Source organism: Aulonocara sp. 'chitande type north' Nkhata Bay, linkage group LG16 (assembly GCF_057382095.1).
Source record: "Aulonocara sp. 'chitande type north' Nkhata Bay isolate Kocher_YH1m ecotype deep benthic linkage group LG16, A_spYH_male_GT1.1, whole genome shotgun sequence".
Classification (NCBI taxonomy): Eukaryota; Metazoa; Chordata; class Actinopteri; order Cichliformes; family Cichlidae; genus Aulonocara; species Aulonocara sp. 'chitande type north' Nkhata Bay.
Genome location: NC_141359.1, coordinates 29376120 through 29447674, shown reverse-complemented (window position 1 = coordinate 29447674; position 71555 = coordinate 29376120). Strand labels below are relative to the sequence as shown.

The 71555-nt window shown below is 38.5% G+C and overlaps 3 protein-coding genes and 3 long non-coding RNA genes across 8 annotated transcripts in view; 4 read left to right on the top strand and 2 right to left on the bottom strand.

The window, feature by feature from the left end:
* The window catches only part of LOC147311792 (uncharacterized), a 4643-nt gene extending 3191 nt beyond the window's left edge, over positions 1-1452 (top strand). Inside the window, exon 3 of the long non-coding RNA XR_015125439.1 lies at positions 1-1452. This exon is cut by the window's left edge and continues 1547 nt beyond it. This is a non-coding gene — a long non-coding RNA (uncharacterized LOC147311792).
* A 1472-nt stretch (positions 1453-2924) lies between these two features.
* Positions 2925-12524, top strand: LOC147311791 (uncharacterized). Its single transcript, XR_015125438.1, has 4 exons — positions 2925-3356; positions 5020-5188; positions 5267-5424; positions 11859-12524. It is a non-coding gene; the product is annotated as an uncharacterized LOC147311791 (long non-coding RNA).
* A 23573-nt stretch (positions 12525-36097) lies between these two features.
* On the bottom strand, positions 36098-39147 carry lg16h3orf38 (linkage group 16 C3orf38 homolog). Its single transcript, XM_086267689.1, has 4 exons — positions 38885-39147; positions 38485-38660; positions 37147-37349; positions 36098-36959 (listed from the first exon to the last, which is right to left on the bottom strand). The coding sequence occupies exons 1-4, from the start codon at positions 39009-39011 to the stop codon at positions 36596-36598; spliced, it is 870 nt and encodes a 289-aa protein (XP_086123815.1). The 5' UTR covers positions 39012-39147; the 3' UTR covers positions 36098-36595.
* Positions 39148-39152: 5 nt separating this feature from the next.
* LOC147311789 (uncharacterized) lies at positions 39153-48163 on the top strand. Of its 2 annotated transcripts, none has more exons than XM_086267688.1 (11): positions 39153-39173; positions 41149-41396; positions 41530-41647; positions 42970-43122; positions 43244-43432; positions 44202-44275; positions 44586-44783; positions 44876-45013; positions 45096-45185; positions 45400-45543; positions 45669-48163. In XM_086267688.1, exons 2-11 carry the CDS (start codon positions 41157-41159, stop codon positions 45795-45797), a joined length of 1473 nt encoding a protein of 490 aa, XP_086123814.1. In that variant the 5' UTR covers positions 39153-39173; positions 41149-41156; the 3' UTR covers positions 45798-48163. The 2 variants fall into 2 exon arrangements, with proteins under 2 accessions (XP_086123814.1, XP_086123813.1); XM_086267687.1 differs by lacking the exon at positions 39153-39173 and adding an exon at positions 39571-39726.
* LOC147311788 (zinc finger protein 654-like) lies at positions 44090-63961 on the bottom strand. Of its 2 annotated transcripts, XM_086267686.1 has the most exons (12): positions 63750-63960; positions 61594-61739; positions 60982-61063; positions 60635-60770; positions 59717-59919; positions 58392-58528; positions 57383-57524; positions 56837-57121; positions 55360-56697; positions 50736-51511; positions 49495-50570; positions 44090-49387 (listed from the first exon to the last, which is right to left on the bottom strand). In XM_086267686.1, the coding sequence occupies exons 1-12, from the start codon at positions 63873-63875 to the stop codon at positions 49383-49385; spliced, it is 4452 nt and encodes a 1483-aa protein (XP_086123812.1). In that variant the 5' UTR covers positions 63876-63960; the 3' UTR covers positions 44090-49382. The 2 variants fall into 2 exon arrangements, with proteins under 2 accessions (XP_086123812.1, XP_086123811.1); XM_086267685.1 differs by lacking the exon at positions 44090-49387 and having other exon boundaries at positions 49481-50570; positions 63750-63961.
* Positions 63962-64895: 934 nt separating this feature from the next.
* LOC147311787 (uncharacterized) lies at positions 64896-70611 on the top strand. The gene is made up of 5 exons (XR_015125459.1): positions 64896-65008; positions 66337-66599; positions 66693-66864; positions 67249-67369; positions 67674-70611. It is a non-coding gene; the product is annotated as an uncharacterized LOC147311787 (long non-coding RNA).
* Positions 70612-71555: the final 944 nt, after the last annotated feature.

Sequence of the window (71555 nt, the reverse complement as noted above, 5' to 3'; positions counted from 1 at the left end):
GACAAGGGATCATACTTATAGTTTGTGTCTTGTATTTTTTAGGGCACATAAATAGTGCTGCGACATGTAACAAAACCAGCATCCAGTTTAACCCTTAAGACTACAGAATATGACACGGAAAAATAAGTGGCTACACAATAAGCAGGGCTGTAAATATACAGTAACTACAGCACGCACTGCATTGTATGCAATAAAGACATATAACACACTTTCCCCGTGATTTATTTTGTCACTTTCAAAATCTTTAATGGAATTGGAACCACTTAAAATTTTTCAAATGCCACATGTCATGTTCATGACAACACATCAAAGAGCAATTATAGTAAATGTGATTTTAAACAGTTGCAGATGTCACTTTGTATGACACTGATCTATAGTCCTGCTCTGTGCTACCAGCAGGTAGGCAGCACCAACCTTTAACTGAGTCACCGTGTGCATGGCTGCATTGATTAGGTGTGACTACTCCGGTCAGGGGCCAATTTGGGGTCGCCAGAGGGTCAAGCGTGTTGTCCAATATAACAGCGGGATCTCTGGACTGGAATGGGCCAGTATCCTGGCAACAGGCACCTCCTCCCCACCCCGAACCACGAGAGTACCCATCCCGTGGTGATTGAGAATGCAGGGCTCCATTCTCTTTTCATCAGCTTCAGTTCATCTGTTCCTATAACTTGGCCCAGATGAATTAACCTGAACAATGGAGGCAGAGGGTCAGTAAAGTGTTCGACATTGTCAAAGAGCGCAATTAAAGTGAATGTTCAGTTTGTACCGTTTTTGTGTGAAAACACGTTTAATGCTTTCCCTTTGTAGTTGTACTGTGCAGAACAATGAAACAAAATCAAACTGACATTCATTTTTTTAATCAATGACTGTCTCCAAAAAAATCCGTTGTACAGATGCCTTGTGCCTAAACTCTATACAAAATGTACAGAATACTTTGATGCCATGTTTTCTTATTCCACAAAGAAATATAAACCTGACCTAGAATAAATCGTTCCACCATACATGTGTGTTTTGTTTGTGTCTGCTTTGTAAATTGTAACTCAAATCTCAGCGAACCAAACAGCCACATTGCATCACAGGCCTGTGCACTTATAGACAATCGCTAAGTAAACTCAATGCAGTGCCATCAAAATGTCCCACTGATTTGTTTTCAAGCTACTCAAATAAGTCATTATATTAGAATAACATATGTCTTGCTATCTAATAATGTCAAGTGAATTACAAAGTGATTTGAAATGAAGAGGAGTCAGCAATTCCAGGATTACATGCTCAGTTGAATTCAATAAGCCAGTGTGTACTGTAATAGGAAACCACAGAAAAATCCATACTTACCGCATCATCTGATAAAAATGTCTGCTTGCTGCTCTGCAGGCTTCTGTTAAAGCCATTAAATACCTTGGTTTTCCTGCTAATTCCAAAATAATATTCTGAATACAAAAGAGCATTAACAGACAACAGACGTAAATGATCTTGCAATAATCAAATATTTATTAAAAATGCAATTAACTACAGATCATTAACACTGTCTGCCTGGCTGGACAACAATATGAGAAACAGAAGGATAAAATGCATTCGTTTCAGTGATCTTTCCACGCAAAAGGCTGTAAAAGTCAGAGGGAGAGAAATATGGGACTTCAAGGAAAACTCTATATAACCAGTATAACACCTATGACTATTTTTAGCTTATTACTGTTAAACTAACAAAACTAAACCTTTTCCATTCTCTAAATTTGTTCTGTGAGGCACAACTTTTAATTTGAAAGTCTCCAATTCCAAAGTGCATTGTTTGGCTAGTAGTTAGCAAGTATTTGCAGACAAATCCAATGGGCAATTACTTCCATCCACTTCCATCCAAACGATGGACAATTATGGCACCCAGAATTAACAACAAAAGGACTCACAAGGAGGTTTTTGGCACAGCACTTTGTTTGCGACCAATTTCAACTGGTCACTAGCAGCAACCTCCAGAACCTGCTTAGCAACATTTCAAAGAATACATGTTTTCTTTCCTAGAGAGGATGATAAGACATCCTTGTGATAGAGTAGAAACTCCCACAACACGTACATGGACCCCTAGTGAGGGACTACACCAAGCACAAAGCCTGACCTCTTGGAACACTTGACCAGGAACAACCAGTCCCTAGTTCATGATACTAATAAAGCTAATGTCTGTCAGCTGGTTTACACAACCATAAGTGCAACCTATCTAGGCAACCCCTTGTTTCCAAACGTCTTTACAGCTGTACGGCTCTTTCTTTGGCATCCCCTTGAAGTCTGTGTATGAGTGTGTGTGTGCGTGCGCAGATAGACGAGTTGCTACATCTGTATAAAGACTGTGATTTGCACTTCTTTATTCCAAATATTTGCTCTCCCTGTATCTGATAATAATGACTATTTTCTCCCAGTTCCCTCAGATTGAAATCGGGTGTGTTTGACCGAGTGTGTAACTTGAATATGTGCGAGTGTGTGTCCAAGTTAGTCTCAGTAATTGGGCCGGCTCTGCTCTCCCGGGGAGCTCCCGAAGGTAGAAAAACTCAACGTTCCATTACATCCTCCTGTTCGCTCCTTTCATTCAATTCGTCACACACCTCCTCTTCACCCTGCAAGTGTTTGCACCTGCGTGTATGTAGTGTTTGTGTACGTGTGCCTGGTTATTGAGTGTGTGTATGGTTATGAGTTTGCTGAGAGTGGTATGTCCTTGTTTGTGCGTGTTTTTTGGGGGTTGGGGTGTCTCATAATGAAGCCATATGGCCTGTCTGTTAGCATGCGAGCTGCCAGCACTCAGAGCTGAGATGCTGGCAAAAAGCACTAAGATCAGACGTGAGTGGCATACTCCTGTCTTCTTCTCTTTCCCATCCCTGCTCTTCTTCTTTACCCTCCCCTCCCTTCTTCTTCTCCTCTCTGTGCTCCTCCTCTTTCCTTTTGTTGTTTGCTACCCATCTTTCTGTCCCTATCTCGTCTCGTGCCTACTCCCATCATTCTTCTCATCATCTCATATGTACTTTATTCATTTGTGCATATCCCCAGTTTTTTCCCCCCTCTATTTCCATTTACTCGCATCTTCCCTTATCTTTTTTGTGCTAACACCCACTACTTAGTTCTCCTCTTCCCTCCTTTGTTCTTCACATTAGACCCTGTTGTTTTCGCGTCTCCCTCTCTCTCTTCCAATCAGATTAACTGGTGTGAAACGATCCATTTCCACATTTTCCTCTGAAGCCTGGAGAGGAGACTGTGGTCTGACCTAAATTTACATGTAAGGGAGGGAATCTAGATGACAGCACATGAAGGAGGGAGAGAGAGAAAGACCAAGAGATGAGGAGTGGGTGTCTCTGTCCGTCAGGGACTTTCTCTGGACAGTAAGAAAAGTTTTATACTTCTGTTGAATACCTTCAATCAAAATGTCAAAATAATGAGTCAAAATAATGAGTCCAACACCTGCCAGTTGTTCTATTTTAATATGAGCTCGTTAACTGAGCCTAATGAATGTATCACATTTTAATTGTAGTAGGAGAAGAAATATGATTAGAAATTATTTTAAAAATAGGGTAGTATTATTTTAACTTTTTATGTCTAACTATGTCTAACTAAATGAAAGCATTAATATATTGTAACCTAAGTTAGAATCATTTTTTATTATTATTAAAATATGTATTTAGTACGTTTGGGATCAAAGGTGAGAAACAGCTTACATTTATTTACCTTTTGTAAATAAGAATCAGAAAATAATAATCCATAAAAACCCTCAATAATATTTATCATTACTTATTGTTACTTGTTGTAGGGTTTTACCTTACAAGATAAATCCCGTAAAACGACCGATGTTCTGATTTGACACTAAAAAAAATTGAAATTAATTAAATTGAATTGAACGGAATAATTTTCAGCCTGCATTTTCACATAAGTGGTCGTATTTATTTGCACAGAGTAGTTGTTTTAACTTAAATTAGAACTTTCATTTGAATATTTTTTTTCTTTTGATTTGACACGTTTAAATTGTGGCATGGAGGTGAAAAAAGAGAGAAGCAATTAAAAGAAATGTTACATCAAACAAGAATGAGGACCCTTAAGTTTAATTTTGAAGGAGGGCAACCTCTTTACAACCAAAATTGTTTGTGCATAAAGAATTTAAAAGAACAGAAGATATCGATTTAGGTTTTATACTTTAATAATCTTTTACCTGTAAATATTTTACTTTTTCTTCTGGGGGATGTAGTTTAGATTAATTATTATTAATTATTATTATATTAAGTGGTATAACTGTTATCAGTGTACATTGTGACCAACACATAACATTAAAAAGTTTGCAGTTTATTACTATTAAGATATAACTTTATTGTTATAAAATTTATTTTGACTGTACGGGTTAAGCTTCACTTTTGAATCCAAATTGCAGAAGAGCAACTGAACAGTTTTAGAAATGTATACGATATTTTTTGGTGGAGAGAAAATTTAACTCGTATAGTTAATTTAATTGTTTGCTTGTTTTTTCTAAGTCTGTGCCAAACCTGTTGCAGTTGAACACTGCCTATAATTATGTTTAATATTAGTCAGGTAAATATCAGTTGATTGAATCACATAAATGTGAGTTGATCTGTTGAAAATATCTTTGAGTAAAGCTTTTAGTAAAAGAAAATACATATTTATGTATTTATTGGTGTAAGCTAGAATAACAGGATTTAATTCAATTCTTACTGACAGAAAAAATGTGAAAGTTAACCTAAACATCCATCCCATAAGACTGGAAAATATGTCCTGTCAATCCACAATGTATTTACAATAAAACACTTAAAATGTATGAGGTGTGATAAATGTATATGTTATGTACAGTGCAAGTTTTTTTGTGTTTGTGTGTTAGTGTGTGTTTTTAAGTGATGTACCTTGTGTGAAGTACTGTTGTACAAAGCAAGAGAGTTATTCAGAAGAAGAACTTTATCCAGGAACTATCTCTGTGTTTTCTTAATCTGTTCATCTCGGGCTCTCCCTCTTTCTCTATTTTTGTCTGCCATGTGTTCTCCACAGGGAGCAGGGGAGGTAGACTGCTTTCGCATGCATGGGTGTGAGAGGAAGATTCAACACCCCTTCACTTGCTGAGACACACATGGATGACTTAGTTTGTGTGAAAAACCCTCACGCAATGGAACGAGACAGTCTGTCCCAGAGTCAGAGGAGAGAGTGGGCCTTCCTCTCTGTACGTATGTTGACTATTTGTTAGCATAAGGCTGCTACTGTATGTATGCATGTATGCGCCTGTGTGTTTCCTTTTCAGCTTCCTGGCACGAGCAAGGCCCGTGTTTGCCAGTGTTCCTGTATGTGGGATGACTGCAGCTTGCGTGATCAGAACAAAGCAAGAGAGCATGACAGAAAATCCCTCAATACCCGGCCTTTAAAAAATGCAGGAGGCCAACGCACGCAGAAGCAAGTAAGGTAAATGTATAAATTATGGACCAAAAAAGTCTGCTTCAAAAAGAGGGAGAGATCCCCCACATGAGGCAACAAACTTTATTGCATGTGAAGACAGAGCACCGACAGCTGCGGAGTGCTTGCTAGAGTTCCTTCACTCCGTCTTGCTAAATAATGAGCCAGCACCTTTCTAATAAATGGACCGTGTAGAGCTCCTCTTGCATATTGTTGGCATTTAGCCAGTACAGTTCACATACACACTGGCCTGCGAGAAAAAGTTGAAATTTTGAATGTAGTTTCACTTTTGGCTATTTATCTGCAAACTTATAAAAATATGTTGTTTATAGTATTAATAAATATAACTTTACATACAGAAATGAATCTAAACGGAATATTTTTTAAAGCTTTGAACTAAAAGAAAAGTACATTAAAAATATCTATAAACCGATTAGAAAAATCAAAGCAAACGTTATAAATATATATGTGGGGCTCGGATGTTTTTTAAGCAAAAAATAAAAAGGTTCCTATTTTAGTCTTTTAATATTGGAGTTTTTAACAATAGTATATAACATTATATTGTGGTGTGTCAAAGAAAAGTGCTTTTGAGTATTTTGCTGGTAATTTGCTGCCTTACCAGTTTTTTTTAGGTAAGTATTTAAGTATTTTATTTTTTTAAATTCTGTTTTTTTAATCTTAAAAAAAAGAAATATAAAAAAAAACACTGTTAGACCTGAAGAGAAGGATTACTAAAAATCTACCGATAAGAAAATTGTTGTTAATGTTAATTTTCTTTTTAAGACATTATAAGAAAATAACATCTATTTCTGTATTTTAGAGTAGTTGTTAGTAGTTGTTTGACTTTTTAACTGTTTCTCGCAGTGATGGTCGACTTCTACATTGCAGAGTTTCATATTAGAAGAGAAGAGACTGGCTTGTTTCTGGCTTGTCGAATTTCCCAGAGGAACCCACCCGAGGGATTAATAAAGTTCTATCTTATCTTATCTTATCTTATCTTGTTGAAATCAAATTAAAATTCATTTTGTTATAAAATATATTTCTAACTAAAATATCGTTTTCTGATGGTAAAAAGGTCCTTTGCTGTTACTGATCAATGTTCCTGTCTTTCCTTTAACAACTAATTATCCAAGAAATTATGATTGCTGTAAACCTTTTTTACTACATGCGCTGGACAATTTATTTTAGTAATTTTACCTTAGATGAAGAATTCTTAAATGTACATAAAACTGAAATGTGATCTTTAAAAAACGAACAATTTTGAAAAGCATTTTAGGGGAAGCCCTTAACTACATCACACACTATGTTGTAGCTTACACAGGGACTTACATTTACCCATTTCATTTGTACAGAAATGAATAAGGGGACTGCAGTATAATAAATGTATAACTATTATTATATTCGCTTTTATTAGCTTTTATTAAGAGCCCATAATTTTTCTTTTCTTTTGGGAGAAATTGTTTTTTGGGGCATTTCTTTTAAAAATTGTAAAATGACTATGTTTATGAATCAGTACACAAAAAACTGTTCTGAAATCACCTCATGAAAGCACATAACCAATGCTTCATGTCAGACTAGCAAATGATGCAGCCACTTTCCCTTTATGCTCTCAGAGTCTGTGTGTTATTTTGTGCAAACGTGCAGAAAATGTGGGTTTGTCCGTGTATGCGTAACGTGCACATGCGCATTGGACAGGCTTCCTGGAGTCCTCTTTAAACTGTGCATCAAAGCATGACTAACAAGTCAGCACACAAGTCGGTCCTTGCCTGCCATGACATTGTGGCGTCATCGCTGGGATTTAGATGTCACCTATCATCGTTCAGGCAGGGTCGGAAAATCTTCACCATACATTTGCATGGCAACATACTGTAGCAACTCACTTTACCATTATTACTTGTGGTAAAGAGATTCATCTCAAATAACATTCATCAACACAGTAAGTCAACCCAAATCTAACTGTATTTGTCTCATCCTCCATCACAACCTAACAAATAAAGAGCACCTGAAACAAGAGAAGAAGAAAAAACCTATATGTATTGTGGGGATATAACTGAATTAAATAGACATTATTAACATAAATGATTGTAATGTGTATGCAAACCATTTATTAGGATATTTAGGAAATTTAACAGTAAAAACAGGGTATTTACAGTAAAGTGTTGCTTGGAGCTGGACACAGGGGTAAGGTTATAAACAATAACAATAACGATTTCACTCCTATGGTACTTAACATTGTGCAGAAGTTCTCTACTCACCTTTCTGAAGGTGCAAGTTGCAAAAATATTTGTTTGATACGTAGGGCTGTGAATTATTCAGGAATTATTTAATAATGCAGAGAAGTGAGGAGGAGACTCAAAACCATGGCAGTAAAAACTGCTCAGGCTGGCTGCCTGTAAGCTCTTGCCACAGATACAAAATGTATTGCCCTATCTCTTTCTAATTGGCAGCAATACCTACTCTTTGCAGACATGCAATTTTCACTCACACTTCATTTTGCACTTAAATAGTCTCTTACACATGCTCCATTACTAAGCAAAGTAGAAAAAATGCAAATTTGCTCATTTGCTTTTCCCATAAACTGGATGTCCCCTGAATGCACCAGGAATAACACATAACTCAGTAGCACTAAGTGCACAAATTGCATTTAAGTGTGTGTGTGCACTTGTGCGTGCGCGCGTGTGGGCATCTGCATTAATCTGGGGATCCTGCAGATACCGCTTTGCCGACAAGCGCTATCATTATACAACAGCTGTACTTGTCACCAAACAGAAAAGGCCCAAGAAAAGTAAAGCTAAGATGATAAAACATCCCCTCCCACATATACACACACGCATCACACATATATACACACGTACACACACACACACACACACACACACACACAACTGGGTTGATCTGTTTAGGTGAGTCACCACTTCTTAAAGCAGCAGTAGGTGGTTATGGCAGCAGCTTTAAATAGACAGCATAAAGCCCTGAGTCAATTGGTAAAGTAACAGAGAGTGACAGAGAGAGGGAGAGGGAAAGAGAGAGAGAGAGAATTAGACAGTGAACACAGGAAAATGAGAGATTGAGAGTGTATTTGAGTTGTGCTGAGTGTGTCGTGCTGAGCTCGAGGGCTAGGAATCATCTCACATCCGTCATGGAGGCTGGTTGTAGGGTCAAACTCAGTACTGTGGCGAATGGCCCTGTTATCACACAGCTTTACATTCGCTGCGCTGCCTTTTCTCAAAGGCAGCAAAACAGGGCTGGAAGAAAACCAAAAATAGAGACGCCCAATTAGAACTGTTCCCAAAGCTTTGATGGAATTAGCAGTGAAAGGAGGCTTGCATAACCCACCCTCCCAAAATGTGCAGACAGCATATGCAACACTTGTCCTATTTACTGGAAATGAGTCCTGGGTCAATTTTATGGTTCTGTGAAAAAAAATTACATAAACAAAATGTGCAGCAGGTAATGCCACGTTGTTGTCGTTTAGTTTTGTGAGACATATTTTGTCTATTGTAGCATTACCTTTGGCCTCATAAAATGCTGACCAGGAACTGGTGTAGCTTACAAATATAAAGATGTGAATCCTGGTGTAGATCCTGCTCATCAGCAGCAGCTTGCCTGGTTGCCTCAGGCAATATAGCCTCAGACTGCTGAAGAAAGAGGCTCACAGATATTTCATCAGATTCATTTATATATATAGCACTTTTAGCCAAGGACTAACACAAGTCTAGGCCCAGGCAGCAACACTTTATTCTACAGGGAAAAGCAGGAATCAGATTTATTAATATAAAAATGAATACTGAAATAGCATATTTGAAATCTGTGCATAACACCTTATAAATAAGCTTTCGCACACCGAAAAAATCTTTCAATTGAATGAAAATTTGCAGAATTAAATTTGTGATTATAAGGCATTTTTGAATGCAACATAAGTTGATGAATATTGAATGGCTGTTTACATTTTACAAGGTTCAACAAAAGATGTTCATCCACAAAGTGACACATTGTGCACAAGCACACAGACACCAATGCAAAGACCTTAGGGATTTGATCATAACTCAGAGGGCAGCAGATTGTATGATATATATATATTCCAGTGGGAGTTATAAAAGAAATACTTTTTCAATCTATAATAAATAAAACTGATGATAATGATCAGCTGGAAGATGAAGGTTTTTCCCATGATGTATCGTTTTTATAGATTTTCAGTGGCTTGTATAGTTAAAAAACATGTAAATGTACATTTTTCTTTTTTTACAAGTGTAAGAAGTAACATGTATGTATCATGAAATGTATTAGTAATCAATGGGTGACCGCTGACAGGAAAATAAACACGACCATTTACAGTTGTGGTCAACAGTTTATCAATATCTGTTGACCTTTGGGAGTTTTAATTATTTCTTTGAACTCTTATTTTTCTGTGGTGGAATGATTGTACAACATGTTTATCTTTTAAAAACAGAGAATTGGATGTGCAGGTTTGAATTTATTCAGGATTTTTATAAGCTCAGAGTTCAGGTAATGTAATTTTTTTTTTCTTTATTAAATGTTTCAGTTACTTGTATTTATTTTTTTATTTGAGACCATCCCCAACTTTCATGACAAGCTGGTAATAAAGGTAACGTGAAAGGGGCCAACTTGCTGGTGTAAAGATTGGACTTGATTAGCCCAGCAGAGGCCAAATATGGAGACATATAAAAATGGAAGGGTGAGGAAAAAATAGGGAAATATTACAGCAAATAACGGGTTAAGTTTGAAGGGGCAACTCCCCTCCTCTTCCCTACCCAAGCAGACAAAAAGAGCGTGAGGGAGCAAGAAAATGAAGATTTTTGGGGGGCATCCTCCTCCTTTTTCCAAGCAAGGAGTTGGATGTGGGTGGTGGAGGTGGAGCAAGTCAGGGGGTGGCGAAGAACGCCGCCGAGCATGCCTAATCGGACAGGACAGTTCCTGCTTATTATAGAACCAAGCACAGATAATAAAATCTGAATCAAACTGCTAGCTGAGAGCCGCGAGAGAACCGCCTCCTCTTCAATTTTTAAAGTTATGGCAGCGCTTGACACTGGGGTGGATCGTATAACACCAGTTTGCGTGCAAATACTTACTTAGCGAGCCAACACGGCCCAAATCTGCAAGGCCGACATGCAGGTGAGCGGCACTACAGCTCTCTAATTACACCACAGCCCCAACAGCTCTCTTCTTCGTAGTTTGTCCCATCACTCCCCTGCCTCACCAACTCACCAACAGTCACGATTTGAGTGTTGACAGTTTATTACCTTCTATTACTTTTAGTGAGAGTAGTGAATCTGAGGATGAATTCATGTTTCGGTTGCTGGGAACTGGTAGCACTCGAATAAACACTGAAGTGCCCAAATATACAAGCAGACAGGGCAGAGGAGAGGAAGTAAGAACAGAGGCACAAACAGTCAAGGGGAAGCTGGCAGCTCTGTGTGAGTTGCAAGCCAACCTTTATCTTTTTTAAATTATGCTCATATGCAGCTGATTTAAATTAGCAAAACACATTTTCCGAAAAAATGTAAAGACGCCCGGATGAAGTTGTTCATCTGCATATCAAACCCAGCTAAATCTGCACTGCCAAAGCTTTTGAATAGTTTTTTTTTGTATAAATTGGTTGTGGCAACTCTAGTATGTTAAAGATTAGTTTATACTGTAGGAAACCAGACACAAATTTGGATTGCTATGTAATGCAGACAAACAATTTGTACAGTCATCTACAGGCGCAATTTACACCCATCTCTTTTACTCCTTACTGCTTACGGGACAGTTAACATGCATATGCTCTGACTGTTATATATTGAAGAGTAAAAAAGCAACTGAATACATGAAGGGACGTTATAATTGGACTGTCCTGCAGAACTGATTTACTTCAGGGAATTTTATACATGACGAGTTAGGCATCATAACATCTTTAAGCTTAATAGTTCTGAAGTAATGTCTTATGTACATGAGTATGGGTTATGTAAATCCCTATAAATAGTAGTCTTTGCTAACCTGGACTAGATCCACTTTTTCCTTTGCTGTAGTGCTAAGTGTTATTACAGGTCTAATTTATGACATAACTCATCAGTGAAGCTCAGTGTATAGTTTAGAGGTATAGTAATTGTTTCCAGTTTGTGAATAGAATTTGCATAAAAATCAGACCTTTTATTTCAGTCTGTCCTTTATTCAAGGCAGTTAAGCCCAAACCTATGGAATATATTTTGTTTTTCTGTAAATGCACGTCTCATCAAAATCCTCATGCTGCAGCTCTCTTTGGTCTTCAGCTGGTGACTCATTCAAACTTCTCTTGCTTGTAGTGAATTAAATTTAAAAAGTAGATACCTTGTATTATTGTTCTGAGTGATGTTTAAGTGTTAACTTGAAATACAATAGAATGAAATAGAAAACGTGTCTATGAATTTATTATGAATCTTCTTTTTTTTTCATTCCCATTACAGCTGCTATCATCCATTGTATTCAACAACGGCCAACTTTTTGCTCTCCTGGTGGTGGGTGGGTGTACCAACTGTGGATCTGCCATCAGCTGCAGTGCTTAGCCAGTCCCAAACTATACATTTTGTTTTTCATCATCTCTCTTCTGCATATCCGACTGTGTGTCTGTTGGTATATTGTACATTTAATGCCAGTAATAACTGCCAGAATCCACAGAAACTTTTGTTTTTGGTGCCAGATCTGAAGATGTGCCCCCATGCAGGGCTGTATGCATCTGGTGGTATAATAAAAGTTAGCTACAGTGAGGGTCGGAAGAACATTCAGTGACTCTTAGTGTGGCATCATAAAGGATACTTTGGATGTTTATAATTAAAATAATGACAAACTCCCGCTCATTTTCTTGTGCCATAGAAAAATCAATATCTGGTACGCGCTTCAAAGCACTCAAGGGTGGGGATTTGCAAGGGGTGAAAACTGGCAAACAAACACGGCATTTAAACTGGGTTGTGAAGATTAATCATGTGTTCAGTATGTATTGCACTGAAGACAAAAACTCTATTCATGAGTTACTGAAGAGACGGAAATTTCGGAGAGTACTTATTTCATAGTGGCCCAACTGGAAGTGTTATTGCTGTAAATTAGGACAATGTAGTCGAATACATATGCAAATAAAAGCTGTTTATTTGTTTGTTTGTTTTTCTTTGCAAACATAATAAAAAAAATGATGTATACACGATAAAGACACAGCTGAAAAATTCTATGCTAATACGTTACATCGATAATTTGTTGGACAAACTTTTGCAGTTTTGTAGTTTTCCTTCTGTACATCACCACAGCAGATTACTGTCCCCCACAAAATTAATTGTATAATTGAGTGAAGGCCTGTTGCCTCAATATATTACTACTATATTACAGATATAACTTCTGGAGTTGATATCTGATGTCTTGAATTTGTATTTTATAGTTTTTTCCACTGTAATTTTTAAAAAGACACCCAAAGAGATGGCAGTGCAAGTGATTAGGCTAAAACAAAATAAACCTTACAGAGAGAGAGAGAAAACAATAATGAAAAACTGAATGCAGAAACACCCACAAATAAGCAGCCACTGAAGGTGGCTACAGTAAAGGTCTGGCAGTGCATTTGATGATAAATATCAATGGCTGCCTAACTAGGAATCATTGATTGCAATGATTCTCATCCAGGTATTAGAAACAATCCTTATATATACAATTATGTTAGTTTGAGTCTGAAAATATAAAAATTAAAGGTGAAAGCCTGCACTTCAGTTACACATTGATTGTCAGGTCTTAAAATCCATTGTGGTGGTATACAGAGGCAAAACTATAAACATCTGTCTTTGAGCAACAAATGGGCCCAACTTTCTGCAGACTTTGGAATTAATCAGCATTTACATAATACAGCTATTAGATTTAACAGAGCTTGAGATGAAATGCTACATATTCAAATTTAATTGAATCTGCTCTCAGCAGATTGCTACACAATGCACTACCATAACAATCCATGTAAGTCCCATGCATGCCAGTGCAATAATACACAAAAGCACCAAGGTATGTTATTTTACTTGCTCTATGATGAGATCAAATGGTCAAAATGTCAGGATAATGACAAGTATGAGCTGTACAAAACCCAGAGATGGATAAAAAAAAAGGAACTAAGATATAAGGAAATGAAAGAAACACACACTCCTTTTAGTGTCTTTTTCCATGTGCAAAGTGGCCAGGTTTTTGATTGCTATGATAAAAAAGTTACAATGACTTTTACAACAACATTGCATTGGGAACACTACTCTCACACTCTGGAAGACCTATAACACAAAATTCAGTTCACACAGATAAAAATGAGCATCCTCCGAGCTCGCAATTTTGAATTTCAAACTAAGTTTACATTTGCAAAATAAACATTTTTTAAAATGGTACTCTGAGCTGTTCTTTTTCACTGAAACTTACTCATCCGTGCAGATCCCAATCACTGCCACTTCCCAAACTAAATGAAGCACTTCACACTAATATAGCATTGCTGACAGATTACTTTGAAATGCCAAGAAAAGCCAGTGAGAGCAGAGGTGGCAAAAGCACAGTCATTTTTCACTTACATTAAGTAGAAGTACAGATCCTTGTTTTAGAAAAGCTCAAGTACTTATTTGACTTCTTTACATAAATAAAAGTCAAAGAGTACTACACTACACAAAACTTAAATTCTAATTCTGTTGAATGTACTCAACTTAAACATCTGTTATGTAGAACAAAAGCAAAGAAAAATAAAGTAAATTTTAAAAAATGCTCTATTTCTTGTTGCCTGCATTGTAACTGTTTAGGTGTCAGGGTTTACAGTTGGATTCAGCAGGTGTGGGAACCCTACATTTGGCTATAGTGGTGCAGCCTCTGGGTCACATTAATTTCTACTATGATCAGGTAAGCTGTGGATTTAGTCAGCTGGTTTAACAGATATTACAAGAGCATTACATGAGCTATCATGGCTGCTTTCTCTCCCCTAGACCATATAAATCTAATATAAATGTGAGTGAATCTAATCAGAATCATTACCTTAAATTTAATTTGATGTCTGCTACCCTTCACGAACACCATATCTGATCGGCACCAGTCCAACATACCACATTATTGTAAACTTTACAACAGTACTGTAAACTAACCAGCATAACCTACATTGAACTTCCTGGTTTCATCCAGTCCTTGAATAGCACAGAGTTAATATACTTAAGTTTGTTTTGCAAGACACAAAAGAAAACATAGTTCAATAACACATCATGTATAGTTCCAGTACCTGTTCAAAATAACTCTAAAGTAATTGAGGGGATTATATAACTGTTATATAATTATATAAGAAGTTATATAATTATATAATTATATATTATATAATTATATAACTTCCAGTATTAAATGTCACCGAGCAGTCCTAAACTTTAACAATAATCTCTCTTCTTCTTCTCCTGTACTGACTTTCTTACATTTTTCTGTATCACTGAGTGAAGTTATCTCTTGCTTATTTCTCCCTGGGAAATTCAGCAGCAGTACCTTTAGCTTGCAGACTCACTCTGTGACAAAGTGCACAAAAAACCCCTGCTTGCTGATATTTTTTGAGTTGTTTGAAAGGCTGCGTTTGAAATTATCTGACACTTAAAGTACGTTATTCCCTTTATGCTTGCTCCCTTTTTGTACCACTAGCTATACCCAAGTACTGTGACCACAACTTATGGACATATGTAGGAAAAAAGCCATTCTGGAAATTCTTGTGTTTAGTGCAACGTGATGCATGAATCATATATTTTTGCCTATTTCATCTTGTTGTTTGTGATAAGCTCTGGTGTTGGATACATCAATAGGATTGTCTTTTATGTTATTGTCCTTCTATTTAGGTTCAAATATTTCAAGGTACACAGTGACAGGATAAAAGTCATATCAGATGTCTTAAATATAACACAACAAGCCTATTCTGAAAAAAAGGAGTAGCAAGTGTAGGTGTTTGTGTAAAGAGATTTTTTTTTTTAAAAAGTTGTCAGAAAAATAAGTGAGTATAAAAATCGTGATTCTCAGATTTCAGATAATCAAATCTCAATTCAGGTCATTAGTCCTGAAATGAATCAATAAGACAAAATAAATGTAAAACACAGGTTTATATAATAAGCACAAAGGAGTAGAAATTAAATGGGGATAATTAAAATGAGAAAGGAAATTTACTTGGCTTGGTTGGATAACGTGCCTAGAGTGTCTTACTATTTGCAAAATAAAACTAAATGAGGCAAAATGAGATGGGACAAAATTAAACACGGAGGCTGCAGCCCTGTTAAATTTTTGTTTTTTTTTAAAGCTCACCGACAACTTGTAATCACATATACAAAATTGAGGAGTCAAAAAAAGGAATGAAGTCAGAATTAGACTAGATGAGAGGCGACAAATCAAGAAGAGTCAGAACAAGATGAAATGAGATCAGATGAAAGAGCAAAAGAGGATGTAATCTCCTGCAGGCTCACTGATCCCTTAATAAGCGAGATGACAATAAATAAAACAAGATTAACCAAGGTGACATGAAAAGAGAGAGACACCAAAATGAGGACATGGCTCTGAGTGCCTTTGCAGTTACCTAATGACAGAAAACAGTCTCCAAGAAGCCAGCAGATCCTTATCAGTAAACTGCGTCCTGTCCCCCTAATCACCGCAGATGTGATAACTGAATTATCCGTCTCCTCTGATCTTTCCATCTGATAGAAAAACTACACTTCCTTCTCTCCGGGGCACAATTCAATTCAAGTGAACTGCCACCATTTCCCAGCCTCACATCTGCACCCCATCTCTGATCATATCTTCAGAGTTCAGCAGGAGGAAAAGAGAGATCACATAGAGTCAATTGCCTGTCATGATACATTGGTTAAGAGCCAGCTGTGAAGACCAATGGTTTAATGTATGTCATGGCTCATAAGCAGCACACATCTGAATCAGAGCGTCACAGTGGTAAGTGGTCAGAGGAGATCAAAGTAGTGAGCACGAAAGGCATAAATATGCCTCCAAGAAGAAACAGAAACAGATTTTACAAACGAGCTGAGGTTATCAGGTTAGCCAATAAGCACATTATTATCAAAAAATTCATCAGTGAGTAAATATATAATACATAGAATTAGAGGGCAGCACCTCTTCATTTTCTTAGGTTTTTATTGTACATAGACATCAGAGCAACTAGTGTTCATGTCTACTATTTTGACACCATGAGTGGTGTCAAACTTAATATCTGACCTCCATGATTGTCTGCTGGAGAAGCTATACAATCTTAGTGCATACAAGACTTCCAGGCCTCCAGATGTTGGAATCAGCTAATGCTGGAGGTCAGCAAATAGGACATCAGAATTGATGTTTAAGGAAATATAAATGCAATGAGCAGGTCAAGTTGGATTTACTGGATTTACTATTTCACTCACTGACTGTTTAAACTGTTTTTTTAAAGTAACAATTATGGATGCTTTCCCTTTAAAGCTCATTGAGCTGAGATTAAAACCAGATATAATCTATATAGCATTCTCTGTTGTCTACTAGTGCTTTGCCTTTTAATCCAATTCACAGTCACAAGGTAACGCTGTCTGACACCCCCTAGTTGTCTAGGGCTTTTTGTGATTGAGAGTAAGCTATGCTCTGCGATGGATACATATTTGCCTAAATAAGCTCTAAGCCCTCATTTTTTGATCATCTTCACTTTTAAAACTAACAAAGGCTTCTTGAAAACACTATTAATAAGGCATTGATATTTGTTTGGCTTACTGTCAAAAAAATTTATTTTCTATCCCAGAAAACATCCAAGATTGTTGACAATAGGGCTGCCACAATTAGTCAACTAGTCACGATTACGTCGACTATCAAAATCATCGACGACTAATAGTCAACGCGTCATTTGAAGCTTTAAAAGAACCCAAAAGACGCAGGAATAAGTAGCAGGATTTAAGAGTGTAATAACGGACTGAAACAGAAGATGGCAGCACTGCATGTACAAGGATGCCAACTGCCATTAAACCCCGAAGAAGAAGAAGCAGTGTCGTAGCTGTGTCCAAATTCAGGAATCACATCCTCCTGTGCCCGCATCTGTAGGCCGATTACGTTACAGCAACACGACAAAGACTAACCAAATTCGAAGACTCCGATTTGAAGGATGGGTTGGGTGTATACTTCGGGGCCCAAACTATCCCAGAATTCATAGCGCAGCCCTGCTCAGTCGCCAACAATGGCGGCAGCTAGTTAGTTTTAATATTACTCTTATTATTCTTTCTGGGTCACAAAATAAACGTTTAACATATTTTCAGCTGTGTAAATTTCAAATATCTGCTCAGTTTATCAAAACACCACATATTTTCAAAAGTGCTCCGATGTTTTCAGAGACGTCTGTTACCCACCAGCTCGATAGCTAGCCGGGGTTCAAGGCTCAATAGAGCCAGTGAGAACACCGGACTCCCGGCACATCGTTTTCAAACCCACCGCCGTCTTTCGATACTCAGGTTAAACATGATATATAAGTCACTTAGATAACTTGAAAATGTTATTTTTGGCTTTTTTCAGTATTTTATTTGTTCCTGAGTAAATCGGTTTGGCTGAGATTAAAGTTATAGTTTTTACACCGCTGAAAAAACGTCGAGCAGACAACTGATTATCAGAAGTGTGAGATGCTCGAGAATATACTCCGGTGTCCTGTTATATTTTAGATAGCAAGGAGCAGACGGCTGAGTTTATTAAACTCCACTGAAACAATCTGCAAATTTCATTATCATCTTGTCTTTCTTTTTAGTTAGCACAGACCTTAAACACTTCAAGCTGTTAGCTAATGATAGTTATATAAGAGCAGATACATGCTGGTACAATAAGCTGTACGTTTTATGTCCAATGGATGCATGATCTGATTAGTCGACTAATCGCAAAAATAATCGGTGACTAGTCGACTATCAAAATAATCGTTTGTGGCAGCCCTAGTTGACAATAAAGCACGATGAGGAATAGGGATGGTAAATGATAAGAATTTAGCAATTCCAATTGCATTATCTATATCAATTATTGATTTGATTCATAATCGATTCTCATTGGGTTTTTATTGGATCCGCTTTGAGAGTTACCATCATTGCTAAGAAGCATTTCAAAAACATTATATTCTGCAAATTAACTGCATGCTGTGTGGTCAACCATTTGTGCATGTTGGAGGTATTACCCCTCCTTGTTGTCATCAGTGTTGGGTTGTTACTCAAAAAAAGTAATGTATTATAAATATTACACAGAACACTTTTCTTAAAAGCAATGCAGTAAGTTACTTAATTACTCCAAGCAGAAATTAATCTGTTAAACTACTGGTAACATTACTTTTTTCTGTACGCTTGACCTGAACGCTTTGTCTCACAATAACCATTTAACAGTATAAACCTATAGGCTACAGTCCCATACATCAATACATATTCCTATCCTAATGAGGACATATATATGATCTTTCCCTTAGTTTTAGGTATGAACATAAACCGAACAGCACAAAGCAAAGATGAAAACTAACAAACAGAGACTTCAAAGTAATTGCCACACTGATTCTATTTTAGAAACATAAACAGGTACAAAAGGAGGCGGCAAGCCTGACTGCTCATCAGTTTGTTACCTGTTGTTCAGGGTCTGGCTGCTGGGCTGTGGTCGACATTCACTCGGCTTTAACGTCACACTGGGTTCTTGGCTAACTTAGCGTTAGCATGGGTTAGCATGCCTGCAAAGAGTCAACATTGTTTCTGTTCTGGACGCAGTTTGTAGTTTACTATTGCGCTCTTGTCCTTTATGCAACATTAATAAACGTAATCTTCATATCCACGCTGTAGACTGTGCAACTATTTTCCTCCTGAAAACTAAAATCACGTGATTGTAACGCAAGTGCAAATGGAACTGAAAAGCTGAATCGACAGGCAAGGAGACTAACAATTCCAACTCCTGGGAACGGGTTCAAGAACCCACTCTCCATTCCCAGCCCTAGTGAGGACACAGAGGCAACAACTGCAGAGAAAACAAACTCTGTTGCAGTATGATGCTTTCCAGCTGCTAATTGAGCATCTAATCAGAAATTAGTTTACATTCACTGCAACTATGACTGTGGGGCCATTTCCAAATTATTTCTTTGTAAGTAACATCAGTAAAATGTGCTTATGTAATAAATTATATGTTATAATTAATTAGTGAGATACAGTAGTTACATGGCAAACTGTTCTGCATATTTAGTAGGTCACTTTCAAGAATTAAGACCACAAATATAACCTGCATAATTTTTACTTTTTGAATTTCTATTCATAATATATACATCATACCAACTAGCGTTATTAATTTTTACTACTCAAAATAATATCTGCAGATATCTCGGACTTCATTATGACTTGTCTGATTTGTTGTGTATGGTGGTCTTCTTGTGAAGCTTTCAATTGAATCTAAAGCAACGAGTCATTTGAACAGTGGTGTTATTAACAGAAGCAGCTGGGCCAAAGAAAGATCATTAGAAAATGCCATGAAATACAAAGAGCCTATTATTAAGGAATCTGTTGTGAGGGGGAACCTCATTCTGTTAAAAGCTTTTCCCCATTTGCTCCAGCTATGTCATTTAAATTCATCTAAACTCTAAATCATAATGTCTGTAATCACATTTAGACCAGGCAGGAGTACACTTAAACGGTAACACTCTATAACAGATAGCTTTGATTAGTCATAATTAAATCCAGGATATCTGTCTACATCACAATGACTTGTCAAAACTTAGCATGTGCTATCTAATTACTGCAGTGACAATATTACAAATTCACATCAGTTCAAGAGATCTTGAAGTAGAAGTGTGAGCAGTTAGAATTAAACTGAATGTAGCAAAACGACGAACTCCATGAACAGATATGGCAAAGGTGACGCCATTTCTCCTACAAAGGACGAAGCTCTGCGTGAAATCAGAGTGGTGGTTTCAATGACAATAATTAATCAGATCTAAAAATTCCACAATACATGTTTAAAAAGCTTCATAAACAGCTCAAGGATTGCTACGTTCTGACACGATATGGGCATTGTCACTAATGAAAACCTCCTTGGTTCAAGCGAAACATCACAATGATTTTTACTCTATAGTTTGAATTCTGTAATCAAAATCTAAAAACATGTTATTCAACTTGCTTATTTCTGAGCAACTTATTGCTAACAAACCTCAAAATCTTAATAGAAATAAAAAAAAATAATGACCATATAATTATTGACATCACTACCAATTATCTGCTTATGGATTTGCATCATAGCATAAAATAAATAAGTTAAAAGACCCAAAGATAGGGACCGTTGTCCGATCCTATCTTTGTCAACTTTACTTGCATGTGTAGAATGAACTGTGTTCCATCGAGCAGGCATAGCTAGTCCACCATCAAATATCACTGAATTATCTGCAACGTGCATGCCAGCAGAGCCAAGAAAAAACAGTTTCCCTCTCTGCTTGACAAGTTCCCTTATAGGGTTTGTCACAACATCTTCCTCCATCTCACCCAATCTCTGGCATCTTCTTCTGTCACAAAATTTTTCTGCATGTCCTCCTTCACTACATCCATGAATCATGGGAAAGAACTAAAGTAGATCTCTAAAGTGAAGCATGGCGTGAACTTTCTAGAAGCATTATTATTATTAAAGATCGTGTGTCTGTGAATGACAGGCATCCTTTAAAGTACTGGGACCCACTGACCTGCTTTGAAATCCAGAAGTTTGCCTTATTGAACCTCATTCTGCTTTGCTTGATAAAAATGCCACTGCTGTGGTACAGAAAATTGATTATTGCCACATAGCCCTCCACCTCTCTCATCCCCTTCAAAAGAAAGATGCAAAATGATAACAGATAGGCAGTTAATGAAGCATGAATGATTAAAGAGCCCCACAGGGAGAGGTTGTCAAACACTGCAGACAGTAAACCTTTTTTTTTTTTTTTTTTTTGAGTCATCCTCTGTTCACTTTCACTTTCAGCTGGGGGGCATCAGATACACAGAAAATACTAATACAAAAACAGAAAAGCAGGGTGCCACAGGGTGAACTTCAAGAATAGCAATCAAATTTGCAAAACAAGATGAATTAAAAGAATAAGAGGCAAAATAAAATATTTTTTTCTCACTAGCAAGTGCCAAGTAGGAGGTTTAGACCAACTAAGTCCTTATTTATAGTGGTATACTCAAAAGGCCTTGGTAAATGACCTTTAATATGAGTTCAGAATGGCATGAAAAACCAAACCATTATAAGCTTTTCAGCTTAATGCGAGCCATTAGACCCCCACAATAAACTCCCCCACATGCGCTTACTCTATTAACCCTGCGGATCCTTAAACAGACACCTACAGTGACTCAGCTTTCCTAGTCTGCTACTTCCCCTTTATTTTACGTCTCTCCATGAGACCCTCGAACTCTCCCTCCTTCCTTTGATCAGGAAACCTTAGTAAACAGGGGCAGGATTTACATCAGTGGAGGCAAGCTGCTTTCATCACTTTGCACTTTGCTGCCAAAGCTTTTTCTATCAGCAAAGCATTTGAGGCACCCAACAAGGAAGAGAATTACATCAGCTCTTAGGGTGCAGCTTTTCTGTCAGCTAGACTATGACTGTTTCTCAGCGCTAGTAAATAACTGCTCCTTATTTGACCTCAGATTGATTATAATAAATAAATCACATTGCTGTCCACATGAGAATTGAAACATTATAATGCACAAAAGCAGTCTGTTGTAGCTTAGTAGGTGTGTTTATGCCAAGAAATCAAAACATATGATCAATGAAACATAAATATAAATCAAACATGGAAACAATGAACAATAAAACTGGCTTTGCGATTTTTTTATTTATGTTTGCAGTCCCCAGTTATTAAACTAGGAGTTGTATTTCCCTTTTACACAGCATGTTATGTGGCCGTAATTTAAAGCCACTTTAATTTTCTTACCGTTCACTTAGGAAACTGTTTAACTATCAAGTTTTACAGGTCTGTTTTTTCTTTTTTGGAAAAAAAGCACTCCACATGACCTCGGGAAGTGTCTTGTCTTATCAAACAACAAAGATACTAGTGCAAGTCTGCATTTTCACTTCCAACTTGTCACATAATGACACATGAACAGTACCCCTTCTTGTCATGTTGCAACATTATGGATACTCATTTAGCTTCATTTCTGATGCACAGGTAGAGCTCTAGAATAGCATGTTGCTGAATGAAAAAGTGAATTAGGAGTCAGGGTTTGATTTAGGCACCAGAATTGTTTGGTTTAAGGAAAAGATTTGGAATTAAACGAAATTACACGCTTTCATAGCATTTGGTACATATTAAGGAAAACTTAATGTGCACTCAAAATGTACCATATCTTAATATCTGCAACACTGCCTTCTCGATGTTCTTTGTTAGTATGAAGAACCGTGACGGGGATAACATCAGCAAAGAACATTTCGCTACGGTTTCATGTAGACAGTTTCAGACATTGAGAGATTGTTAAAAAAATTATATTGAACATTCCAAGAAATGCTAAGTCATCCTACCCACACTACATGAGCTAAACGAAAGGTGATGCTCTACACCACCCCTGCTGGATGCCAGCTTGTTCCCACACTCACCCAGCTATCGACATAATGGAGAAGAAAATGCGATTCGTGAGACAAGCCCTTTTCTATTGCTTCCTCTCCAGTTCTGGCACTGGCATGCCCATTGTAGGCACATTCAGCAGCAAACAGGGCTCAGCATGGGCATCCTGACCAGTAAGCTGCTACACAGCTCAATACAAGCTATGATGCATTATGCGGTACTCTTTTTTTTGTCAAGATTAAAGTTTTTAACAGTTTGTGCTACGGTAACTCTTCTGTGGCACCACATGGGCAAGCTTTTCCGTTCACATGCACCATAAATCACTCTGTTTACTGATTATCCTGCGTTTGTTTCCTGCTTAAAATACACAACTTCAAGAACCTAATAAATTGCTGCGAAATTACCCAACCATATGAAAGGTGCCTTTACTATAGTATAATCTGTTTTTCTATATATTTTGCCTCTAAGGAGTTTTAAATCTTTGATCAGTGTATATGCACAGTATATGGGGAAATGCTGTAATTAAATTTATTAATTATTTCTAAAAGAGGACCTTTTGTTTATTTATCTATTTTTGGTTATTTAACATATTGGATGTCTCTTAATATAAGTACTGTATGTGCACTACATCTGTTCTATATTTTTAGCAGAGCAGATGGTTGCAATTCTGCTAGGGCTAACTAGCGCGGAGCGATTATGTGTGATGATAACTTGCTTCTCAGTTGAAAACCTATCATTAGGGCTTTAATTAAAGCAGTAGCCAGGGTGGGTGACACGTCTGCCGCAGATTCCTTGTACCCATGGGGGGAGAGGGGCGTCTCACAGTCACTCGTTTTCTGTCAGAGCCACGTGGTGCACATGTGTCCCACATGAATCTCTTTTTCCTTTTGTGCGAGTAGCTTGATATACACAGACTCAGTAGCACACAGACACACATACACAGATGGCAGTGTCTAAGACTAGGGGGCAGCCAGTGTCGCCTTGTGTGGTCGAATGTCTAGACGTAGTGCATGCCCTGTGGCATTTATGAAGGAGATGGCTGCACAAGGACAGCAAAAATTCCTATGAATTAATGCAGCTTTTTACTGTTGTTTTCACACAAGTATTGGGAACTAACTGTAAATGTGTTTGTGCAATACTGTGTTGAAAACTCATATTGATAGAATGTGCATCCATATGGCAGATACTCAGCATCACAGCGCCCATCTGAAGGCCTTACTTCACTTCCCTCTTGTTCCCCGGATAGACAGTTCTCAAATAAGGCCATTTAACGAAAGTAGAAAAGCAGACAAAATCATAAACATGTAATACTATCCGTACAAAGGACAAGAGAATAGTCTGAGCTTTTTGTAACTGGCCTAGTTTTGGGGAATGCAGATGGATTAATAAAACATAGCTGGGAATAGATGTCACACCCTAGACCTGATTGGAGAGTCAGAGGAGGACAGAGTTGCCTTTCAGGATTTTTAATATTTTTGGCTAAAGGGCTTTGATCCCACAAAACATCAAATGTAGAAAAGATTTACTGATCAGTAAACATCTTTATAATATGTACTTTTTTTTACCTGCTCAACACCAGACTGAAAGCAAAATTAAAGATGTGAAGACCTGTCAAAGTGTCTATTGGTTGTAGGCTTCAGCTGGGACTGTATTCACTGCAGATGTTGTGAAGAATCCATCATAAAAATTTCTTCCAATTATGTCAGCAATATAAATTCCATGGGAGTTAGATAAAACCATTTCACAATACAAGTAGCAGGAAGGACTTTATTTTCCAAGGTAAAAATAATAAATGTGTCACTGTCCAAACCCTGTGTCCCCAGTGAAAAGACAGTAAATTGTTTTAGAAATATCACATCATTTATTTCTGACCTTCTTTGTGCCTCTTTCCCTTTCTCTGCATCCGACTGTTAAGATGAGTGCCCTTTAAAAGCATGAGCCATTTGCCAGTATCCACGATAAAAGAATATGCAGTTAACTATAAAGCCATCAATACCACTATATAAAGTGTCAGCATTCTTGAGAGGCAGGGCATCGACTGGTGCTGGGATAAAGTGATTTAAACCTCTGTAGTATTCAGTTGTTGTAGAAGTTACTACACAGATACTCTAAGAATACTAAGAAAAGGCATGTGAAGGAAAAGCTATGATTACATTTTATAATGCGAAAGAATGTGATCACTAAAGCTTCAATCACAGTAAGTGATAAACACAGGTTAACCTGATCCCTTATTGAAACAAAGTTTGACTGATGGATGCCATTTCCAAGCTCTGAGCTGTGTTTTGACTTGAATGGAGCGTTGTTATCCAAACACCTCAATCTGTTTGAATTAATGCTGTACTGCACAACAACCACCATGAGAAAATGAAGACGGATGAGTCAGCTATGAAAAACATTTCATGGTCAAAGGCCACAGAACACCCAACAAGGAGTTTCCACCACCGCCAAGACGCAATCCATTCTGACAGGCGCAATATGAATATAATTCTATCTGCGTGGACTCTGTAGTGCCTTGTTACATTTAAAGGGTTTCAACCAGTAATACAAGACTGTAGAAAACAAAAAGGCAATGTCAAAGATGATGTCATGCGTTTGTGCAGTTGAGGTTTCTCTTTTAACCCAAGCCACTGTAAACTTTTCTGTATCTGTATCTTGTGGGAAGTAAACAAAAGACATCTAAAATGTTTCAAATCTAATTGCATGTAGAGTAATTCAGTCAAGGTCATCATCTCTGCTATTGCCGCTGCAGCTTTTGAAATGAAATTTCAGATTCATCTTGTCCTCCATTAGTTAAATTCTAGGAAAGGTCAAGGCAACATGTGTAAACTTGTTTTACTCTCCTTCTTGTCATGCAGAATGAAGAGATGCACCTTTGTCCAAGATGCTGGGAAGTTAAACGTTGCTAGGGACTGTGCATGGAAGTTACCTGCTACTTATTCGGATTCTGCCTCTTCACTTTCCTCGTTTGTCTGTTTTGCTCTCTGTCTTCCTTCCTGACTAATCCCCAACTGCAGTGTAGACAATTGATGTCTCCAGTTTGATGATCTGAGGCCCAGAAATGTTTGGTTTTCCAAATGGCCATGATATTACTGTGATTTTCAGCTATTAGCAAAGTGTTTCGTGTTTACACTGCACCTTAATGCCTAAAGTGCATAAATATTGTTCACTTCTGTATTAATGTTACCGCCGTGGGCTATTATTGCAAACCACAGTGGCTTGGATAGCATCACTTAACAGAACCGTTACTGAGCAGCAAGCACAGCCACCACATATTTGAAAGACACACTGGCTTCCCTATGTAAGCACATGGGCTGTATACTTGAAACCTCAAAGGTTTTCATGAACCTCATATTTTCTGTAGAAAAGGGGAGACTTTTAAAGTATTTCTTTATTGTATAGTCAAAGCCTCACATTTTTCCCTTGAAGCTCCACAAAGATAAAACTAAATAATTCATACACTACATTTATATCGAAGGTGTATAATCCTATGAAACAGTCGCTTTGCTCTCCAAACTGGCTATAATTATTTTGTCAGCACAGCCAGGTTTGGACAGAAAATGCTTAGGTCTGCTTGCAGAGCTCCACCCTCCTAAGAGTTCTCCCTCTTAAAGAAAACAAGCACTTCCTCGAGTGTCTGTACATCATTGCAAGTACCTCTCTCTCACAACAATTGGGAAACACATCATGGTGTGCTTGAGTTATGGCTTAAAGTGTGAATACAGAAAAGACTGTATCCCGCAATGGATATTCATTGGAAAAAAACAGTAATAAAATGGAGAATGTTTTGCTGACACATCTGCAGCGGGTTACTGTGCTGCCAAGTGGCAGCTATGATGATGATGACATATTGACAGAGGCTCCACAGAGATACTCCCAGCTCTATTACTTTCTGGGCTTGGGGCAGGAGATTTCTTCTTTAGGGTTTCATCTGGGGAAATTTTCGACGGGTCTGATGACGCCTGCAGGTCTCTTGGATGAGAATGGATGAGGACACTTGGCTGTCAGTACATTGAGGAGACCTATCTGACTCTGTCAAGGGTCCGCAAGGGAATGAGAATACTCCAGGGTTTGTGGTCTCAATAGGGTAATGTAACCATCCTCCCAAGCATTTCTCAGGGTGGAGTTTGTGGTATGTCTCACATACCGCATACCCAGAATGTTTATTTTTTCAGAGGAATTCATTTTTCTTTGTCGCAGATAGCTACTTCAGTGCAGTGGGTGCTAGCTTGAAATGTCTTTAACAAATCACACTTTTTTTCACTGGAGCTAGGTGCAAATAGATGTGCCAAGGGAGCCACTTCAGATGATTGGGAAGAACTTATAAGAGCCCTTGGTGAGAAAGCCATTGATTTCACTGTCTTTCTCTGCCTGTCTGTGTTGTTCAGGGCCTTCAGGCAGCTGTCTGGTATCCCACAACAAACACACCATGGGGGTTGAGCAAGCCACAGCTCAATCCACAGGGTGCTTTATCAATCAATATGACCTTCTAGAGCACTGATTCTTTTGCCTCACCCTTCAGCATCTTCATCCCCATAGCATACTCTTTCCACTGGGTAGTGTAGATTTTTCAGCACCCACAGAGCTGATGCAATCTGTGCTCATTATCTTGGTGCCCTTTAGAAAGATAGCAGCCCATTAACAATGATGTAAAGTACTCAGGCTTGTCTGCAGGATTCTGAAAAGTCAGTAGTACAGTATATTTGTCAGCCCACTGCCATGATATTGAGTTGTTGAGTCATTCCTTGGTGAACCATTACAGCCAGTCCTAGGAAATCTCAGGAAGCAGGTGAAACAAGAAATGTAATATACCAATACAGCCATCTTGGGAATTTGAGTCCGGAATGTTTTCATTTTCTCCTACTGAGGACTGGTTCACTAATTGGGTTACGTGGGCTCAGCAAGGATGTTGTCAAGCTTCAGAGGTTTTTATTTGTGCCTGGACACCAAATCACAGCCCAGTGCAGCGACTCTAGTTATGATGCCCCCACGAGGCCCTTTAAGGTACAGCTGTCTGATGAGTCAGTCCAGAAGCCCCACTTTCCCAGAAAATCCCAAGTTCTGGGGTGATAGGGTGACAGAAGGCAAAAGGCCACACAGCTTGGTATTATGAGAGCTTTATTGCTCCTTACAGATTAGTGGCTGCTGAGGAGTGGCATGGCATGTTAGTTTCCTTTTACAGGGGAAAAAAAACAAGCTGAGTGCTGTAGATTAAATACAGTTTGAAGATAATGTACACAGAAGGAAGCACCTGAATGGAGCCACAATGATTTTGATAACATTTCATCCAGGAAATAGCTGTGTTCTGTTTTTTTTAGAATGGGAGATTTTCTGTGGTTATTAGCAAAACTGGGTTTTTTTATAGAATGTATTTAGATCATATTTTTAAAAGGTGCTGTAAACCTAATTATGCAATAGTTATGTAATGGAACCTGATTGTGTATGGCCTTGAAAATCCAATGGTACATTTTCATAGCTGTTCTGATCCACGTCTGTGCAACTTACAAGGCCACCATATGACTCCAGATGTTGGGTTTTACTGGCTGTGCTCCACCTGCTTGAATGGGGACTTCAGCATATAAACAGCAGCACAGTAACTTTCTTCGTGAGGGGATGTATAAAACAAAGCTACTAATGACATAAAAATGAGAAGGGTGATGCTTGCATCTGTCCATATGACCATTGTGCATATTTGTAGATGAAAGCAACAGCAGTAACCATATTTAGCTTTTACTAATGTGGGAACTGATCAACTGTGCTCTCAAGAGCTCACCTGTGGGAGCTTCTAGTGTAGCCAGCCAATATCTAGATATTCAGATAACTGATTTATGGACAAAGAGATCATCTTCTTTTTTTTAATACTACGTGCACTACAAATACCAGAAACCTTTAGCATCAACAATATTCCCTCATCTACGGGTTCTTCATGTTCTAATATCGGATCATCGGATTATGAAGATAACACTCCATTCATTTTCTTCCACTTATCCAAGTCAGGGTCATGACAGGGCTGGAGTATAGCTACCATGGGGTAAGTGGTGAGGTACACCCTGGACAGGTCACTGCACTTTTGCAGGGTGAATATAAAAAACAAATAACCAGTCAAATCTATGGCCAGTTTAGATGTGCATGTCTCAGGACTGTAGCTAGAAGCTGGAGTACCTGAACAGAGCCTGAACCCAGGACCTTTGTCCTGTAAGGCTACAATGCTAACCCAAACATCACTGTGCTCCCCAAGGATAGACGCTGGCAGACTTAAACCTACACGCGGCGCACATCTGATCTAAAAAACCCTTTTATCACTTTTAATTGTGGATGTTTGGAGCGCTCCATAATCACACTTCTCCTCCCACTCAACTACAGTCACAGTATGACGACCTTCCCCTTGTATTGCAGTATAATTGCAGCATTAGGTATGTGTGCAGAATGAGAACATGCAGGTCTTAAATACAAATTCACACTTAAAACATAAATTTGTGTCCATCAGAATATGCTGACTGTCCACATTGGCTGTCCATAACCATATATACAGAAATATGAAACAGTATTGGCAGGCTTGCACTAGTTTGAATAGCAAGGGCAGGATAAACACTATGTGAGCTTTGAAATGAAGAACACAGAAGATGAAGAGATCAGATTGACAGGTTTATTGCAGCGCTGAGCAGTAAGGATGATGACGACTGTTAGTTCACTGTTTTCTCTAAACAAAGGGATAAAAACATATGGCAGTACAGTTCTAAATATATTACACAGAGTGCTGAAAAGCCATTATCAGCCACATACACTTGCACAAATGTTTAAAACATTTAAGCATGGAACATTAACACAGAGAACAAAAGAGCTCATATTTACACACTGAAGCAATCGACATTGAAGCATCAAGCTGCTGGTGATCAGGGAAAAAGAGGCCACACGTGAATCCCTTTCATATGCTGCTCATCAGCCATGCCTCCGGGGCTTTTCAAAGCAGCCATTTTGGCATGTCATCCCAGGGTAAACACAAGCGTAACTGATAAAATAAATTACGGTCTCATTCTATTTAGTGTGTCACAGTCATTCCGATGAGAAAGCATGTACAAACCATGCCCTCGCCCATCTAAATGGAACAAGGCCATAATTAATGTCATTAATTACACCTGTGTTTACGCTGCACTGACACGTCTGCTTTGAAAATGGCCTATTCCAGTCTCCTCCTCGTCCCTTCATTTGCAGGTGAAAGCTGACCCTTTCCTTGCCATGCTTCACAACAATACATGTAAGTGTGAATAAGTGCATAACTGTGTATGTGTGTGTGAGTCTGTCTGAAGGCAGCTACTGTAGTAGGGGCGTCCAGGGGAATTGAAATTAATGAGTGTAATCATAAGCAAACAGCGAGCCAGGCAAGGGCAATTAATACAAGCAAAGCGAGCAGGGCTGCTGGTTTGCTCGGCCAGGCATGGCTGGAGCTGAAGAGATGGAGGATTAAGATGCAACCACAGACAAACTCCACAGCTTTCCCACACACAGCAGATGTCCACAGAGAGAAGGCGCTGGGAGCCTGGCATCAACACGCATCCGCCAACAGGCCACTTGGTCAGCCTGGCCCAATACAAGCTGACAACCTCCTGGCAGCATTTAGATAACACCATCTTCTCTGTTTAGTTTGAGAGCCAAGGGAAGGAACTCATGGGGGCCCCTGCACTGCATACGAAAGGGACTCATTGCAAAGCAGCACATTGGAGCCACTATGTGTGAAAGAGAGAGATAGAGGAACACAAAAAGATAAAGTGAGAGAGAAGTGGGGAGGGCATTGTGTGCAAGCTCAGCTCAAGTACATCAAGTACAATCTGAGGGACATTTTTGTTGCCCCCACACTGCCTCCATGTTTTTCCGATTGAAACATCCTTGAATGCATGCATTCTTTCAAGTATGCATATTTGCTTAAGTATAAATAAACACATCAGATCCAGATGCCTTCAGGAACAGGTCTGCTTGTTGTTTCCTCTAATTGACGCTAAACGAGAGCGTCACGGCCCAGGATCTTTTCACTGAGCCCTCGCTTTGTTGCCTTGAATGACGTTCGTTCCCCCAGCGGTCTCTCATTTCCACTGTTTACATGAGATAATGATGCATGTGTAAGGATACACTGCCAGGCCAAGTGAGGGGTTTGTTATGAACTGTGACGGCTGCCTCGTCAGGTCCAAAGCAATTTGTGTTAAAACGGAGCAGTGATGTCAGTTCAAACATACCGTAATAAAGTCAGATCCTGCAGCGTTGTTCTATAATGCACGCAGAGAGCAATTAATCGCTCATGCACATTCCCAAGAAAGGCTAAAAGGCCACGAGGTCAAACATGACTCTACAGATGGGACGATGTTGTTGAACTTGTTCCTCGTTTGTGTAATGTACTTAAAATGTAAATGTTTCCAGGGGATTACAATTACACTGTAGCAAGAAGTAAGTGGATAAAATGGGATTTAATGACATTCTCATTAGCTTCATTTATTTGGATTTGCATTAGCCACAGCAGTTAGTTTGCTTGAAAATGAGCGAGGTGTACCTGCTTTCCTCTATAAGTTTAACTTCCACACCGAACCAATGCTGTCTGCTGTGGATTTCAGTGATGCTGCTGTTGTGTGGACAAGAAAACTAAACCTGACAGTTGTTATACCTTATTCTGCCTGAGTCTCTCTTAGGAGCGGCAGACCATATCGCTCAGCAATACTGCAGATGAGCTAATGGCATTCTTATAACAAAGGGAGCAAAACAATTAACATTGTTATACCTTTCGCAATTTTCTAAATGATGTTGTCAATATGCTCTGACCACGAAACCCAGTATGCAATTTCTATTCATTTGATCTTATTGACTTCTTTGTATTTTATATCACCAGATATACAGCTGCTGGCTAACCATAGTCCCCTCCCACCAATCACAGATTTTGATTTGAAGGTGTCCAAATCCTATTATTCATATTGACCCAGCATCCATCAATTCCTGCTTTAAGACATTCGATGATTCAGTGCAGTTATCAGTGGGAGAAAACGTGCTGAATAATCAGCATAAATTGCACAGCTGTGTGTCAGCCCCGCAAAAAAAAAAAAAAAAATGGAACCCTTCCACAGAACTGGATGAAATATGGCGTTGCAGAACGACAGAGTGAGACTTTAACACCAAACAATGTTGACCTCATTTCCTCAGCCTCAAGTTATGTAGCTGTTTCTGTGCAGTTTTAGTGTGTGCAGGTTTATGAAACACTGCTGGGTTGGAGGGCAAGTCCAACAAGATGATAAAATAACTGTCAACCTTTGATTGAATTCTCCTCTAATGTGTTTTGTCAGCAGGAGAAATGTCATTGGCCACTAGTTGATTTTTCTTTTTGCTTTCAATTCATAAATCCTGCTCTTTGTTGTCCAGAGAATGCAGACCGCAGAGAATATTGTGTCAAAGCTGTCTCTTAACACCTTCACCGGTCCAGATAAATTACTGCCTATGAAAGCCAACAGTTCTCTCTTTTAGAACCCCATTACTTTAATGGAGGACAATTCAAGCTTGAAATATTTACAGTTTTCCTCACGGATGCAGCCATATAGAAATTGCCCAGTAACATAAGCTCAGCTTAGATTGCTCTTATGAATTGATTAGTTTCCTCCGTGATCTTAAAAGTCCTATTTTTTTCCTCTGCTTTTTGTGACCTGTGGCTCAGCCTTGCCCTTTTTTTGTGGAGTTTGAGTGCCCCCTTCTGGCCTCATGTTGTCATGAGACTACAAGTGCACTGTAGTCTCTTCCAGTAAAGTAAAATATCAAGATCATTTTTATACATGTATAAAATGCCTGGAACCAATTCAAGGATTTGTTAAATGGTTTGAGAAGACACTGGGAGTCCGTGGGTTCAACTTTAAACATTACAGCTAAAGCCATTTAGGAAGGGAGGGGAAAACACCTGGGCATCAATAAATCTGTAAATCTATCAGCCTATCAGCATTCAGCAATAAATAAAGTCACCCCTAATGAGGTCTCTTCTAGGAGCACAACATATATCTCAACAGTTGTAAAAGAGAAAAAAAATGTAATTACAATTAAAGAAGCAGTTTCTATGGTTCACCACCAATAAGCTATTTCAAATAACTGTGGGTCTGAGTTTTAGCATGTTTCCTTATAAGAAACACACTTCTCTATTAGAGGAGGGTAAAGCGAAAAGTGTGGTGGGGGAAACTCTCTGGAGTCAAAACTCTAACCAGACGCCACTGCAGCGGTATTTTTGAACCCGTGCGTCAGAGCTGCGCCCGTGGCCAAACCGCTTATTAAAACGCAGAGAAGCCAAGTGCCATAAAGACAGAAGGCAAGCAGCTTGTTATTATTCTTTCTGAGAGGTGAACAGGCTGAGATCAATGGCTGCAGTGGTTTCGCCTCGCCACAACTATGGCCCTATAAAGCACAAAGACCCGTGTGGCTCCGACCCATACAGTCACAGATATTAAGTATTCCAGGGGCCTTTGAAAGAGGCTGCCAAGAATAATTTCCCACATGTAACATTTCCCACCAAAGCCACAGAGTCATACTGGCATATTCTGTGCCCCCACTAGACCCCACATGCCCTCGCTAGAGTGACGCAGGAGAATCGATGGAAAAACAGATCCACTTCATTAATAAGGAGTCACGTTTGTCTTTATTTTTTATATACAGATGGCTGAAAAAAAACATTTAGGAGAAAAAAAGCAAGAACTGGATGCTGCTCGGGTGTTGCTCAAATGTGACCCAGTTTTTGTACCATGAGTATTAACGAGCTTTGCCAAACTATTTTCAAAAGTCACACTAGAACAAGCTTCAGAGACAAATGCAAAGAAGCATTGATACAGGTCACATGTTTAGCATATAGCACATATACCTGATAACATGATATCAGCACAGGTGAGTTTGAACGTGTAAAATGATCTTAGGCACGTTGTGTGGAAAAGCGATCTGCTTTCTTCATCCCATCCAGCAAAATTTCAAATCCGCAGCTGTCTGAAGCGGGTCTAGATGAATTCATGTCATGTGCCATTTGGTCCAATAAAAAAAAGGCAAGACCAATAGCACTGAGTTTTCTTTTTTTCCTGACCACAGGTAGTAAATGTATATTTTTATATGAAATGTCTGACCAACCAGTAAAGCCCTTCTAGGGTGGTGTGGCAGCTTGTGTGCAATCAAACCTACTCAAAGAGTATGAAAGTGGCTAAATATGTGGACATTAACCGCTGACACAACATCTCAGACATTAACCCTGTGGAGATTTGAGTTTTAAAAGTTACGAGTGAACAGCAGCAATGGCAGGCTATAATATACTCTATGATAGCCGGCTCTGGCTAGCTGGCAGAGCAAGCCTACATGATTACACCAATTTTCAACTCATCTTTTTACTCCTGATGCATTCATATAGTACTACTGCATGTCATCAACTTTTGTGTACTCTTTCAAATGCTTTGTTTGGTCGGGGTCTCTCTACATTCTCCTACTCTCTCCGAAACAGATGACTGTCCCTCCCTAAGACCTGTGCCAGAGGTCTCTTCCTTTTAACAGGGTCTTCCTTTCTGCCACTGCCAAGTGCTTGCTCATAGATGATCATTGAGGTTATCTCTCTAATATTCAAGGGCATCACCTGTTTGACTGTCACTGCGGTGGTTTAACCTGAGCTAAATTTGTCTTAGATTCATCAGGCAAACGTTGTGCTGACAAACACAATTCCTAGACAAAAGGGAGCATGTTTTTATTTTGCCCACAGCTGCACTGTTTGGTCACAATTTAAAAATGCCACAAAGCCAGTTTTTCTAAACAAGTGCTGGGAATAGTAGGATGACGAGTTTGGTACCAAAAAACCAGTCAACCTGCAAGTGATTCAGCGGTATATGCATTACACTGAGAGGTGGCAGAGTTGAAGATTTTCATTGGGGCAAGATTAGAAATGAGTACATCAGAGGGAGAGCTCAGGTTAAGCGGATTGGAGACAAAGTTAGAGAAGCGAGATTGAGAGGGTTTGGACATGTGCAGAGGGGAGAGAGTGGATAAGCTGGACAAAGGACATTGAATATGGGGCTAAAGAAGATGACCACAGAGAAGATTAATAGATGTAGGGAAGCAGGACATGCAGAGGGTTGATGTGACAGACACGGAGGAGGGTAGGGACAGGGTGAGATAAAAGCAGATGAGCTACTCTGATTGCCCCTAAAGGAAGCAGCAGAAAAAAAAGTATAACTGTCTGTTCTGGGAGATCCTTAAAACAGCAAAATTAAAAAGCACCATTTAGACTTGTAATTCAGTTCATTAAGGAGAGTCAGTTTCACAGCAATGTTTTCCAATCTCCAACTTCCAGCCATTTAATTAAACTACTTAACACCTGGCACTGAACAGGAACAAATTAGCTGAAATTATAATATTTTTATATGCACATTTGTCTAAATATTAGACTTTTTCTGAACTATGTTACTCTGTTGGTATTTCTAACAGACTGTTTATCTGTAAACATTGTGGGATGAAAAGCCATGAAAGCACACTGCTTGACTTTGTAGTGTCACATAAAGACAGATATTTATTTGTTAATAAATGGCTACGTTACATCTCAAAAGTTTGTTACTCATAAAACTCCTTTAAAAAAAAAAACATACATTCAAAATTAAATTTAATCCAACAGTAAATTATTGAGAAATGTTGTGAATGGCACCGATTAAAGGAATTGCGAACAACTTGAATAAAATGCCTACATATCACACAGGTGCCCATTTTCTACAACCATCTGTTGGGACATTGTGCTGCCTAATGCAAGTTTATGTTAAATCCTTTGCAGTTATGTTGGCACGGATAAAACTGCTGTGTTAGTTTGCTGTGTTCTGTGAGGGAAGATGCATTTTAACAACTGTCAGCATGAAAAAAGCATGAATTTGTTTAAACGAGAATAACCTGAAGAGTTTCAGAAGATATTTGGTTGCTTTTGTTCAGACAATAAAACATGCAAAGGCTGATACCTATTCTTGCTTACTGTTTTTTGAACAAGTATAACTGCTTTCAGTTGTGCCATCTCAGAAAAAAAAAAGCCTATTAGGATTATAAACCTGCATTAGGCATCTCAATGTCCTGCTGTGACACTGAAATGCTGGCTGCTCTGCATGAACATAGTCAATTAAAAACCATAGTCACTTACAACTCTTTTCATTTTTACAGCTGAAATAAAATTAAATGTGCTTTTCTTTCCTAAAAAATACATTTCTAAGAGATCTTTTGAGTGACAGTATAACTGTTACTATACCACAAATGTATACATTGAACATATTTTACATAAGGCACAGGCTTCCAAAGCACTACATGCTTTGCAAAAAGGTACAGTATATTTAAAGCAGCCCATCCATTTACCTTCTAGGATAATCTTTGAGAATTCTGCTTTGCATGTTATGATGCAAATATTCAATTTAAATGCATCAGTTTGAGTCTACCTTTATATTATTGCATGACGGCCTATAAGTTAGAAGATAGGGTTGTATCAGATGAGTTATTAGATGCAATATGAGGTCCCAAATGCCCAGAAAATAAGTGTTCATGCAAATAAGATGAGTGTAGAGTAGAACCAAAAGGCCAAACCACCACTTTTGGATAAATAATGTGAAAGGAAATAAAACTAATAAATCTAAAACTAATCTATCTTGACTGTCAGCTACAGAGAAGCTGCAGTTCACTGGAATTGTAGGTCAAAGCAGGTGCTGGCACATCTGTCCCACTAAGAGCATCCTGCCCTCTGATTTTCAGGTTGACAAACTTTATCTTCCAGCTGTTGTTGTCCAGAGGAGAGCGGATAAGGCCAAATATTTGTTCAAAGATTCCCAGACAGACTGAATCTCTGTGAATAGTCCCAGCCACAGCCACCAACACCAAGCCATGACGAGAGGTCAAGGCTTTGAGGCCATGGGGATCCAAATTGGGACTAAAGAGGAGACGCTCATCCCTGGTCAGTGCCAAGAATCGACAACTAACCAGATCAGCACCCAGAAACTCCTCCATCTGCTCACTGCCAGCTCTGAGAAAGACATAACTCTGTTATTAGTGTTTTGGGGTTGTTTTACCTTCATCTCTATGCTTTGTAAGAAGAAAATCAGAAGGAATAATCTACCTGAAACAGAGGACTACTCTGAATAAGATTATAAACCAACAACATCAGTATTATTTAAATTCTCATTTGCTTTCACTACTAATGAGGTTCTTACTTGGAGAGGAGACGTAACTTCACATCAGGCCAGAAATGTTGTGGTCCCCAGTCTTGGGGCTGTTGGCCAAGTGAAAGGTTTTGACTGTTCAACAGCTGGAAGAACCACTGACAGAACTGCTGGCCGAGGACCAGTGGATCAAAGCCCATCCCACAGTTCACATCTGAGGAAGCCGCCTCTCCTTGAGGGTTTTCATCCACCACCTCCATAAAGAAATGAGAGGTTGTTGTTACATATGATCTTCAGTCTCTACAAGTCAGAGCACTACACCGATATTAGCTAGAAGGTCAGTTCTTTGATGGAATGGCAACAGGTTCTAAAATATAAAGTCTGAGTAAGGCTTGATTTTAGAGCTGGTGTTGACCCTGAATTTTGGGAAGTACAAATTCTAATATCAATATACAGTGCTGTAAAAAAAAAAAACAGCACTCTCTTCCTGATTTCTTATTTTTTTGCATATTTGTCACAGTTACATGCTTCAAATCATCAAACACATTTTAGTATTGGTCAAAGATAGCCAGAGTAAATACAAAAATGCTGTCTTTAAATGATGTTTGCATTTATTATGAGTAAAAAGCTATCCAACCCTACCTGGCCCTAAGTAAAAAACAAAAAACAGAAACATCTTTCTGATTGTCAAGACAATGGAAAATAGTCTGTGGACTGACAAAACAAAATATTAACTTTTTTGGAAAGTTTGCATCCTGTTACATCTGGTGTAGAACTACTACACAGCAGTTCATAAAAAACAAAACAAAAACAAAAAAAAACCCAGCAGCAGTCAAACACTGTGGTGGTAGTGTGATCATTTGGGACTGCTTTGGGATCTGGATGCCTTGCCCTGACTGATTGAACCATGAATTCTGCTCTCTACCAGAAAATCCAGAGAATGTCCAGCCATCAATTTGCACCCTGAAGCTCAAGAGCACTAGGGTTATGCACCAGTGCAGGGATCCAAAACACAACAGGAACTCCATCTCTAAATAGCTCAAAAAAATAAAATGAAGTTTTTGGAATGGCCTATTCAATATCAAAACTGCTTGATTGCAGTTCTTGTTGCCAAGGGTGGCACAGTCTGTTGTTCGGTGATTACTTTTTCAAAGCAATATATAAACTGTTATAAAGGTGTGTGAGGACACTGTGTGTGAATAACCCTAATTATGTCTTCTCTTTCCAGGCATACCAACATCAGTGCCATGTCTTCACTTCACTGAACTTCACTATTCAATAAACAATACTTTCCATCCTTTATAAAATAGATGGGTCGCCTTTGGCTTATCCCCAAATAAAACATTTACTGGCGGCAGTGGCTTCTGTTTCTCTCGTGTGTCAAGTTACCTTTACAGAGGACCACAGCTCCAGGGTCCTCTTTATAAGCATGTGTTTCTCGCTATTTGGGGGCATCGCCACACCTTCTGTAGCCAGGTACTTGAATATCAGGTCACGCTGAACCTTTTTCCTCCTCAGGAGCTCTTCGGCATTTTTAGTGAAGGCGAGAATGGTTTCTTTAGCTTCTGCAGTGGAAAAATGATCAGACAGAGTAGGATAAGCTAATCATTTATTTATCTATCCAGCAGAGGTGAGAAAACACTGAAATTGTTGATGCAATTTATTTGTTATTTCTTGGTAGGTATACAACAAATCTCTTGATTAAGGACATTATGTAACTCACTGGGCTCCAGTAAAGAGAAGTAAGCTGACTTCCTCTTTGCCATATGAAATTGAATAAAAGTCTTACCCGTAATGTTTTCCACGACTATCATCTTATTCGTGACCGTATCACTGAGTGACAGTAAGTCGCATTTTGTCATTAGGCTCAGTATCTTCGTAAATCCAGCACGCTCTGTTTCTGATAGTCCTGACATTTTTGGCAAAACGAAAACACTGGGGCGGTTTCGTCTATGCGAGTCCTGCAAGAAATCTCTCCGTACGGAAACAAGCAGTAGTGGGAACGGGATCCGTTCAAAACACTGGTTGCTATGTTACGTTGATGCGTTCGCAATATTTCGGAGGGCAGACAACTTAAGGTATTGTCAACACCGCAATTGTCACCGTAAGAGCTAGAAATTACGATAACAGAGTGAACACGAATGTAGTACAGAAGGGCTTTCGCTGCCTTTAGGTTTGTAAAAAATATGGGAATCTTGATATTTACTTACAGAAAGCAAAACAAACAAAAGACATTTTTTCCATTACTTTTTGCTCTCACTAATAAGTAGGAGCTAGAGAGTGCAGTGTCTTCTGCTGTATCATTCAGGGAAACTGGTGCTGTGTACTGACACGTTTTATGGTAATTATTACGTAAAAAAAGGGAAGTTTTCTCCATTTTTCTTTGAGTTATTAGAGGCTCATTAGAATAAATACCAAAATATCAATCGTTGAAATTTGAAGTGTACGGTGAGCTCCTGAAGGCATCATAAACCAAGCTAGCAGCTAGCCTGCGCAGTAGCGATGCTCGGACGGGAGAGCTGGTCAGCCTGTTTAGCTGGCGTCACGCTATCATATTAACATGCTTTAACGAGGCTAAGAGGATCCGTTCTCCAGTTTAATATCGTACTGTGAAGCTAGTGAACCCGAAAGGTAATGTACTGTTATCATTTGCTAATTTACCCTCAGCTAGTTATCCATTCGTTTAGCTTAGCTGGTATGTTGTTAGTGCAGTGCCGCTTATTTACATGTCACTTAAACATTTAGGCATTCTTGTTAGTTTTTTCAGTTAAACTGCTGGTCCACTTACAGTAATGTTTTAGGGTATGTAATATTATTTTCCCTTCTGTCGGGATTCACATTCAACCACACGTTGGTATTTACTGTTTATCTTTGGTCTTATTGAATTGAACTATCTTACATCTTACAGTTTGATACTTTTCTTGAAATCAGTGTATGATCGTGGTAACGCGATTAGATCTGGAGGTTTCTGTCGAGAGCAAATCAGGGGATTTGACATGTGTACGTTCAATGACACAGAAACGTACCTTAGACATTGACCTATTCCTGCTGGTTTTTATCTAGCATCTGGGTCGCATAGACAAATATTGATAGACTTCAAAGCTAAAGCTGTCAGAAGGAATGAGGAACTGTGTCATTGCAAAAAAAAAAAAATCATTTCGCAGGACATGCACATCACACTGGCCAGCTTTCAACACAAGGAAATATTAAGAAATGAGCAGGAGGAAGAAACTGCCAGTGTCTAGTGGTGGTAGTATCATGCTCTGGGGCTGGGAATAATGAACGAGGTTGCCTTCAAATTCTTCAACTTCACCTCAAATCAACAGCTAGATAGTTAAAACTTGAATATAACTGGATGTCCCAACACCACCATGGTCCCAAACAAACATCTACATTGTAGCTTGCCATCGCCAGTGTGTGAATGGGTGAATGACTGAATGTAGTGTGAAGCGCTTTGGGGTCCTTAGGGACTAGAAAAGCGCTATACAAATGCAGGCCATTTACCATTTACATTCAAACTAGTTTTGAAATGGATTAAGCATTAAACATTAAGCTTCTGGACTGACTTTCCTAAAGCCCTGACCTCAAACTTATTGAAAATGTGTGGACTACTTCTGCCAAGAATAGTGGTCTAATATCTAGGCACAGTTATGCCATAAGCATAATGGATATCAAAAGTGTCTTGTTGAGGTGCAACTTGCTAAGGGAAACTTAACTTAATATTAGCGGCGGTGTATCTATATATTTCAACCTGTGTATATATACTTTTCAATATATATATACTTTTCTGTGTTGTTAGAGACAATCCATACATTTTCTTCTGGTTATCTGGGGCCGGGTCACAGGGGCAGGACATATAAACAGTATACACTAGATATATGTACACAAAGCCTAAAACTAGATAATTGTATTTCAAGGAGTTTATTACATTTTGTACAAATTGAGGAGGCCAAAAGTGTGCTTCATGTTGGGTATGTTTTCTGCTTAGGGAGTATCTATTTTTGCATACATTCTTCAAATTGTATAAATCTTTCTCTCTTGATTTTCCATTAGTATTTCCGATGGGAGACTATGAGAGCAGTGCTCCTGGGCGAATAACTGTGTATTCAATCCAGGGTTGCCCACACTGCACGCAGGCCAAGACCACCCTTGCTGGCTTGGGAGTGCCTGTATGTGACATAGACCTCGGTAGTCATTCAGAGCTGAGAGCAAAGGTGAAGGAGCTGACAGGACGCAGCACAGTCCCTCAGATCTTCTTTAACAATATTCATGTTGGAGGTAACGACGACCTGCAGAAACTGGTGAGGAAAAGGAAAACATTTCTGACGATACCACTAGTTTACTGGTCCCTAATGACCAGTAAACTAAGAGGTCAAGCAATGTCCAAAAATGGGGGAGAAAAACTAATTTGAATTGATACTGTAATTTCTGTAGTCACCTGAAGAGCTTCAGAGGCTGGTAAGTCTGGTGAAGGAAGAGCCCCTTCCAGCAGATGCACCACCTCTGCCACAACAGAGTCAGTCAGAGCATACAGCTTCAGAGAACGAAGGAGGTAAGGAATTAATTCTTAAGAGTTTTTGCCTGCTTAAGATCATTACTTTCCTTTCCTTCCCTTTACAGTCAAAAATGCTCTTAAGGCACATTTTAATGCGGTTCTTAAATATATTTGTAAAATACCTTCTGATATTTTAGTATATTAACTGCCTATCTTTCAAGAAATAGACAAGCATGGTCTGAAGTCAGCGTGTCCGGTTATGCATAGTCATTGTTGGCTGAAGGTGAGCCAAGAGCAAAGAGTGGTTATGAAATAGCATTGGCTGATGTAGTGAAAAAGCCATTTTTAGGCAACATCAGGTGTGTGTGTGTGTGTGTGTGTGTGTGTGTGTGTGTGTGTGTGTCTTACATCCATGCTCCTCTACTCCTCCAAATGCCAACACGGACAGTTGATACAGGAAACCTGAAACTCTGGATAAGCCTAGTAGTGCTGGGCTGCCCCACAGCACCTCATATGTACAGTGTAAACAGTGTTTGTAGAAAAATATTGAAATTTAATGTTAGCTTTTGTGAAGTTTAATTAAAATCAACAGTACGTGGTACTACACATACATCTCTGGCACCTAACGATAATGCACTGAAGAGCAGAACAAGTCATCAGATTGTAGTCGGTGTAATATAGGTGAGCTGCTTCTGATAGAGCAGTTTTATTTAGTGTTTGCACAGATGTATAGACTATTGGAGTACTTACAGTTTTGCCTTTTTAACAATGACACCCTTTACATATACAGTCAGAACCATATTATACAATACGTTCCTTATACCAGATTCTAACCATCCAAATGTTGCAGAAGCATGCCTAAAAGACTTGTGTTGCTGCCATGAGATTCACTGATTCCATATTTGCATCAATGAGCAGTTGAACTGGTGTACCTAATTAAGTGGCAGGTAAGTGTACAATATAATGGGGGGGGAGAAGAAAGAATGAAATTGCCATTTGTGCGTGTAAATATTTCTTTGGAAACATGATTTGTCTCTGTGATCCCTGTCAGACTTTATATAATAGACAGGACTGAGGTCTGATGCTTAAAAAAAATCTTAGTAATGCTTGTGCCATATATACACAGTTACACATTTACTTAATTCCTCTTCAGTAGTGTTTATTCCAAAAATCTCATTTACAAACCAAAGCAATGCTGCTGTGTTGAAATGAAAGAAGCCAGAAGTTTACCCAGCTCAGGCAATACCTTTTCTCACCAGCGAGACATTTTTTCACAGATGCAGAACTACATCGTTTATCAAATTCTTTCATACATGTGTGAACATGATTATATTTCTGTGTGTTTATACATGTGTGACCTGGAAATTCCACGCGTGTAGAATTTACGTGTGAGAGAGATGAGTTGGCAGACCTAGTGGAAGACCTCAAACATGCCAGCATGATTGGCAGTCATAGGAGGGGGCTGACTTTATACAAAAAGAGCTTCTCAGGAAGTCAGCTGGTTGACTGGCTGCAAAAAGAGAAGGGCATGGGTAAGTAAGGCTGTCAGTGATATGGGTAAAATCTCATGCAATTTTCCAAGCGCCCCTATCCTTACAAAACATAGTCAAATTCAGTTCTGTCAGCACTTGATTGTGGCTATGTGTACACTAGCCAGGGCTGCAGCCTGTAATACTGGACAGGCATTGTTGAAGAAGAAGTACATGATCAGAGTTCATGGCCATGAGCAGCAGGATGGCAATTTTGGCGAAGGAAAAGACACCATGGATGCACTGTACAGGCTACTGGAGGATGATTCAGCTCTCAACGCAGGACAGACTTCAACCTGCAGTCCCATGCAGGGTACGTCAGGACCAGATAAGGCTTGGAGTGTGCACGTATCGCATTTCAGGTTCACTCTGAGCAGTGTCTTTCAGCACTCTACTAACCCATGTCCTTTCTTTGCTGCTAACTTAGCATATGATCCTTCTGGGTTTGTGGCTTTAAGAGCTGAAATATGGTGTATCCAATAAAAACATCATTCGCTCATTAGCTTGCAACGCCTGCGTGACTGAGCGCATTCTCTGTCTTGAAAATCTATGCAGTATTTTAAAAAAATACTTAAACTCACTGTCTTCATCAGTGAATTAACATAACTTAGCAAATTTAGACTAAATAAATAAACTATATTTGATCATAAATAATGCTTTATGATGATATTATGCATAAAGTGTATCAGGCTGCAAAGAACCTAGCTGGATTTCAATGTCAGCTGCTGGCTGTTTCACAACAGTTTCCTGCTTTGCTGTGGGCTTGGGTCAAATTAATACTTGGTTTTAATTTCCTGTCAGATATTCCTTTACTTCTGCAATGGTGGTGGTGAGTCATATTGGCTGGCTCTGTGTTGGCGTGTTTATACCTGAAAGCTGCACACTTGTAGAACCTGTAGAGTCACACCATGATACCAGCAGGATTTTACCCAGCTTCCTTTTTTTCTATAGCGCCTGATAAAAAGCACAATTTGTTTTTTGTTTTTTCTTTGTTTTGTTTTTTCCCAGCTCTTGTTTAATATTTTGACTCTGAACTATGTTGATTTTTATTTCATGTTTTTCTCTCTTTGTCTTCCTGCCAGCCACTGAGCTCTCTTTGCTTTTACGGGAGATGATTCTGAAATTGTTCTCGGAGCATCTCTCTGCCGATGGCAAGGTAATGTTGTCCCTGATGCTCACTGAGTGCATGTTGCTATTTTGTAAAAGCAACAGTGCATTTGGATCTGTGCCACACAGTGTGTACTGTTGCACTGGGCAAGCTGTGTGTTCATATGAAGTTTCACTTTGGCAAACAGAAAAAACTTGTCTGCAAACATTTCTACTGTATTTTTCACTGCAGGTCTTTTTGTGACCTACATTCAAGGTTGTTTGTCAAGATATTTTGACAGGATAATGCTTCTCTGTTACTTTATCCCTGTACAAACGGTTAAATTAAATGCATGTACTTTGTGTCCATGCTCCCACAGTCTGTGGACTATAAAGGCATGTCAGCAAATCCTGTTTTTGAGCGTTACTGTGAGCTAGCTATTCAGCTGCAGAGGGTGGAGTTGCTGTCGCTTAGCCGGGAGGAGAAGCTGGCCTTCTTCATCAATATCTACAATGCCTTAGTCATCCATGGGTACCTACGCCTAGGGGCTCCCACCAACATGTGGCAAAGATACAGAGTAGGACTACACAGCTACACTGTCTCCCCCAGAATTCCTTTGTAATATCAATAAGACTTATGTGCTGAAATTAGGAATGTTTTGAATTGTAGTTCTTCAATTATGTGAGCTACCTGATTGGAGGAGAGGTATTCACGCTGCAGGACATTGAGAATGGCATTCTTAGAGGGAACAGAAAAGGTGTCGCACAGCTTCGAAGACCCTTCTCCAAAACGGACCCACGACTTCAAGTATTCACATTTTGATAGCTGAATTTATGTGGTGACAGTTTTCTTTAGTTAACTAAAGGTCATGTCTCTTGTTGTCCACTAGGTGGCACTTCCAGATGCTGAGCCACTGATTCACTTTGCCTTGAACTGTGGTGCAAAGGGCTGTCCACCTATTAAAACATACACACCACAAGTAAGTGATTTCGCTTTAGTTTTTTTGATTCTGAGAAGGCTTAGCTAAAATAAATACACTTGGAAACTCCCTCTTCTGTCACAGTTTTTACAGTTGTGAAATTGTCCCATAGATTTCATATCAGGTTTCCCAAGTCTTGCCTCTTATAATGTCTCCCATAATCGCGGCACCCTGAATGGTCAGAAATTAATTCTTATGTGCTCGCCCCTCTCAGGACATTGACAGCCAGCTCCGCACAGCAGCCGAGGCCTTCCTGGAGAATGATTACGCCTGTGTGGTAGATTCTGTAAAAAAAGAAGTGCACCTAAGTCAGATATTTAAGTGGTACAAAGCTGATTTTGGAGGCACGGATGAGAAGGTATTTTTAAGTTTAATAGCTGTATGTGTGCACATGTATGGATCCTGAATTTTTCTTGTAGGAAAAATAGATGAATTGTTTTTTTTAATGGTTTTTTTTTTGTTGCATCCCCTTCTATCTCATAGCTGCTGGGATGGGTGCTGGATCACATGGGTGACTCACCAAAGAAGACCAGCCTGCAGGGCGTCGTTTCTGCTGGAAAGACCAAAGTCAGTTTTCTCCCTTATGACTGGAGCTCCAACAGCACCCACTGAGCTCACACACAAATGCATTCACACCTACCTGTATGTACGTCTACATGTTTTACGTCCATTGTCTTCTGATTGAATCTGTACAAAATGGAAAAACACTTATTCTTAACCATGCGTATGTTTTATACAGAACATAATGTATGTCCCTGTGACATGAGGAGCACATTCTGCTCTCATTGTAAGCTCCTACACCCCATCTTTTGATGCTGTGTAAATACTAGAGAATTTGGTAAGATCATCTCAGTATTTTCTACACATGAATGGTGTACTCCAGCAGCTTGATAGCATCAAATGCACACTAAACATATTTTATTATCTGTAACCATAGTTGTGGCTCTCCTTTCCATGTCAGCCACTCAGGACTCATAGATGATCCCATTCCTCTCTGTCCAGTTCAACACTGGTTGAGCTATTCATGTGGTGCGTATATTTATAGCAGATGGAAACGATAACTTGGCTTATCAAACATACTGCTTTTATAAGCCATAAGAAAACCTTTTGAACTTTAAAGAAAAACACTCATTCATGTGCAGCAGACTGCACCTTCTTCTCTCTGGTCCTTCATTTAAGCATTTTGCAACCTACATATTTAAATGGTTTGGTTTTCCATTCTGTGGGGAAAGGAAGGATTAGCTGCTGCTCCTTTTATCTTTTAAATGAAATCGAATATAGGTGTGGATATTATATAGTCACAACTCAGCTTGTGGCTGTAGAATCTGAAATGCAAGGTGAAGATTTTGTAAATAATGATCCTTTTTGAGTTTGTTTGCGGTTAACAACCTCTGAGCTTTTTTTTTTAAAGGGGACAAATGAAATCTGGTTGTGCTGCTCTTATTGTCCTAGTTGGTCAGCATAGGATGCACTCAATGAGTAGTTGATTTACGTCAGCAAAGGGAGCAGCTTCTGTGTGCACTGTGTAGAACACACAGACATATCCAGTGTCTGCTGCTTAGACTTTATTTAAATGTATGGATCAGTTTGTCTTCCTATCAACCATAGGTAAACTTATTCTTCCTCTATGCATGTTAGCCTATGTGGCTTTTCAACCCTCTTTTTAATCCAGGTATTCCACTGTAAATTGCAGAAGTGCTATTACTGTGTTTTGGGTTTTTTAGCACAGTTATTTGTTTTAAAAAGAAAATTATGAAACATTTATCAAAACCAAACCCGTTCGGGATGCACTCTGACACTTTGCATGTTTTTTTTTGCCTACTTATGCTACTGAGACATATTTGTACTTTTTCACAAGGTCGCTGTTCTGTTTGTCTGTATGTGAATAATGTGCTGTTGATCCAGATTTTTATTTCAGCATGTCTACAGAAACTGGACAAAAAAGTCTTTAGAAGTGTACATTACCAAAATGTACCAAATGTACACTTGGTCATTAATTCAATAGGATATTAGTGTATTTAGTTTCACCTTGAACAAGTTTACAGAAACTATTCTTATTTAGGAGTTGAGCTTTTCTTTAAACTTAGCCTTTCATGGGTTTTTTTTTTTTTATTAATTTTTAGTATGGTGCTTCATTGTACATTGCATAGCAGTGCAATAACGTTCCATTAAGTTTCTATAATGTGTCACATCGTCTTAATTAAGATTTTCTTATCTCAGGTCAAAGCAAAATCTGACACCAGGTTGTTTGATGTCATCAGTGCATCGTATGCTGCATGTTGTTTTCTAGTCTTAGCATTTCTGTATAGTTTGCATTTGTTTGCAAAATCATTTTCAGCATTTGATTCCTGCACACTGCTGTGTTTTTGTTAAGGCTACAAGCAGCACCAAAGCAAATGGTTAAATTAGTCTCAGAGATGGAACACATTTGCTGCATGAGTTAGAGGAATACCCTTCAGTCTTGAATAGTAACTATAACAGGACTGCCTCTGCTGGCTAGTGTTTTTTTTTTTTTCTTTCTTCCCCCAGCCTGTGTGCTTGGCTATAAGAACTGCTTGGACCTAAAATGTCAGATATCGAAGTACACAAAGTAAAAAACCACATCTGATAAAAGTCAGGCATACACTGATTACTGCGTATAGACTTGAGGACACCAGTCTATTTAACAGACTGTAGTTTTTCTTTGAATGCAGCCTTCAGCAACAAAGTGCACCTTTGGCTTTACTATATTAGTGTTAAGAGTGGGAGACACTTTGTGGACTAAATTAAACAACACAAGATTTTTGTTTATAGATGTTCCCCGTTTTTTTTTTTGTTTGTTTTTTTTCCCCCCAAAAGATAAACATACCTCATGTATCAGGAAGATGTGATGCAAAAAACTTTTTTAAACAATTCTAATATCACTGTTCCTCTTTCCTAGGATTGACAACAAAAAAATTTACATCCCTAAATAAATAAATATGCAATGTTGACCTATATGCGTATACTGAGTTTGTGTTTTCCTTTACTATACTACCTCACAGCACGCAACCTAAGCTTTAAAGCAGATCACACTAGAGGGCAGAGGTTTAGTTTGTTTATTCAAACAAATTTCATCACTTTTTTTCTTTAAGAAAAATAGATGGGGAATCAATACCTTTACAAATCCAATCTATTGACATTTGTACATATAAATAAGCAGGTTTAAGTGCATCGTCTTATATAAACATTACATCAAAAAGGTATTAAACAGATCAACCACCTGAAAGGTTCATATATGATAAATGTGAAATACTCTACATAAAGAAATGCACAATCATTGTTTAAACCAACTTAAAAGAATAAAAACTTTAAAGCAAGCTGGTACTGTATTAGTTACATGGTTTTTATCATCCTACAGTGTGAACACTGATTCAGTCTTGGCACTAACAGAATTGTGAGTAATGCATACGCTGTACAGAAAGTTTGACAAAATGAAGGCAGATTTACATTGTTTCAAATGTTTTGGCCACGGCCCTAATACATAATTGTATCGCAACTAGAGAAATTTAATAAAGGCAACCCCAGTCCCACCCAACTGCTACCCACATGATTTTCTTAGTTTAAAATGTGCATTTGTGACAGGGGTTTTAAGGACTTATTTAGAAAATAGATTTTACAGTGTACAAAAGTTACGATGATGCAGCCATCTGATATCCACCTTTACAGTCATGTCTAGTAAGTTCTCAAGTGCTCTACGATACAAACTAAGTGGTCTATGCCTCATTTGGAAGACCACAGAACATACATGTTGTTTGCACACTGCAATTCACACCTCCAATGATGAACTGTGTGTAGAATTCATTCTCTTATCCAGTCTCCAAAGACTCGTGAACACCACAGCAGAGGGAATGGGTCCATTATTCAGATTCCCGTTACCTGACAATTAGTGTATTTCCCAAATTTACATGGACTTGACAAAGTCAGCAGGTCAAATTAGCTTTAAAAAAAAAAAAAAAAAAAAAGGGTGAATAAATATTGTGTGTAGTTTCAACCCAAATTTGGTTTTTAGGTACTTTAGGTACTAGGTATTTTCTGGTTTACATCTCCTTTGCCTTAAGCACTATGACTGATCATTAAGAAAGGATTTTAGTGTTTAGTTGTCATGAAGGACCTTCCTGAGCCAAGTAACAGAAATAGCCATTCCAATTGCACCAACTCTTCACACTCCTGCAAATATTAACCTAAAAAACAGCAAGGGGAAAAACAGTTACTGGTTGTTCAAGGTAATAAAAAAAAAACAAAAAAAAAAAAAAACACAGGGTCAGAAAATGGAGTTAAGCAAACTTACTTTCATCATCTGAATCAAAGCCAAAGAGGGAAGAGCACGTGTTGAGGGCTTTGTGTTTCTGCAACTCCTCCAGACTGCTGTAAGAGGAAAGGCATTTATCACAGCGATGTCTGATCTTATGCTCGGGGGCCACATCCTCCACCTGCTGCTCCTTTTCTGGATCAGGGTCCTTCTTTTTCTTATGACTCCAATAAATGATTTTCTTGGGAGCATCATCAGTGGACCTCCTTTTGCGCATTGAAAGCACAGATTCATCCAGGTAGGTGGATGGAGGTGGCCGGATGAAAGGGGCCTTAACAAAAGTTGCGTAGGAGGGATCTTCGGGCTTGAAGGTTTTGTGCTCAGGAATGTGTGGCTCTGCTATATTCTGTTGGACTCCCTCGGCCAAAGTAGAAATATCTTCAAGATCTCTGACGTTTAAAGGGTCTACCTCGACAGTAGTTGGTCTTTTTCGACATCTTTTGGTGGGAGTCGCTGAAGCAGCGTTAGTGTGAGAAGTGGACATGAACCCCTCTGAAACATTTCTTTTCACATCTTCATATCCATTGATGGTAGGTTTGGTATCATCTGTGTGCTGATCTGCAACAGTTTTCTCTGAATAGTTATCAGACTTAAGAAGATTATTGTTTTGCGCATTTATTCCACCAGTCTCACCATCAGTTTTGTTTATTAGTGTGAGATCCTCAACACGAGAGGCCTCACCATCAGGAATGGGACTCTCCTGCTGCCCCTTTTTACTCTGTAGCCATATCTCCTCGACCTTCACTCTCTGTTTCCATGGAGCTTCAGCGCTTTCCTTTATCAGTTTGCTGGGTCCCAATTCTAGCTCGTCTTTCTGCGGGACTGGGACATAGTGCCTCCATTCATGGTCATATAGACCCAGATAACTTGAGAAAAGTTTCTCACAGCCACTGAAAGGACACTGAGGTCGGAAGGGCTGGTGGGTATTTACGTGATCCTTTAATTCCTGCTGTGTCACAAAGCGCTGCTTACACTCTAGATGGTAGCAGAAGTGTGGAAGAGGACTACTGTGGCTCTTCATGTGGTCCTTATAATGCTGAAGAAACTGAATCTGCCTGTTGAGAGAGAAAAAAAACCGTGCGCAACATGCTGAATCAACTTCCCAAATTCAAACCCTTTAACTGTACATGTATGGAGTCTTTTAGTGTTTTACAATCAGTTAAGAGACCGTTTTTTTTTTTTTTTTTTTAAATATCTGCAGTTATTTAAAGTTCTCTTACCTGAGGCAGAGGGTGCACTTGTGTTTGGCCCAAACAAAAGTCTTCTCTAGCACCTTGTCTTCAGTAATATGGCATTTGATAGCATGCTTTGTTAGTGTGTTGGTCATCCTCAAGAATACTCTATCGCAGGAGTCAGACGGGCACAAGTGGTATGTGATGTCTGCACCACAAGCATTTTCTCCCGCAGGCGTCTCCTGCCCCTCTTCTTCAATCACAGATGGATTACTTACAATTACCAGGCCTTCTTTAATGATTACCTGCTCATCCTTAAAGTCGATCTGTTTGAATATATTTGTGTTAGGTTTTTTGCATTTTTTGTGAAGCACAGATGTCTTCTTGATGAGGGTACGGAGGTTCCTGATGATTCGTTCTTCCCTCTTGAGATGTGACACTTTAGCTTTGCTTCCGGGTCTCTGTCCAAAAGTTTCGCCCTCAGAAATAGTCTGTTTTTTATCCCAAGGCTTACACTTATTTCCTGCATTGTCTATTACTCCATTAGCAGCTTGAGCATTTTCAATGGATGGCTCCTTATTAGAAGATTTTTGTTTGCACATTGTATCAATGTGCTCAAGAATGTGCTTTTTGGCAAAAGGAAGCTGTTTGAAGCGTTTTCCGCAGAGGATGCATTTTAGTTTCCTACTTTTGAGGTGCGAGAGAGCATGTCTCATAACATTCAAGCCTTTGTAGTCTTTGCCACAGAATGTGCAGTAGTGGGACAAATGAGAATATTGTTGAGTACGGAGAGCCCTGTCCTTCCATGTTCTCTTAACTTTTACCTGAAAAAGAGAAAAGTCAAATCAGAGCTGGAAGCAGCAGAGCATCAATTCACATTTCACTGCATGCAAAACTGTACTTCTCCTGAAGTGTATATGTGCAATCAAATGCAACCTAATATGAAGAAAAGAGAACATACTTCAAATATCTCCCTGTAATAATTGACTTTCATAACAACATTTCTTAAATTACAGTACTGTGCAAAAGTCTGTGGTCCCCAGCAGTGATGGGATTAACGGCGTTACAAGCAACGGCGTTTCTAATGGTCATTAGAAAAGCCTACCAGATCGTCTACCAGAAAGTGATTGGTGCCCGCGGGAGCGCGCGCAGCTGCTTAAGATTACAAAGCAACAAGGTGATATGTACCAGTTTTTAAATTGTGTTGATAGGCCACGCAAAAGTCTGAGTCATGATAAAGAATATATATGCATGTTTTTTCCTGAATAGTTTCGTCACGTTAACGTCTAAGGACAGCGCTAGCAAGCACTCTCTGCTTAAGACCAAAAAAACAAAAAAAACAAACAAACAAAACAGCCCGTTCGTGTTGGTGGAAAAATGCACCATGTCGACCAATCAAAAATGATATGGCAAAATGACATTTGGTTTAGGAAGATGGAAGTTTTAGGAGTGTGTTGGGATGAAATATTATTTTACATTCATAATCTAGGTTACTAGTAGAGCTGGGTGATAGAACGATAACGATATGTATTGCGATATAACTTTTACTCGATAGAGAAATTAAGCTATCGCGATAGACCTCGCCGCTCTTGTCCTCTTAAAAAAAAAAAAAAAAAAAAAAAAAGGTCAGCCAATCCAAATTAAGTAGCACAGAGCCGAACCAATCACAGCCGCAGCGTCACGTCGCGTGACTTGTTACTTACAGCACAAGTGCCAGGCCGCACATGTGTTTGTTTGGGAAGCAGCCAGCGGGTAATGGAGAGAGCGCGTAATGGAGGAAATGAGTGTGCCGACTAGAAAAATCAACCGAGCGTGACCGAAGAGAAAACAGATGATGGTTCCAATGCCGGAGAGATTGTCGAACGGAAGAGCCATAGAAGTTCCGTAGTGTGAAGGTATTTCGGCTATTTCAAGTCTGACAAAAAACAGAGTAGCGTGCACTGTAAATTGTGCCGAAAGCAAGTCTGGAAATACAATAAACTGGTGCATGCGTCACACTGTGCGCCACGTTATTGTTTCGGTGAAATGAATTTCTACAATACTGTTACTGTTACTTCTACTCTCTGCAGTGTTTAAATGCTTACATATACACACAGTTACTGTCCGTCCACACATACGACTCGGTTCTGCTTCTATGCCCCAGCTTTGTTTACTTTTTCCCACCGAGGCTTCTAGACTTCTGATTGGCCAACATTTCTGCACGGTTAGGAATCTAGCGCCACCTGCTGCTTTGGCATGTTCATAGCAGCGTTTTCCTTCATTTCTGCCTTTATGTGTGGACGGGATTATTTTTTAAAACGAAAACGGAAAATCTCCGTTTTCAAAAATACCCGTGTACGTGTGGACGTAGCCTCAGTCTCTGACTGGAAGCGCTAATTCGTCATTCGGCTTTTGTCAGACTAAAGTAACTGTTAAAACTGTTTGAAAAGCTCAGCTATACAACAAGGAGAGATTGAGAATTTCCTTTTAGTTCTCAGTTTATTTGATATTGACAAAAGTTAGTCAGTTTTGTCTGTTCTTCTGTAAAACAAACTAAGATTTATTTTTAGAATTAATATTTTGTTTCTAAGTGGAATTGACAATTTAGTCTGTTTCATTTGTTCTATTTTGAAACTTAAACGCTTTAGTGGCTGCCTTTTGTGTAGTTTGCAATATTTGCCTTTATTTATCTGAAAAAGTCTCATGTTCCTTAAGTACATCTACCCTGTTGAACTTATTATGGGAAATAAATATTTAAATAAAAACAAGCTGCTGATTATTTCACATTTTACTTGTGAGCAACGGCACATTTAAATCTTACAAATATAGTTATTTGGCTTATATCGTGATAGATATCGTTATCGCCTGAAATGAAAAAAACATATCGTGATATGAAAAAATCTCATATCGCCCAGCTCTAGTTACTAGTCATAATCCTTATTATTACTGTTGCATCACTTATGATTTATCATTATTATCATTTCATTGACACATTTAGTATAACTACATTATATTAATAAATAATAACACCTGAAATACCGACTTTAATATAACTACATTATATTAATAAATAATAACACCTGAAATACCGACTTTAATATAACTACATTATATTAATAAATAATAAATGTGTCAATGAAATGATAATGATAAATCATAAGTGATGCAACAGTAATAATAAGGATTATGACTAGTAACCTAGATTATGAATGTAAAATAATATTTCATCCCGACAAGTGACGGCGAGAGAGACGGAGGGAGAGACAGACAGACAGCAGAAAAAGAGAGAGAGCGAGTTTTGAGATTTCTGACATTTAGCATGTTTGGAGTGTGTAGTTAATGTGTTGTCTTGTGTAGTTAGTGTGTAGTGTTGCGGATAGTTTTGTGTTGTGTGTCAGAACAACGAGGTGACTGCTATCTCCAGGTAGAAAACAGGAGTGATACACCTGCTGCTGTCAGACCTGCAGGTATCAGGCTGTATGTTCTCCTTTATAATGGACAGAAATTATTTTTTTGGAGTGGCACAAATAATTTGTGTGGCATCGTATTGAATGCAGAACAGCTGATTGTTCTGTCAATAGTTTGAAATGGTTATTTTAAAAAAAGAGAGTAAAAGGTAAAAAGCTGCAAATAACTTGTTTGCAAAACTTGTGCATAGGCTTTTAAAACTGACAATTTATATTTGCATTTAAAGTTATGAAATATGATTCAATAAACATGTTTGTGGTTGTTACAATAAAAAATATAACTTTTTCTACTCAGATTTTATGTTTTATGTCTGATTTTAGATCAATTGTGTTAATATAGTATCTCAAAATGAAAGCATAACTGTAAATTCAGACACGTGAGGTTGTGCTGGAAAGAATGATACAAAACAAGGCAAATAAATAGTTTTTAAAGGTGAAATGTAGAGGGAAAATCAAAAGTGGTTAAAATGGCTAATTATACCCTGGACCCCAGAGGATTAAACTTTTTTTTTTCTAAAGTAGCAACAGTTACTTTTCAAGTAATTAATTACTTTTAGAATCTTGTAGCTCAGTTACTTTTTTGAAGAAGTAACTAGTAACTATAATTAATTACTTTTTAAAGTAACTTGCCCAACACTGGTCTCCAGTGATACTGGGTTAACTGTCAAAACTGATCCTATTATAAATGCAGAAAAGTCTGGTCATAGTTTGAGTCATCATACAATACCATGCAGAAAGTATCTGATTGGCAGTGGCTTAATTTTCAGCATGACAATGACCCCAAACACTCTGTCAGTGCAGAAAAGTGTACCTGACTAGAAAAAACACTCAGTGGAACACTATCAATCATGGATTGCCTTCTCCAGAACCTGGACCTCAACATTATTGAATGAAGTGTAGATCATCTTGACAAAGAATAGAACAAAAGGCAACCACCATCCAAAGAGGAGCTTTGAATGTCCTGGGAGAACTATTCCTGAAGACTACTTAAAGAAACCACAGGAAAACTTGCCTAAGAGAGTTCAAGAATAGAGGTGTTCATACCAAATATTGACTTTAATTGACTTGCTAGAATTGTACAAACTTTGTTTCTGCCTGTATTTCCATGGGTGTGCATGTTTAAATAAATCACTGCATCCCTTTCCTCTTTCGCATCCCAGCAAAAAACAAAATAAGGGAGGCTTGAGACACTTGCACAGTAATGTAAATATGGAGAAATAACTAACCTCAATGTTTGTTGTTTCTGTTTCAACTGACGGATGGGGTTCCTCTTCATTGCTGCCATTAAGGTCCTCAGATGCTGTAGATTCTGGCGGTTGAGGATTTTCACTGTCAGGTGATTTGGATTTAAAGGAGTAACTGTGAAAGAGTTCTACTGGACAATCCAATAACTCCAATAGTGGACCATCAAGGTCCACAGGATCAGCTTCAGCAATACCGATAGCAGCTTGATTCTCAATGGGTGGACCTTCACAAAGTTTGGATTCCACCTGTGTTTGAGATTCCTCTTGGGATGGTTCACTTAAAGTGTTATGACAATCAAGGCCATTATGTTCTCCATTTTCTTTCTTAGGGCCCATCATCTTCTCGAGTTGATACGCTCTCTGTTCGCTTTTGATTTCAAAGGCCAAATCAGGATGTTCTCCATTCTCCTTAAAGTCTGTCATCTGCTCAAATTCATTGTCTTTCAGGTCTTTCATCTGCCTATCATTCTTAATTTCATAAAACAAATCATTATGTTCTCCATTTTCTCTGTTCAAGTGCCCAAGTTGGTTCTCTTTCTGGTCACTCATTTCAAGCTCACAGTTCAGTTGAGGCATATTCTGCTCTTTGTCTTCTGTGTCCATTTTTTTCTCAAATCCATACTCCTCCTTGTTAAGGTATATTTCATTATCGGGATATGAGAGTTCCAGTTTTGATAATGGCTTCCTTCCCCGTTTTCTCCCTCTAACTTTGACCTTTTTCTCTGTCACTGCCTGTACCAGCTCCAGTCTTGGAAGACCTTGCAACCATCTTTTCTTTTGACCTTTTCTTTTCAAAATTTTGCTCTTAACACATCTAGACAAGTATTCCCTATTGCGGTTCAGAGGGAGACTTACAGAAGAATTTTCCTTGTTAGTGTGATTGCGCCTTAGTGAGTACACAGAGTTATTACCTAAAGAGGTTGATTTGACATTGTATTTGATCTCTGGATCATCACCTATTTCAAACTCATCATCAGACCGAGGCCGTTTTCTCCGTCGTAGCCTTTTTCTCCATTTCCTCCTCTTCAGAGAATCATTATCCGACAGTGCAACACGTTTTCCAGCCTCTCCATCTACAGTTTGCTCTTCTGGAAGGTTCACAAATCCAGCTTCAGTGCAGTTGCAAGAGATGGAGTCTTGAGTGCATGACTCATTTACACAGTTACTTTTTAGTAGTTCTTCACTATATGCCTTCTCCTCTTCCATCTCGTCGAGAACAGCAGCAGTCACAACCTTATCATTCATTAACTCTAAACAATGTGTCCTAAGGGTCAGGAAGTTCCAAAATTCAGGGTCAAAACATAGGCGCTCCTTTAGCATCTGGGAAAAGAAAAAAAAAAAAAAAAAAAAAAAACAACAATCATGCAAAACACAGTTGTAAACAAATCACACAGTTATAATATCGAAATATAGCCCATATCAGATAAAGTTCAACATATATCGCATCACCCCCTCTAACCTGAAGAATATGAAAGCGAACACAGGTCCGGACAGGGTTGTTGTGGGGATGCGGCTCCTGATCAGGATGCATGTAAAGCAGGGAGACAGTTCGGTATGCCTCCAAGCTTCGTTCCTGGCAAAACACAAGAAGGGAACACGCTCGACAGACCTCCAGGTCATGGGGCAGCAGGAAGGCAATTGTCTTGCAAACGAGTGACCGGGTTACAGTGTCAGCCTGCATGTCACACAGCTGCAGGGCCCTGGCGCAAAGCTCCACGCAAACTTGAATTCCATCACCACCCAGCTATTCAAAAGGAAATAAACACAGATGAATAAATCTGATTAAAACAGATATAAGAATCAAATCAAAAGGAAAAAAATATTCAATTGCCAATTGTAAATGTCTGCAGTACTTACATTTTTAACAGTTTAACCAAAGCATTTAACTAATATTTAACAGTATTAAAAACACAACTTTAAACTGTTTCTGTACACTATAGACAGTGTACAGAAACTGTTACGATTTAACAGGGCGACAAAAGATGATGCTGCAATGACATCTCACCTCTGTAGTGACCAATTTTATGAAGGGGAAGATGGCTCTGACATTGGTAGCAGAGGAGGCCAGCTGCAAGCACTCAGCTAAGAAGCCTTGTCTGGAGGGATGGGCCCTAAGATACAGTCTGCTCCAGATAAACACCAGGTCCCTGCATAAAGACATATACATCTAGTTCAGGTATGATTTTAATCAGGCAACAACTATGATATTAAGTCAACAAACAGAGAGATGCTAAAGCATTTAAAATAATTAAATAAAGTCATGCACTGTAATGGGGTTATCACTTCAACAACTCACATTACTGCCATATTCAAAGATATGCCCTATACCCAACCCTGCATAATCTGGCTGAAGAAACTGACAGGAGAGAGACACACCATTGTAGTAAAATTGCTATTTCTTTCACTCTATAGTCAATAACCTCCTGCCCAAAAAGTAAAAATATGTTTAAAATATTTCTACTTTTTGCTGTGGCACACCAAAATGTATAATCAAATCCCTTACATTTACTAAAAAAAAAGTTCTGTCAAAGGAACTCTCTTAAGAACTCTAAGACTTCTATAACGGAGATGTTGAGAGGGACAGTCAATAAAAAGTTTTTAATAAATGTAAAGCTTTAAGATTTTCCCCCTCACAAGCGCTCCAGAGCTTTTTAGTGCCAGATACAAGGAGACTGGTCAAAAATAAGGAAAGAATAAACAAAGCTAAATTCAGAAAGGGGGCTGGAAAAAAAGACCTGCACAAGAGACCTTAAGCATGCAGTCAAGAAAACAGTGCAAGCTTTACTTTCAGTACAAGTTTGATTGTCCTTGAGTGTAACAGAAACCTGAGACATGGTCCCATAGAACATATGTTAAAAGACCCAAAGATGGCAGTTTACAGATGGTACCCATCCAATCTGACAGATCATGGAAGGATCTGCAAAAAGGAATGGGATAAACTACTGAAATCTGGCCTGATAAGCCTATAGAGGGTCTGAATATTTGCTGAATCCTTTATATGAGGTCACACTTACCAGATGTAATACATGTCTCCATTGTGTAGCTGCTGTGTAAGAAAAGCTTTACACAGTGATAACAACAGCTCATCTTTTTCAACACTCTCTGTATTGCAGATTATCTCCACTGCATCACGACCATCTATCTCTGCCATCTAAGGAAGAAGTTAAGAAAATACACATATACATTTATTTATTATAAAACATGTATTATAGTTAATGTATGGCATTCACAAAGCTTTTCATTTGCAAAATGGTCACCTATTATATGTGATACAGTTACATCATATTTACTAATATACTATCCGGTTGTTCAGTCTGACGTCACTAGCCATGTCTGGACCTAAACTCCGCTGCAGGTCCATATATCAAACGATCACTATGGCATTACTGAGAGTAGAAAAACTGTCTAAAGTCTTTCATCTTTAATAAAATGATCAGCGTTCTGCTCTACCAGGTGTAACAATTTAGTTTAACATCCAGGCATCCATGAAAACGGAATTTATGACATTTAACGGAGTTAGAAGTTAGCAGGGAGTTAGCTCGCTAGCTTCTATCTAAATACAATATAGCATGTCCTGACTGCGGGGTTTTGGAAACAAATTAAAACGTACAGCTCTGTTATCACTTCCAACATCAATGAAGACAGAAAACTAAACAGCAGTGACGTTTGTAGGGTTACTGAAGTTGGGCTAGCTGGTATATAATGATGTGCTACGTGACCGCTAGCGACACAGCTATGTTAGCATAATATAAACAAGCTAACTTTTTTTTCCACTCGATAAAAGTTAACGTGAGTGTTCTCGGTGGTCAGGAACAAATGTAATCGCATGGCAGGATGCTGTAAAAGGACCAACCTTCAGCCAGGAGAACAACTGAGATAATCCATCCACAATACGAGGTTAGTCATTCATATACTGCTGCATGGGCTGGGCTGTAGTTACATCCTAAGGTTTTAAAAACTGAGCTTAAATAAATGATTAGCGGTAATAAAAGCCGAGAGAGGTCAACAGTGATCACTGACTGTTTTAGGAGCTTTTTGAGATCAAATAGAAGAAAATACATAACATTAAACATGTTAACAACACAAAAGCCATATTAAACGCAGACTACTTTAGACCCGGAAGTAGGATCCGTCGCGTCATCACTGAACAACCGGATAGCCTTAACTATTTTCCTGTTTTGGGTTGATTTGAACATAGACTTTAAATACATAGTAGATCAACAAATAAATAAGACTAAATAATGCATTTTTCCCCCCTTTCTTATTCATCCATGTCCATTTTTAGAAACGCCTATCACTAATTCTTTCAAGGTTACTTGTTCTGCTCTTCAATTCTCACCTCCTTGTAAAGGTTTTCATGCAGCGAGGCTTTGTAGAGGCAGGTCAAGTAGGCCTGATGGAAGTATAGATGCTTTCCAGCCTCACGATTTTCCAGGCAGCTTTTAGCAAGAGCCATTGCCTCCTGCATTCGTTCACAGGCCTGCAGATATCGCACTCGCAGCTCCAAGAACACTGGCAATTCTGAGCTCACGTAGTCCTCAACTGCATAGAAGGTAATTACATGTGTTAATGTAAATCTCATGGGATGGGTATTAATATGAACTACCTGCTGAAAATAAAGTCATTGCCTATATTTATATATAAGCAATGACAGTGCAATGTATTATTAAAAACGTGATGATAGATATAATGGTGTATTGAGAACGAAATGTGGTTGCTTGGGGGTGGGGGGTGGGGGGGGGATGATCATGACAGAAGATGACTGAAACATTTGGTAGTTTAGTAACAAAATTTGTTTAATAATGAGTGTATCAGGGTAAGAAGGGGTTGAAATGGGGTTTCTTCAAGAGGCCAGGTCAAGTTTCAGTGATATTACATGCCATTTTCTTATCGTATTCCAAGATGACATACCAAGATTCATCCCACTTAATTTCTTAAGAAGTGATTGCATGAAAAATGACTCCATGCATGAAAAATGATTTTTATACATGGAGTGGTCATCACAGAGCCAGAGAATAACCCTGATGTAATCTTTGGAAGATTTTATGCAGTGGTCCTTTACCATCAATACAAGATCTGGGCAAAAAACTTAATGCAACTCTGTAAATGTGGTGACATTGCCCAAGCTTATTTGAAACTTTATCACAACTTATGTGTGCCTCATCAAATCTAAAGGCAATGCAATGAAATATAAGCATGTATGACTTCTTATTTTGGACAGGCATTGTATTATTTCCTATATGTCACATATGCCTACCGTCGTTTGGTGGCAAATCATCCTCCTTCAGGATTCCCTGTAACACAGGATTTTCCCATGGGCCTCCTACTTTAATAATCTGCTTTACATGCTGAAGGTAGATGTTCCTGTGCCTCATGAGGCGAGTGTGGCAAATCTGCAGAGAAGACGTTCATTCAAAATCTTAATGTTATAGAAGGAAGCTGAGTTAGTCACTATTTTCAATCATAAAACATTGGTGCAAGAAGAAACTGGCAGCAGTTTTGAGACAAGTATTGTTACCTTTAGTTTAAAACTCAGCACCTGTAAAAACACCTGGCTTTTACAAAATTGTACTGTGAATTGACAGTAGGTCAGTTTTTAATCACCTGAAAAGAGTCAAGGATGTCTTTTAAAGGCTCTTCCACAAATTCTTCCTTGCTGAAAAACAGCATGAGTTCAAAGAAGCTCCTGCAAGACAATGACAGAGACATTAGAAAAATATCTCACACCAAGGTGACAACCACCAGAACATGAATGCCTTACAAGTGCTAGTTTTAAAGGAGAGGTGATCAACTCAAAATTGTGCTGCTCATTACCAAATGATTCAAGTTAAAACAATATGTGTCTTTTTCTATTTCAAAGACAGGCAGCAAATACAACTCTGCTATTCCTTTTGGACACGGAGCTCCAGCTCTTCCCAACAGATAAAAAAAGGGTTCCATGAATTTATGGTTCACCTCTATTTAAGCTACAGCCTTTAAATTTTATCTGAAAGCATCAACAAACACTGATTTACAGAAAATGTTCTGTACTATTTTCAACACTGATTTTTCACAGTAACTGTCTCACAGTTTTGTTTTAGAAATAACATTTTATGTCGTGTCTCTGCTAGGCAATTAAGAATTTTCGAACCAAATACGTGGGTTCAGCTATTCAAATAAATTTATTTACAATCAATACAGCACATTAAAACAGCTTCCAGTGAACATTGCACTTACAAGGCCAAACTGCTGAGAACATACTGGATGTGCTGACAGTCATCTGTAAAGGCAGTGGTGGCTTTGGTAAAATTGTAGAGTGCGGTCCGCAGCACCTTCAGTTGCGGGAGAGGAACTTGCCATTGCCCTGTGTACTCCTCAACAAGCTGTCCAGGAATGAAACAGAAATGTGAAAGACTTAAATGAATCCTATGCATGACAGCTAAAAGCTGTATGTTTTTCATCCCACATCTAACACAGTTTACAACAGAAAGGTTTACGCTGCCAAAAGTTAAAAACAAGTAATATATAGAAAATAGTGATTTGATATGAAATGGTGGAACTCATTATCCGTCCACACTGCACATCAGAGTACTAATGTTTTAACAATACACTACGATCAAAACCAAGAAGAATTCTAACTGAAATTGTTTGGATAATAAAGACAGCTGGTGGATGTGCTGTGTGAATATGAACACAAATTGGATCTTAGAACCAAAGTATAAGAACGTAAATAAGACACACTGTAACACAATCAAATAGAAATGTTCATTAGAATGCACATTTCTATTTGACATCTCCATTAGACATTTATTGTATGGATGTCTAACACATTTGTTAGACCATCACCCAATCTAAGGTTTGTGCCACAGCTCTCATAACTTAACAGTATTCATAATTATCAAAAAAAATAAATGTTTCTGTAATGGTTAATCCACAAGTATGGCCAAACTCTTTAATTGAAATGATATTTTGTAATGATAAAATATAACTACTGTTATCCTTGAATTTTCAAATTTAGCTTGTTGGTCCAGTGAACCACTAGTGCACCTGAATCAAACAGGCTCTCCTCCACACAGTGCTCATTTATAAAGCACAAGCCCAAACAGGTGGATTTTCCTGGTTCAGTGCAGCTAGCCAACAACAAAGAACCACTAAGTGGGAAATGGAGAGTGAAAATGAACAGTATATCCATGTTTTGTTTTTAAAATAAAAGTCATTGCTACAGACATAGGCAACAGTGACCCTCATACACTGCTTTATAGTTTGTACAAGGTTATTAATTCTGTCTCTAGTTAGCTAACATATAGGCACAAGTGGTTCTACAGATGATCTAAAAACTGAAACTTTAAACACTTATTTCCTAAATCCGCTTTCAAAATAGTGTTAAATCTATGACCATTTGTAGAGTGAGATTCCATGGTGTAAATTAGCCTTAATACGTTTAGTGTTTCATGTCCACTTTAAAACACAGTTTTAGATTACTCATTTCGCAGACACTATAAACTTGTATTCCGTATTTTTTTTCTTTGTTTTAACCATGTGTATTAATTTCAGTTATACATCATACACCTTTGAGTATAGGTACCATGTGGTAGTTACAGTGTGCCATTTTATTGAGGGATGTTTCTTTTATCCTAAATGTGAAGCATTTTCGCAACTGCGTGTTTGTAAGTATAAGTGCTATAATAGTAAAGTTAATCAACTTTATTAAATTGTAAACTTTAAGTACAGCTACTGGTGGAACTTATGGATTAATTTACGCAATTAAAGCTCCATGCTCTAGGATAGTTAAAAGCCAATTCATCCGACTAGCTATCCAAACGTTTGGCTCCCAGATAAACGCATTCCAAGTGTGTATATGTAAAACAGAGTACTGTTATTCTGGATAGTGAAACAATTCAGTTGCGATTTGGCAGTCAGCTATGGTATTTTTTTCACTTCGAGGGCACCTTGCATTGTGAAAGGAAACCACGCTCCTGCTTTTCCCTAAAAATAACTTACCATTTGTCAGTACGTACGTCTTTTTGCATTTTTATCAACTGATGTCAACTCTAGGCAGCAAGGGTAGAAACTGCTCCATTTCCCTCGTTCATCAAACCTTGTTAAGCCCACAACGTTAATTAGCTTAGCTTTACTATCTAGCTATAAAGCTAACGTCAAACAAAAAAAACAAACACTAATACAAAAATAAGACACCCAAAAGTCCAGTTCGTACCTGTAAACTCTGACTAACTAATTCTGCTCTGTCTCTGATGTGCTATGCCTCCGCCTTAAACACATAACTGCATTAAAAGAGCTGCTCAGGGGCTAGCATTAGCTCTCAAAGCTAGCATCGTTAGCGATAAACAAACGCCGACTCCGTAAATCACAGGATATAAATTCACCCGACATACCTCACAAAACTCAGAGCAATACTCTTTGCTCTTCAGTGACGATTCGCCGCTGCAGTGTTTAGCACACAACGTGTCCAGAGCTAATTCAAGCCCGTCTGTTTCCAAATCACTTTCGTTGTCCGCCATACTGTCTGCCGTATCCAGCGCATACTCAAAGTTGCCAGGTTGGTAAGAAAGCGTCCTCCGATTCCTCACGACAGGATACTAACTACTTGGCAACCGCGCAATTATCCTTGTCACTAACCCTTGTACGTTCCTTGTACGGCTGTTGCCAATAGGAAATCCGGTATGAAAGATGGTACCCACTATGACTTAAAATAGTATTAAATAGCTATTCACTTGTAATAGGGAACTTTGCATAAATCAGTATTTCTTATATAATATATATTACATGTCAGACTCATCCAAAAAAAAAAATTGTAAAACGTGGCTTAAATAATAACAATTACCCACATTTATGACAATAATCTTTCTTTTCTTTTTTTAGAATTCCTAATCTAATCCTTAGCATGCTGCATCATCAGACAATACATTTTTACAGCTTATTAAGTGAATCTTTAATCACAAAGAGGAATTCGGTTAGAAATTCATAATTAAAAGAGAAGTGAGAAATGTCATTAATTAAAATAATACCTGTTATTTCAATAGGAAGAATGCAGAATGGGACTTAGTCCTACTGCACAGGTGTTATTCACATATAGGTAAATATTACTTCTTCTTTTTGCGGCTGTTCCCTTTAGGGGTCGCCACAGGGCATCATCTGCCTTCACTTCACCCTTTTCCATACCACCTTTCTCCGTCCAGTATATCCAGTATCCCTCTTCTGCACATGTCCAAATCATTGCAGCCTTGCCTCTCAAACTTTTCCTCCAAACCACTTCACCTGAGCTGCCCCTCTGATATACTCATTTCAAATTCTGTCCATCACAATCAACCCCATTGAAAATCTTAACATATTTAGCTGTGCCACCTCCAGCTTGTCCTCCTGTCTTTTTGTCAGTGTAACAGTCTTCAAACTACACAGCAAAAATGCCAGTGTTGATTTTTCAGTGTTAGTAGATTTCAACAGAGTTCCGAGTTAGTTCAACACTTAATCGAGTTAAAATAACACGTCGGGAGTTGATTCCTGAAAAGTGTAAGTGTAGATTTTAGTCGTTACTGCATTTTAACACTGTGGGTGTTAAATTAGACCACACCTTCATTTCCTGTGGAGCTTCGCAATCCAGAATCTTCGGTCGCCATTTTTTCTTGCTGATGCGGTAAGTTTTATTCGGTTAAATATTAAGTTTTAGATTGATGTTAGAACAAGTAACATGATAACTAGTAAAAGAAATAGTATTTATATCAAAATACATCATCTTTAAGTGTCATATTTGAATTTTAACTGTTTTTGTTAAGCTGGGCTACTGCTAGCTAGAACTCTGCAAAGTACCAGTTTCTTTCCTAATATTCATTTAGCATAATCTGGCTATTGGCAGACTGTAATGAATATTACATGTTAATATATTTCACAGTTTTTATTAAATGCCTTTTATTTATTTTCGAATTAAACTGCCAAAGCCTTAGGGTCAGTGGTCTCAAACTCGCGGCCCAGAGGCCACTCGTGGCCCAAAGGCCACTTGCGGCCCACGTCAGGTGAGGTGAAGAAGTATAATGCAATTTGGCCCTTAAAGTGACTTTTTTTGTCATTAGCCAAAAATGATTTAATATAAAGGCAATGAGGGCAGAGTGTTACCGGCCCTCATGGGTAGTGTAGTCCGTGCTGCGGGGAGAACGTGTGGAACTGCCCCTCCCGTTGTGTGTTTGAGAGCGAGAGAGGGAGAAAGTAAGAGCTGTTACCGATGAGAAATGGAAGAAGAGAGCATGTAAATATAATAATAACCACTGGCGCCAAAATGAGTGCCTGCTTGTAAGAAAGCTGTTAAGATTCGACTGTACACTGTGTTCGCTGACAGTAAAGCTACAAGCCCGACAACCCAGCGTATTGGCCAGAGGTGTCATTACCACGGTTCAGAGTCGCGGACCTGGCCGAGGTAACAAGAGAGTACAAACATGTGGAGGGATTGGCTTTGTTAGTTCAGTGAGAGTCAAAAACTAATGTGTACACTTATTTCTGCATTTTTATTTTGTTAAATATGAATAAAATTACAGCAGAAGTGCTGCAAAGTGTCTGACCAGAAAGAGAGGACCATTGTGTTAATTTGGTAGTTCAATTAAAGGCATCGGTTAGTTAAGAGGGAGAGGGGGGGATGCGTTCATATTTGCAGTTTTGTCTTGTTATACAATATTTGAAATTTAAAAACGAACAAACCAAACGCTACATTGTCAGGAATATTTGTGGGGAGGGTTTTTATCGCTTAAAATATATAAAAAATAATAAAATAGAAATATGGTTCCTACTAACCCCTGTGATAGTTGAGAGAATACTGTATTGCAGTCATGTTACACAGCTTGTACTACTTAAAAAATGGATCAAGGATGTTTTTCTTAACAAAATTAATTTTAACTCAGTCTAAAGGGACTAGACATGCTAGATATTTTGCAAAGAAATGGTGTTATATGCTGGACCTTATTTTACTCTTGGCAGGTGGTGATATGCTGGTTCCCGAGAAGAGATGAACTAATCAAAGTCAGCTTTTCAAGACAGCCCCAAGACTCTTCGCAACTTGTGTTCAAATGTGAGGCCGTTGTCAGGTGATAAATGCAAGGAAGAGGCACTCAACTGACATGAAACATGTCAAAGACAACATGAAGGTGACATTTCAACATAGGCAAAAAGTGGTTCAAGAACCTGCCATAGCTTCTACTGTCCTGGACCTTTTCCCAAGATTTCTAGATACACCTGGCTTGGTAAGGCATAAAATAATTTAATGACTGCTTTGTGGTTCCTTTGTTTGTTTTCTTGTTAATGTGTTGTTTCTGTTGTTACACTTTGTGTTTAAGATTGACCAAGACTTCACAATGCTGTTTTTTGGGGAGGAAGTGTCTGGTAAGTTCCTTGCAAAGTGGCCAACATTCTTCAAGCCAAGGATCATCAAAGATTGCAAAAATCTGTCCCAGAGTACAGAATTGGATGAGCTGCTCATTTCTGCACAGCGTTACTCTAACGAGGCTGGTAAGTGTAAGTTGGAAATGGTAGATTTTTCATGCCTTTACAGCATTTGCTTAATTCCCACAACACAATATATCACTCATTTCTGTATGGTATGAAAACAAGCTTACAAACATGTTAAACCTGAAATGACATTTAATGTAGTTTGAACACAAAAAAAGTTACATAATCTTACTATTGTTATGACTCGATATCTACTTCACTTGATGGCCAGAAGATTTTAAGTCTCTAGAAATGAATTTTTATACCAAGGCGCTGGAAAACTGCCTTATTAGAAAAATTATCAGGTGTCTAAAATGTCATCATGGTATTACATAACGTGGAAAAATGACTGCTGTGGTCCTTTAAATGACAGTAATTGTGATGATCTTAATTTCTATTCTGTAGTTTGGGACTGCGAGGCGGCTGCCCTCTTTTGCTGCTTCACTTCACTCCATCATCTAAGGGAAGGACGTCTTCAAAGATTAGCACATCAGATGCTGCTCACCACCTAATGAAATTCATCAAGGTATGCTTTTTAGAATTGTATATTTCTCTTTTGATGAGAACAGATGCAAATTATCAACGGCTGATATTTTAAGATGGCAAGGTGATCCAACCTGCAGCAGATGTATCTATCCCAGACAAGCTTGGTGTTGCAGGACTGACATGTCATTGTTTCTATTAAAACTAAATGTACACATTGAAACAAAAATAATTGTGCGCGCGGAGTGAAACATTTTAATATTGTCATAATTTCAAACAGCAATGCCTCAACATCAGATTATCAATTTTGTTTAATGTGAATCACTTGGTTTCTTTCTCTCCCTCAGGTGGGAGGTAGCACAGAGGCTTTTCTTAAGGCTGGCCCCACTCAGCCATTCGTCCTGTGGGTTGGAGAAAGAAAGAACATCATCCAAAGTTTCTACCCAAAGTTTCTACATTGTCCTAGATCAAAAGGTCATTCCCTGTGTGACACAGATGGGAGATGCAGGTTTTGACAAGGCAAAACTTTTCAAGGCACATTTTTTAATTTGCCGTGTCCTTTGATAAGGCATTGGACAACTTCTACACATTCATCCAGACCATCAAGTGTATGGCATTGATGTTGGCAGCGTGAAGGACAGTCCTCGGGTCAATGAAACAAGAGGAAGTCTTCACTGTACGGTTTAAAGATATCCACTATTCAGCACTTTGACTGGAAATGTTCATCTGTTACATTTGCAAGATACACCACACAAGTTGCTCAGTGTTATTTAGACATTTGAAGTTCCAGCATGGTTTGTACCCAGGAAAGTTTTTACGTTTGACCTGTGGAGAGCCTGGATGTTCATTTATCTTTCACACGTACTCTGGTTACAAGCGGCACTTATTCCGAGCACATGGAGACTGCGTTCACTCTGAGGTCATCAACAATTTTGAGCCTGTACCTAACGATGGAACCTCTGTTTCACAGCCTGTAAATGTGGCTCATCCCATGACAATAACTACACCGGTTCCAGTTGAAAAAAGGCAAATACTGAACATGTGCAGCTCTGTTATTGCTCAAGTACAATCATCAGGAGTTCCTGAAAGTACTGTACAGTGTTTAGTTGGTTCATTGGAGGAACTGGTTAATGACATCCATGCACATGCAAAACAATCTGTTGTCGACTGTTTGTCAACTGATACATCAAGAGAAACCTTAGAAAAAGTTGAGGATTGCTTTGATCAGCTTGAAAATCCATTTTCATGTCTTAACACAGAATCTAAAAGGATAAGATATTTTGAGCAAAAATGGAAAATAGTTGAACCCATAGAGCATGTTCTTGGTGTGCGTTTTGATGTACGCAAAGATAGAACAACAGGGACATACAGGCAAGTTCCTGTCAATGATAAATTCATGTACGTTCCTATCATGGGATCCCTTTCATCTATGTTTCGAAACAGTGAACTTTGTAGCAGTTTCCAGAAAAAAAAACTAAACATGGAGGGATTGTACAGAGATTTAAATGACGGCTCCTACTTCAAAAATCACAGTTTATTCTCACAACAAGAACATGCTCTCCAGATCCAGCTCTACTATGACGATTTTGAAACTGCTAATCCTTTAGGCTCAAAAAAGGGGGTGCACAAACTTGGTTGTATTTATTTTGTTTTGAGAAATTTGCCACCAGAGTTAAATTCTGTGGTGATGAACATTCATCTTGTAGCCCTTTTTCATTCAGAAGACTTAAAAAAATATGGGTTTGATCCTATCCTAAAGCCACTTGTTGATGATCTAAAGATTTTAGAGACTGAAGGAATGCAAGTGCCCTTTTCAGCCACACCTGTGAGAGGTTCGCTTTTTCAGATTACAGGTGACAACTTGGCTTTACATAGCATTTTTGGTTTTGTTGAATCATTTAGTGCAAACTATTGTTGTAGATTTTGTTTAACTGATAAGACAGAGTTGCAGTCAGTTTTTAGTGAAGATCATGTAGGCTTAACACTGCGTTCCAAAGAACTTCATTACAAACACTGTGGTGCCATTCAACAAAATCCTGCTTTGGCCTCAACATTTGGTGTAAAAAGAAATTGTTTACTCAATTCACTTCGGCTGTTCCATATTTCAGACAACTATGCTGTAGACATAATGCATGATCTACTAGAGGGAGTGGTGCAGTATGAGTTAAAGCTTGTGTTTCAGTACTTGATTAAGACCTCTTTGATATCCTTGAATTCATTGTCACAGAGAATTATAAGCTTTAACTACGGATATGCACAGAGAAGGAACAGGCCAGGTGGGCTAAAACTGGATGACAACAGCAAAGATCTTGGGCTTAATGCTGTGCAGTCATGGTGTCTTTTGCGGAATAGCCCATTGATTTTTGGAGATATCGTTTGCAGAAATGATGGACATTGGAACTTGCTACTTTTGTTAGTTCAAATTGTGAACATTGTTTTTTCACCCATTATAACTCATGGCATGACTTGCTATTTGAAACATCTGATTGCCGATCATCACAAGGCTTTCAAATCTCTCTTTCCAGAACGGAATTTGATTCCAAAGCACCACCTAATGATCCATTACCCACGCTGCATTAGAAAAATTGGGCCACTCATACATATGTGGTGCATGAGATTTGAAGCAAAGCACAAGTTCTTCAAAAGATCTGTAAAGAACTTTAAAAATATCACAAAAACACTAGTAAAAAAACATCAGAATCAATTAGCCTTTCATTTTGAAAATTTTTATTTTAAAAGATTACAGTTCGGCCCCATTAATGAAGTCTTGGCCAGCAGCTTAAAAGGCAGTGAAGCACTGAATAAAATGTTTGATGTTTCTTCTATTGTTTCTACAACTTCCTGGGTCAAAAGTTATGGTACAGAATATCAAGTTGGGATGTATGTTTGTTCTGGTGTTGAAAATGAGATGCCTTTGTTCAGTAAGATTGTCAGTATAATTGTTAGCGATTTCAATACTTATCTTCTAACTTGTAAGGTCTCAACAGTATATTTCAATGATCACTTAAATGCATTTGTTATTGAGGATGGATTAGATGTCTTTGCACTGATCTCTGTAGATGATCTGGTGTACTATAGACCTTATGATAGGCAATTTTCAAATGGCACTGATGACAAAATGTACATTGTCCCATACTGTAATTTTGTATGACTTGTTTACTTGTGGTGTATCTGAATACAAAGTATTTTGGAACGTTAATGTCTTGTATTTCTTTGTAATGGGTGGATGTTGGGGGTTAATTGTAGCAGTAGAGATATCAGAGATTAATGGGAGTTTATTGTAATCTGGTGGTATTAATGATTTGACTGACACTAGTGTTAGAAAATTAACACTATTCAGAGTTGAATTTTTTAACACCAGGGCTAGTGTAAAGTACCACCAACACTATTCGGTGTTAATTTTTAACACTTAACACCAGTGTAGAATATTTTTGACACTGGTCAGTGTTACTCAGTGTTAATTTTTAACTCTGTGCAGTGTTAAAATAACACTAGCTCGTTGTTAAAAATATAACACTTTGAAAAGTGTTAATTTAACACTCAAAAGAGTGGACACATATAGACACTTTTCTAGTGTTAAATTTAACACTCACAGTGTCAATTTAACACTGGCGATTTTGCTGTGTATACCTCACATGGTGCAGCTGCTTGGGAAGCACAAGTCAGTGTACTCCTTGCTCCTGTCCCAAGCCCAGATGAATTATCCAGATGGAGATTGCATGAGAAAGGGCATCTGGCATAAAATATGCACAGTACCAAAATACTAGAAGTAAAGTAACTAAACTTAATTCAGCCTTTATGGTGTATACTCGTGCTTTTTGTACTACAACATGCCAAATTTACTTGTACTTTTGAAATTAAAAACTCTCAAAAAAGATATTTTATGTAGTATAAGATAAATGGTCCCTACTTAACACCTTTTAACAACTTAGTGTTCCATAAAGCCCTATCAATGTTGCTTTCACACACACAGACAGGCGGGCAATGTTTCTTGTATTGCTGTTCAATAAAATACTGCTAATAACATTAACATCAGAAAAGCCCATAGAGGGTCAGGCGCAGTATGTTGATATCCTTATTAGTGGGAAAATTCACTAATCCAAAGCCCCTGATAATAGTTCTTTTTTTGCTTAGGTATAGGATATGAAAGTAGAGTATATTATACCTTGTCTCTGCCTTATTCCTGCACTGGTATTCCCTATTTAATGAAGCAGCTGTTATGCTGCAGC

Excerpts from the sequence above, each read along its gene's own strand:
- lg16h3orf38 (XM_086267689.1), bottom strand. The coding sequence starts at position 39,011 with ATGTCAGGACTATCAGAAACAGAGCGTGCTGGATTTACGAAGATACTG. Across the intron at positions 38,661-38,884 it reads AGTCGTGGAAAACATTACGG|AAGCTAAAGAAACCATTCTC; the intron begins GTAAGACTTTTA and ends TTTCCACTGCAG. Across the intron at positions 36,960-37,146 it reads AAGTTACGTCTCCTCTCCAA|AGCTGGCAGTGAGCAGATGG; the intron begins GTAAGAACCTCA and ends TGTCTTTCTCAG.
- LOC147311789 (XM_086267688.1), top strand. The coding sequence starts at position 41,157 with ATGGGAGACTATGAGAGCAGTGCTCCTGGGCGAATAACTGTGTATTCA. Across the intron at positions 43,433-44,201 it reads AACCTGCAGTCCCATGCAGG|CCACTGAGCTCTCTTTGCTT; the intron begins GTACGTCAGGAC and ends TCTTCCTGCCAG. Across the intron at positions 45,544-45,668 it reads TTGGAGGCACGGATGAGAAG|CTGCTGGGATGGGTGCTGGA; the intron begins GTATTTTTAAGT and ends TCTATCTCATAG.
- LOC147311788 (XM_086267685.1), bottom strand. The coding sequence starts at position 63,875 with ATGGCGGACAACGAAAGTGATTTGGAAACAGACGGGCTTGAATTAGCT. Across the intron at positions 58,529-59,716 it reads ATGAAAACCTTTACAAGGAG|ATGGCAGAGATAGATGGTCG; the intron begins GTGAGAATTGAA and ends CTTCTTCCTTAG. Across the intron at positions 57,122-57,382 it reads TAAAATTGGTCACTACAGAG|CTGGGTGGTGATGGAATTCA; the intron begins GTGAGATGTCAT and ends CCTTTTGAATAG.